The 60,948-nt window shown below is 52.9% G+C and overlaps 1 protein-coding gene across 1 annotated transcript; it reads left to right on the top strand.

Annotated features, from left to right (window-relative positions):
- Nucleotides 1-908: 908 nt before the first annotated feature.
- OLFML2A (olfactomedin like 2A) lies at nucleotides 909-32,039 on the top strand (the record flags this gene model as incomplete). The annotated part of the gene is made up of 8 exons (XM_080709064.1): nucleotides 909-992; nucleotides 10,931-11,194; nucleotides 18,411-18,518; nucleotides 21,753-21,962; nucleotides 24,130-24,361; nucleotides 26,806-27,045; nucleotides 30,076-30,261; nucleotides 31,435-32,039. 8 exons carry the CDS (start codon nucleotides 909-911, stop codon nucleotides 32,037-32,039), a joined length of 1,929 nt encoding a protein of 642 aa, XP_080565190.1.
- Nucleotides 32,040-60,948: the final 28,909 nt, after the last annotated feature.

Raw genomic sequence — 60,948 nt, 5'->3', positions numbered from 1 at the left:
TCCCCAATGCTGGGATTACAAGCGTGCGCCACCACACCCAGCTCTGGACCCTTTTTTTTTTGGTTAGTTCTATTTTTTTGTTGTTATTGTTTTGTGTGTGTATGGTTACTGGGGATTGAACCCAGGGGTATTCTACCTCTGAGTATACCCCCAGCCCTGTTTTACTTTTTTTATTTTGAAACAGGGTGTCACTAAGTTGCTGAAGGTCTCCCTGGGTTGCTGAGCCTGACTTTGAACCTGTGATCCTTCTGCCTCAGCCTCCTAAGTACTGGGATTACAGGTGTGTGCCACCACACCACACCTGCTACCTAACTGTCCTTTCTAAATCAGGCTGCTCTGAGGCCTAGGAAGAGGGGAGATGTTCAAAAGAGAGTTGCTACTGAACTTTGGTTGGGATCCCACGGCAGAGGTCAGGGAGGGAGGGAGGGAGGGAGAGAAGGCTGAGCCGGGACGGAGAGCCTGCCGGGTCCCTGGCGAGGAGGAGAGGGCTTGAGATGGCTTGGGAAGGTCCCAGGGCGCACCTGCTGGAAACGTCACGTATCGAAACTTTACAACCACTCGAAAATATCTATTAAACTGAGGCTCAAAGAGGCGAAGGACAAACCAACGGCCCCTCATCTCACAGAACACGGACGTGTCTGGGGAGCTGCTGCTGCTGCTGACCCTGCTGGGATGCCCTTTGCACAGCGTGGGACCGCGGGAAGGCCGGAGCCGGCGGGCGGGGCGAGGCGAGGCGGGACCCCCTCCGCCCTAGCTCCGCCCCAGCGGCGCTGCAGGGGGCGCGGGGCGGGGATCCGGGGGTGGGGGCGCGCGGGGCTGCCCAGCCAGCTGCGGCGCAGATCTGGCCGTGCAAACGCGCTGCCCAGAGTCTGCGCCCGGCCGCCCGTGGCCGCGGTGCCCGTTGCGCCATGGCCCCCGCCGCCCTGCGCCTGCTGCCGCTGCTGCTGCTGCTGCTGCTGCTGCGGGCGGGTCTCCTGCGCGGCGACAGTAAGGTACGCGCATCCTTCCCACCTGGCGCAGCTGGACAGCGGAGGGCCGCAGCTAGGGGTGTGGGTCTAGGAGCGCAGCCAGCTGGGAGCTGAGGACCCAGGAGAGCGAGAGCAGATCTGGGACATAGCGCAGAAGCTGCGGGGCCAGGACCTTGGGAGAGGAGCGTGTGCCAGAAGGAGCTGGAGAGGTGATGGGGAGCTGGAGAGCCTGAGGAAGGGGCGCTGTCCAGTGCGCCGAGGAAGTCAGCACTGAGACCCTGGACCAAGGAGGCATTCCCAGGGACGCTGGGCAGGGACCACGGGGGAACTGGCTTTGCAAGGGAGGCTGACCAGTGCAGGCAGACCCCTGGGCAACTCTCAGGCCCGGCTAAGGACCCAGAGCCTCCCCGGTGGGCCCACCCGTGCTGGCCACTCACCTGGCGCTGCTAATGCCAAGGACCCGGTGCACCTCTGGAAGACCAAGTGTCTCCAGCGGTGACCTGAGCTCTGTTGTGCTCGGAGGGTCTGCTCTGGCTTCAAGCAGACCTGAGTTCCCATCCCACATCTACCTCTCAGCTGGTCCCCTTATCTCTGGAGCGCCCTTTTCTTCACCTGCAATCATGAGAAGAAAAATAACACCCAGTCCTTGCAGGGGATGATCTCTAGACTTAGCGAGATCATGCCTGGACAATGCTTAGCGCCACATCTGGTGCCTCGTAGGTACCCCATAAATGATAGTTATTATGGAATCTTATCACAAGGAGCCTAGGAGGGGGTATGGAACCCAGAATGTAGAAGGAGCAAGCACTTGGGGGGCCAGAGCAGGGACCCCTTCTGGGCACACTGGAAATGAACCGGCCTGGAGGAGAATGAGACACAGGGCAGGAAGGCGAGAGCCGCTTCTTGGGTGTTCCTCTAGCCTCTTGCCCAGAGGAAGGTGAGTCTGCGCTGCCTGCCCCTTGCCAGGTAAAAGGCAGAAGCTATTCTTTTGCTGTGTAACCTTGAACAATTCAAATTATTGTCTCGGGGCTTCGGTTATATTTGAAAAACAATATCCCATCCAACTTCCTTCAGGTAGGAAAACATATGAGCAGAGAATCCAGCTAATCTAACTGGCCCCTTCTCACCTCTCGCCTTTCCCGGCTCTGACTGGGAGGGATACTTGGTCTCTGGCGTCTCTGAGCTGCGCTGAGGGCTGTAGAGCTCCGTGGAGAGGGCTCACATCCAAAACAAAGCAAAGACAAAGAAAACCCAACACCCTGTTTATGTAGTGAGTCAGCCAAACACTTGCTAGGTTGGGGGGGTGTGTATTTAGTTGTCCCAGGGCAAGCTGGGGCTGGTGGGGTGGAGAGGGACATCCTAGAACTGGAAGGATGTGGCAGCTGGGGGCCGCAGCCCAACCCCCCCGCCATGCACTCCCACCCCTGCACCACTTCAGCCAGCTGGGAAAAATAAAAGTCAAGTGATGGGTGAATGTACTTTGCATTCCTTACCCCAGCCAGACTCCTGCAGGCTCGGGAGATGGCTGCTTCCATCATGGCCCGCCGCCTCCCAGGCCTGCCCCTCCTTTCTCTCAAGCCCACCCCCTTCTCCCAGGGGTGGAGGGGAGCCCTTGGAGGGCCAGCTTGCAGCCTGAAGTAGATTGGGGCCCTAAAGGGTTAAGGTGACCCCTCTTCAGGTCTCGAGCCCCTCCGGAGGTCCAGTCTCCCTCTCCTGCCCAATACATTCAGGGAGATAGGGGCAGTTCGCCCCCAGGACCCACCACCACACTCTGGTGGTCCCTCTACCAGCCCAGCCCCGTGTGCTTTAATTGCAAGTTTATGGGGCCATCTCTCCCAAACAGGATTTAGAGTTTCCATCTAAGGAAGCATTTTTGCCAGGCTTGGGTGTACGAGGGGCAGCTTATAGATTCCCTGGTGTTTCTGAAGGGCTGCCCAGCCTGGGGGTTGGGATGGACAGACAGGTAACCACGTGATACCCAGGCATGGCACGGAGACCACCCCTGGAACTTGCTTGGAATAAGGCTGAGAATTCCCTATCTCTACCTCAGTTTCCTCATTTAGGAAAAAGCTATTATCCCTCATTTCCTGCAAGCATTCCGAGGGTGAAAAGGGGGTCTTAAGCTGGGCTCTGTGGCACATGCCTGTAATTCCAGTTCTTGGGAATCTGAGACAGGAAGATTGCAGATTCGAGGCCAGCCTCAGCAATTTAGTGAGACGCTGTTTCAAAATAAAAATAAATAAAAATAAAATAGGGCTGGGGTGTGGCTCAGAGGTAGAATGCCCCTGGGTTCAACCCCCAGTACCTCCCTTCAAAAGGAAAGGGGTATTTGGTCAGCCCTCCCATTTGGGGGACCTGAGGACAGCGAGAAGGCCCAGGCCATTAGGAGGCAGACCAGGGAGCAGAAGGGGCTGGAGCAGCGGGCGGGGTGCCCCAGGCTGGTCAGATGTCGCAGGCAGGCCAGTCCCAGGGGCTTAGGTGTAGCTCCTCTGCCGCGGAGTTTCCGCTCGTGGGTGTAATTGGATGCAGGCTCCTGAGCGTGAGTGGCGATGGAGGATGGAGTCCTCTTGCCCTCACAGCGTGTGAGGCCAGGCCCCACCAGCTCTTGCAGGGAAAGTCTCACCCCAGCACTTACACTCAGAATCTTGCAAAAGACTCTTGCCAACACTGGAGGCTTCAGTAGCCCCCTTCCCCTTCTAAAGCAGGCTTGAACGCTCCAAAGAATGGGACTGAGGCCGCGCAGCTATCTCAGAGAGAACTTGACAGTCCGGAGGCTTCTGGAACTTGGAGCTTGTGAGCATTTAGCGTGGCCTGGGGGGCCTGAGAGAATCTGAACCGGGTGGGGAGTAGGACCTAGGTGCACGCACTTTTCAAGTGTACCCCAAGTAATTCCAAAGCATGTCCCGCAGTCCAGAACTCATGGAGGTGAGAGGGAGTTACAGAGGTTTGTGGAGCAAAGAAATACCACAGATCGTCAAAGAGTTTTTGGAAGAGCGGTCCAGCAGAGAGGAAGCTACTGTATTGGCTGTCCAGGCAGCAGCGGATGCAGTCTGACCCAGGCCTGTGGCCACGGAGTGGAAAGCAGGGGACAGCAGGATATATTTTAGGGTGACGACTCAGAAGAACATGCTGACGAGGCACAGAGGAGATTCAGAGATCCGGGGTGGGCAGGAGGGTGGTGGGCAGAGGTTTGGGAGAAGACTGTTGGGCGTATCTCAGGCTTGGTGCCGATGGGCAGCCAAGAGGAGGCGGCCTGTGAGTGCGGGTCCAGGGCAGGGCTTTGTGTACGGGCTGCGTGGAGGTGAGACGGGTGGCCCGTGAGAGAAGAGGGCAGGAGCCTGGACTTGGGCCTGTCCCACCACCGCTAGAGCATTTCACAGCTCGAGCCCTCCCCCTCCCCGGCCGCATTTATCCATCAAGTACACCCTCTTAGCATCTCCTTGTGAAATTTCTTTGCAAATACCTAGGGACATTTTTTTTTTTTTTGGTACTGAAGATTGAATCCATAAGCATTCCACCTCCAAGCAACACGCCCAGCCCGATTATTTGGAAACAAGGTCTCACTAAGTTGCTGAGAGACCTGCTAAATTGCCAAGTCTGGCTTTGAACAGGAGATCCTCCTGTCTCAGCCTCCCGAGTACTGGGATTACAAGCAGGTGCCACCATGCCCAGCTCAATGGTTTCTTTTCTTTTTTTTTTCTCCTCCTCCTCCTCCTCCTCCTCCTCCTCCTCCTTCTTCTTCTTCTTTTTTTTTTTTTTTTTTTTTTTTTTTGGTGGTACTGGGGTTCCTGTAAACCCTTCTACCACCGGGCTACACTCCCAGACCTATTTTATACTTTTTTAAAATTTGGAAACAGGGTCTCTTAAGCCAACGCAGCTGGCTTCAAACCTGCACAATCCTCCTGTCTCTGCCTCCCAAGCACGGGGATTACAAGCGTGCGCCACCACGCCCAATTTTTTCTTTTCTAAGATGAGATTGGGAGCTGGTTACAGTGGTATGTGGATGTAATCCTATTACTTGGGAGGCTGAGACAGGAGGATCGTGGTTCAAGGACAGCCTCAGCTACTACTTAGTGAGGCCCTTTGCAACTCAGTGAGAACCTGTTTTAAAATAAAGAATAAAATAAGTAAAATAAAATAAAGAATAAAATGAAATAAAATAAATAAAAATAGGGCTGGTGATGTAGCTCGGAGGTAGAATGCCCCTGGGTTCAACCTCCAGTACCACCACCACCACATACACACACACAAAGGAAGAAAGAGAACAACTGATCGATGAGGGAGGTTTGCAGGAGCTCTTAGCCACCATTCCCTGCAGATCCCACCCAATACTCGATTTTCACACTCCAAGCTTATGAAGAGACTGTTATTCTACCCATTTTACAGAGGAGGAAGCGGAGGCCCAGCAGGCCAAGGCAGGCAGGGAGGAGGTGCGGGCCCGGCTCTCCGCTGTGCTGCCTCCACTCCAGTCCAGCCCACAGGATGTGGCAGTCACAGGATGTGGGCCCTGCCTGGACTCCTGGCAGCCCGGGCTGGGAGCAGAGGCCTTCTTCCAGCTCCAGGCGCATGTCAGAGCCCGGCCCGCCCCCGTCAGGACGTAGCACCTCATCTGAGGAGAGAAGGAATGTAGCGGTCTAGTGTGGACGCTGCTGCTGGCCCGAGTGGGTGTGGGTGTGTGGGTGAGCCCCTAGGGGAGCCCCTGGACTTGGCCACTCAGAACACACCCACATCTACCTGCTAGGCTCTTGCCTGCACCTGGGGGAGTGGGCACGGGTGACAAGGGGTCCTGGCAGAGCTGAGAAGGAAGCCCAAGGGTCCCCCCAGGAGGGCAGGGTTAGGGGCCAGGAGAAATCTGACTGTCAGTGTTCAAATTTGGGGAGAAGCTGCCACAGCGCCCAGAGTGCACCCCGAGAGAGCCCTGGATGGAGCTTCCGCCCTTGGCCACCCCTCCCCACCCTCCTCGACTGTCACAGCTGCAGAAAATGCAGGGAAGTCCACGGGGCCTGGGCTCACCCCCTCAAACCAGGCATCTGATGGCTCCAGGGCTGTTTCCTCGCCTGAAGGATGCTGCTAAAAATAGAAGGGGGAAAAATGAGTATCTATCAGAGCGCCCACATGGAGAAACAGCTAGCCCGCTTTGGAGGACCAGTGAGGGTAGCAAGGATAGCAGCTGCAATATACATAATCTCTGTGCTCCTGGCACCCGCTGGTGCTCCATCTCTCGGTCCTCCCACAGGCCCTGCTGGGGTAGACATTAGCAACACCCTCATTTTACAGTTGAGGAAACCGGGGCCGGGTGAGTTAAGTACACCATCCAAGAACACGCGGCTGCAGGCAGCTCATCGATGTATTCCAAACAGGCTGCAGTGCTCGGGCCATGTCTCCCAGGGTTGCACGCCCTGGCCTTGCTACGCACTTCTGCTACCTGTCCCCGTAGCTCCAAGTAAGCTTCCTAGTGTACGAATCTGGCCGTGGTTCTCCACTGCTTCAAACCTTTGCACGGCTCCCCAGTGTTCTCAGGAAAATGCTTTAAGATCTTCCAAGAGCTGGACTCCACCACACCCCAGCCTTACCTCCTGCCACCCTGGGCTCAGCAAGCACCAGCCACAGGGAGCCACCTCTAGGCGCCCAGGAGAGCCAGGCCCCTGCTCGGTCTCCCATGTCCGATTTGCTTTTCCCAGAATCCCCTTGGCCTCCTTAGAGATGTTCTCGAATTGGGTGATGTGATACATGCCTATAATCCTCGTACTTGGGAGACTGATACAGGAGGATCTGCAGGTCTGAGACCAACCTTAGCAACTTAGACCCTCAGTGACCCAGTGAGACCTTGTTTCAAAATAAAAAAATAAAATAGGGCTAGGGGTGTAGCTCAGAGGTAGAATGCCCCTGGGTTCCATCCCCAGTACCAAAAAAGCCCTAGAAGGTCGCCCTCTGTGAGTGGCTTTTGTGGGTGTCTCTACCCACAGAACACTTCTCCACAGCCAAGAAGGTCAAGGATATGCCACGATGTACTTCTTCTGCGCCCCCCTAGCTGTCACCTAGAGCCTGGCAGAGTCCAGGGGCTCTCACAGGTGTCTGGGGGCTTAAAGCAGAAATGGAGAGCCTGTGTCTTGTTGCAGATGGCCACAGGGCTCTCACAGGCCCTGGGCTCTGCAGGAAGCCTGAGGGAGCCATGAGCACGCCTGAGTGCTAGTGGCCTCCGTGAGAGCTGAGTAGCCCAAAGGCCTGAGATGTGTGTTTGTTGAGTGAGCCAGGACTTACTGTGTGCCAAGGGCCAGAGCCCAGGGCGGGCAGGCTGAGCCAGACGGGCATTAGGGCAAGGCAGGCTGCAGGCCATGCAGGTACCAGCCACTGGCCTCGCTGGGCTGACTCCTACAGGCGGCCGTGACCAACCTGGGCATCCCAGGATGGGGCTGAAAGAGAAGGGGCAGGGAAGGGAAACCACTAACCTGGGGTCATGTTGTCTCACCTGGTCCTCACAACCAGGAGGCTGAAGACGGAGACTGCATCCATCTTACCAGCAGAGGCTCAGAGAGGTTATAGAACCTGGTTACGGTCACCCAGGACGTGGGATCAGGTAGGTTAGAGAAGTAGCACAGAGCAGTAATTACATTCTGGAGGCAGATCTTCACTGAAGCCTTGTGACCTTAGACATGTGACTTCACCCCTCTGAGCCTCTGATTCTTTATTGGCATTAATAACAGTACACGTAGCCAGATGGAGGGGCCTGTAATCCCAGGACTTGGGAGGCAGAGACAGGAGGATTGTAGGTTTGAGGCCAGTCTCAGTAACTTAGCGAGACTCTTAGCAACCTAGTAAACCTCATTTCAAAACAAAAAAAGAAATTGTAGCCAGGCGTGGTGGCGCACACTTGTAATCCCCGCACTTGGGAGGTGGAGACAGGAGGGTCGCGCAGGTTCGAAGCCAGCCGCACTGGCTTAAAAGACCCTGTTTCCAAATAAAGAAAGTATAAAAATAGGTCTGGGAGTGTAACCCAGAGGTAGAAGGGTTTCCAGGAACCCCAGTACCACAAAAAAAATTGTAAAGGGCTGGAAATGTAGCTTGGAGGTAGAATGCCCCTAGATTCAACCCCTAACCCCACACACATGCAAAATAATATTAATAGTAATGTGTAAGGCCCCCTCAGTATATCTGAGGTCCTATTCTATATCTGTTATTAGCTTCTTTTTTTCGGCGGGGGGGGGCAGGTCTGGGGATGGAACCCAGGGGCATTCTACCTCCAAGCTACACTCCCAGCCCTATATTTTATTCTTTATTTTGAAGTAGGGTCTCACTAGGTTGCAGAGGGCCTCACTAGGTAGCTGAGGCTGGCTTCAAACCTGTCTAATCCTCCTGTCTCAGCCTCCCAAGTGCTGGGATTACAAGCCTGCACCACCATGCCCAGCTTTTATTCCTTACTTTGAAACAGGGTTTCACTGACCACAAACCACAATCCTCCTGTATCAGCCTCCCAAATGCTGGAATTATAAGTGTGCACCACCACACCCAGTTTATTGTTTGTTTGTTTGTTTGTTTGTTTGTTTGTTTTGCAGGTCTGGGGGTGGAACCCAGGGGCATTCAACCTCTGAGCTACAGCCCCTGCCCTATTTTTTATTCTTTATTTTGAAACCAGGTCTCACTTAGCTACAGAGAGCCTCACTAAGTAGCTGAAGTTGTCCATAAACTGCAATCCTCCAGTCTCAGCCTCCCAAATGCTGGGATTACAAGCAAGAGCCACCACGCCTGGCTCTTATTGTTTATCTTTGAAACAAGGTCTCACTAAGCTGCAGAGAGTCTCACTAAGTAGCTGAGCCTGGCAGCAAACCCGGATACCCTGTCTCAGCCTCCCAAGTACTGGGATTACGGCGTGCCACCATGCCAGGCTGGAACCCCATTTATGGCTAAAGGAAACCGAGGCACAGAAATGTTGGGTAGCCCACCGGGTTCCAGGCAGCACCTGGGAACCCTGCGCTCTGGCACGTCTACTCAGTGCCTGCCCACTTACCCAGCAGGTATTATGGAGCTCCTACTGCAGGCCACTTAGGCATGTTCTGGGGATACAGGAGAGAACAAGACAAAGTCCCTGCCTCTAAACACCTTCCCCCGTGGTGCTAGGGATGGAACCCAGGGCCTTGTGCATGCTAAGCAAGCCCTCTACCACTGAGCTAAGCCCCAGCACCCTCCTCTAACAAGGTCTAGAATGGAGTAAGGAAGGGAAAAATAAGCAAATACAGATAATATACTTCAGATGGCAACTGCAATGGGAAAGCGAAGGCCTGAATAAGGGGTTGGAGAGTATCACGAGGTTAGTGGTCAGGGAAGGCATCTCAGAGTCGGTGACATGAACAGAGAACTAAAAGGTAGGCCAGGATGATCCAAGGAACAGAAGGGGATGGAGGGCGAGACCATTACACATGCAAAGGCTGGGTGGGGCGCACCTCCAGGGGGCAAGTGCATCAGGAAGAGGGGAGAGCGGCGGGGCGGCGCACGCTGGGAATCCCAGCATTCGGGAGGCTGAGCCAGAGGGTCGCAGTTCATGGACAGCCTCAGCTACTTAGTGAGGCCCTTCGCACCTCAGTGAGACCCAGTTTCAGAATAAAAAATAGGGCAGGGGGTGTAGCTCAGAGATTGAATGCCCCTGGGTTCCATCCCTAGACCCCCCAAAAAAGAAGAGGGGCAGAGGGGGAATCTCAGCTCACCTGTGCTTGAAGGCCGCAGTAAGGACTTTGGCAGGAACAGCATCCTTCACATGTGCACATGTATTAAACAGTGTGAAGCCTGTGAAACCTAGGATATGATGAGGAACCGACTGAAAGCTCCTTTTGTGTGTGTGGGGTACTAGGGGTAGAACCTGGGGCTTTTCTACCTCCGGACTATAATCCCAGACCTAGTTTATACTTTATTTGGAAACAGGGTCTCGATAAGTTGCTGAGAGCCTCACTAAGTAGCTGAGGCTGGCTTCGAACCTGTGCGATCCTCCTGTCTCAGCCTTTTAAGCGCTGGGATTACAAGCATTTGCCACTATGCACAGTTTAAAGGTTCCTTTTTTTGTTTGGTACTGGTGTTGGAACCCAGGGGCATTCTACCTCCGAGCTACACCCCAGCCCTATTTTTTATTCTTTATTTTGAAACAAGGTCTCACTAAATTGTGGAAGGCCTCACTAAATAGCTGAGGCTGGCTGCAAACCATAATCCTCCTGTCTCAGCCTCCCAAATGCTGGGATTCCAAGCATGTGCCACCACACTAGGCTTTTTTATTTTGAGACAGAGCCTCGCTAAATTGCCTAGGCTGTCTTTTTTTTTTTTTTTTTTTTTTTTTTTGGTGGTACTGGGGTTCCTGGAAGCCCTTCTACTTCCGGGCTACACTCCCAGACCTATTTTTACATTTTTATTTGGAAACAGGGTCTCCTAAGCCAGCACGCGCGGCTGGCTTCGAACCTGCGCGATCCTCCTATCTCTGCCTCCCAAGCGCGGGGATTACAAGCGTGCGCCACCACGCCCGGCCAACCTAGGCTGTCTTTGAACTTGTAATCCTCCTGCCTCAGTCTCCTAAAAGGCTGGGATTCCAGGCTGTGATTATTATTATATGGTTCCTATTTTTTCTTTTTTTTTTTTTTTTCTTTTTTTGCGGGTCTGGGGATGGAACCCAGGGGCATTCGACCTCCCAGCTACAGCCCCTGCCCTATTTTTTATTCTTTATTTTGAAACCGGGTCTCACTGAGTTGCAGAGGGCCTCACTAAGTAGCTGAGGCTGTCCGCGAACCGTGATCCTTTGGTCTCAGCCTCCCGAATGCTGGGATTACAAGCGTGCGCCACCACGCCTGGCTCAAAGTCCTTATTTTCTTGGGAGGACAGCTGCCTTCTCCATGGCGTTCCAAGTACCGCTGGATTCCCCGCCGCCCCTCGTCTCGCAGCACAGGCTGACACCTCACCCGAGCTCCCTTGCTCCCCCTCGCCCGCAGGTGTTCAGCGACACAGACCAGGTGCGGATGACCTCGGAGGGCTCAGATTGCCGGTGCAAGTGCGTCCTGAGGCCCCTGAGCAAGGACGCGTGCAGCCGGGTGCGCAGCGGGCGGGCGCGGGTGGAGGACTTCTACACGGTGGAGACGCTGAGCTCCGGCTCAGACTGCCGCTGCTCCTGCACCGCGCCGCCCTCCTCGCTCAACCCCTGCGAGAACGAGTGGAAGATGGAGAAGCTCAAGAGGCAGGCCCCCGAGCTCCTCAAGGTGGGCTGGCGGACGGGCGGCCCGCTGTCCTCGGTGACACGCCCGGTGGCGATGCGGGAGGCTGGGGTTCTTGTCATCCCGCTTCGCAGGGGGAATCTGAGGTCCGCAAGGGGCAGCCACTGCTTCCCCGAGATCCAGCAGCCAGTGGGCACCGGAGGCAGGATGTCTGGCTAGTTTGCATCAGCGTGGCCCTTGGCATCGCTCCCAGGTCCCATATTTTACCCAACCCCACTCATCTGCCAGCACCTATCTGTATTTTAAATTTTGTTGACATTGAGCCAGGCATGGTGGCGCACGCTCGTAATCCCAGCATTTGGGAGGCTGAGACAGGAGGATCTGGGTTCGTAGACAGCCTCAGCTACTTAGGTCCTTTGCAACTCAGTGAGACCCTGTTTCAAAATAAAGAATAGAGCCGGGCGTGGTGGCGCACGCTTGTCATCCCCGCGCTTGGGAGGCAGAGACAGGAGGATCGCGCAGGTTCGAAGCCAGCCGCGCGCGCTGGCTTAGGAGACCCTGTTTCCAAATAAAAATATAAAAATAGGTCTGGGAGTGTAGCCCGGAAGTAGAAGGGCTTCCAGGAACCCCAGTACCACCAAAAAAAAAAAAAAATAATAATAATAATAATAATAATAATAAATAAAGAATAGAAAATAGGGCTGGGGGTGTAACTTGGAGGTAGAATGCCCCTGGGTTCCATCTTGTGACATTGTTTTTGTTTATTTGTACTAGGGATCTAACCCAGGGCATTCTACTTCTGAGCTACCGCCAGTCCTTTAATTTTTTTTTTTTTTTTGAAACAGGGTCTGAGTTGATGAGGCTAGCCTCCTGAGATCCTCCTGTCTCAGTCTCCCAAGTACTGGGTTCACAGGCTTGCGCCGCCAGACCCAGCCCAAATCTCCAATTTCCAAACTTAAGTTCCCATGGAGAGATGGATGAGGGCCAGATAACACCGGCCACACAGCGGGGCATGGTACAAAGGAGCCCTGAGCTCAGGGAATCTGAATCTTCTATAATTCTCCTGAGGGAGGGAAATGTTCTCTCCCTGTTCCAAGGCTGTTCCATATACAACCAGACAGTTCAGTCGATTCTGCTGCCTGCAAGACACACAGAAACACAGTGATCATGAAGAATCATCTCCCAGCATTTGGCTAAAAATACTGTCTTTAAATTTAACTTTAGTTTTATTTTTGTATCACCTGAACGAATGCCAAAATTATCAAAGTCAGAGTATGTGAATTTGAGGCCGTGGCCTGACGGCTTGGCAGGTCCCTGGATCACGACTCTCTGAGGTCTCCCTGGGGCCCTGCAGACTCCAGCACCCAGTTACAGGACAAACCCAATTTCTCTTCAAGTCGACGTCTCAGTAATTGAATAGAAGCGTGCTTGGCATAAAGATGCACAAAGCCCTTTTCATAAACGCTGGCTAATCCTTACTACAACGCATCGATGAGGAAACTTATGGTATCAGCATTATTTGTAAAGGAATCTGAGGCCCAAAGAGGGGCTGTGACTTGCCAAAAATCACACAGCAAGAAAATGACTACGAAGTTATTGTTTTTTTTTGTTTTTTTTTTGTTTTTTGTTGTTGTTTTTTGCCGTGCTGGGGATGGAATTCAGGGGCATCCTACTTCCGAGCTACACCCCCAGCCCCATTTTTTATTCTTTATTTTGAAACAGGGTCTCACTGAGTTGCAAAGGGCATTACTAAGTAGCTGAGGCTGTCTGCAAACCACAATCCTCCTGTCTCAGCCTCCCAAATGCTGGGATGACAAGCGTGCGCCATCACTCCTGAGCCACAATATGAAGATTTGTGTGTGTGTATGTGGCACTGTGGGTGGAACCCAGGGACCCTCCGGGCTATATCCCAGACCTATTTCTACCTCCAGGCTATACTCCCAGACCTATTTTATATTTTACTTGGAAACAGGGTCTCACTAAGTTGCCGAGAGCCTCACTGAGTACCTGAGGCTGGCTTTGAACCTGTGTGATCCTCCTGTCTCAGCCTCCCAAGCGCGGGGATTACAAGCGTGCGCCACCACGCCCGGCTACAATAGGAAGATTTGAACCCGGGAATTCTCTGCTTCATCCCTTTGCCCCCCAGAAGGTCACTACCTCCGAGCTACACCCCTAACCCTATTTTTTTATTCTTTATTTTGAAACAGGGTTTCACTGAGTTGCAAAGGGCCTCAATAAGGAGTGGCTGAGGCTGTCCATGAACCACGATCCTCTTGTCTCAGCCTCCCCAATGCTGGGATTACAAGCATGTGCCACCACACCTGGCTCCAAGCCCTTTTAATTCATTAACTTATTATTATTATTATTATTATTATTATTATTATTATTATTATTATTACATGTGGCACTAGGGACTGAACCCAGGGGCATTCTACCTCCAAGCTACACCCATAGCCCTATTTTATTTTTTATTTTAAAACAAGGTCTTGCTAGGCTACTGAGAGTCTCACTACTTGCTGAGGCTGTCCTTGAACTTGTGATCCTCTTGCTCAGCCTCCTAAGTACTGGGGTTACAAGTGTGCACCACCACACCCAGTACCCTTTTTATTTCTTATTGTGGAACAGTCTCCCTAGGTTGCTGGAGATCTCACTAAATTGCTGGGGCTGGCCTTGAACCTGAGATCCTCCTGTTTCCCAAGTACTGGAATTACAGACTTGCATCTGGCTCCGCCTCTTTCTTGAATGGGCTAGAGCAGGTTGTGCCTCTGACCTCGCCACTCCCGCTCCTAGAGGTGGGCCAGACCTGCTTGAGAAGTCCCCATGCTTGTGAGGACTCAGCAACTGTCCCCACCACTGGCAGAGCGATGTCCCAGGGACTGGGGAGCCCAGGGGGAAGATGGCAGCAGAGCAGGCCTTTGAGGGTCGTGTAGGAGTCTCTAGAAAAGAGAAGTAAGGGCATTCTGGACAAGGGCTGGTGGAGCAGATGTGGCCGATGACGTCCCACTTCCCTTCTTCTGCCCCAGCCCTCCTGGACTATCTTTTCCCCTTATACAAAGCTTCTCACACTGTGAAGGACCAATGTTTTAAAACGTTTTAAAAAGCCGGGCGTGATGGCGCACACTTGTAATCCCAGCATTCGGGAGACTGAGACCGGAGGATCATGGTTCGTGGACAGCCTCAGCTACTTAGTGAGGCCCTCTGCAACTCAATGAGACCCGGTTTCAAAATAAAGAATAAAAAATAGGGCAGGGGGTATAGCTCGGAGGTCGAATGCCTCTGGGTTCCATCCCCAGATCCACACACACAAAAACGAGAATAAAAAATTGAGCAGGGGGTGTAGCTTGGAGGTCAAATACCTCTGGGTTCCATCCCCAGACCCACAAAAAACAAACAACAACAACAACAAATGTTTAAAAAGCTGACAGAGACCAATACTTGTGTGTGTGTGTGTGTGTTTGCGTGTTACTGGGGATGGAACCCAGGGGCTTTTCTACTACGGTATATACTCCCAGACCTATTTTTTTGTATTTTATTTGGAAACAGGGTCTCACTAAGTTACTGAGAGCCTTACTAAGTAGCTGAGGCTGGCCTCAAACCTGCGATCCTCCTGTCTCAGCCTCCCAAGCGCTGGGATTACAAGTGTGTACCACCATGCCCAGCTTCCCAACATTTTTTGCCTGATCTGTGCTCCCCCTTTAGAGCTTGGCTCCAGCAGAACTTCCCCTGGCAGCCTTTCCTAGTCCACACCTGGTCCAGGTGAACTCAGCAGCCCATCATTAACTTTGGTGCCTGAGTGTCACAGCCAAGTGTCCCCTGATCTGGGCACAAGCATGTCACTGAACGTGCCCTTGGCAGGCCGTGGAGGAGCCGGCGGGCCCAGGCTCACCTGTTGGTTGCCATCCCCAGAGCCTGACCAGGAGTAAACATCTGTGGAGCCCGAGGAGCGAGGCAGGGCTTGGGAGAAGGAAGCCACGTGTAGGCAGCGGGAGCAAAGAACGAGAGAGCCTTGTCTAAGCTAGTTTCGGTGGCCACCGAGGCAGCAGAGTGGGGCTGGGAACTTCCGGTCAAGCCAACCAACCAAAGCAGTAGCCATTCTTGCTGGCCTTCAGCAGCCAGTGATGTGTTCAGATCCATCCAGACGGTACCAGTCCTTACCGGAGCCCTGTTGTCCCACAGCAGCAAAGGAAACTGAGGCGTGGCCCTCAAAGGGAGCTCCACAGCTCCCCGAGAGTGCTCTGGAGCCCCAGGGGGAGCCAAAAGACTCTGGCCTAGCCGTAGCTTCCAGGGAGCCCCCACCCCTTTTTCTGTTTAGATATCAGGTTCCACTCTGAGAAAAGTTCCCTGGCTTAAGACACTTTGACCGCCCCTGGGAAATGGAGTAAAACTTCTGGAAAAAGCAGGCCGCCGCCAGACAGAAGCACTGCCCACGCAGACCCTGAGGAGGGTTGCGGGCCTGGAGGGTGGGCCAGAAAAGCTGCCCGTCTGAGAAGCCAGGGAAAGCCAGCTCCCCAGCCAGCCCTGGGGCCAAGGTTTTCCCAACACACTCGCTGGCTTGTTCACCATCTGGAGCGAGTGTCATATCCTAAAGAGGTGTGGACACAAGGGGAAAGGAGGGGCAGCTGCGGGGGAGAGCGGGGCTGGGCGAGGAGGCCCTGCCCCTGACCTGGCCTGCAAGCCTCCCTTGCTGCTCAATCCTCCCTTGGCTGCTCTTTCCCCATCTGAAGGAAGGAAAAGCCAAGCTAGGGAAAGGTCTAGGCGCACACTCATCTGGACTCTGCGCCTGGCTCTGCTCTTCAACAGCTGGGAGGCCTCAGGCAAATGGCCTCACCTGCCAGAGCCGCAGCTTCCACATCTATAAGCTGGTGGTGCACACCTGTAATCCCAGGAACTGGAAAGCTGAGAAAGGAGGATCGCAGCTTCACCGCCAGCCTCAGCAACATAGTGGGACTCTCAGCAACCTAGCGAGACCCTGTTTTGTATTTTGTTTTGTTTTGGGTTTTTTTTTTTTTTTTTTTGGTAGTACTGGGGTTCCTGGAAACCTTTCTACCTCTGGGTTATACTCCCAGACCTATTTTATACTTTTTTAAAAAATTATTTGGAAACAGGGTCTCTTAAGTCAGCGCGGCTAGCTTCGAACCTGCACCATCCTCCTGTCTCCACTTCCCAAGCACGGGGATTACAAGCGTGGGTCACCACGCCTGGTGTGAGACCCTGTTTAAAAAAAAAAAAATCCAGGCGTGGTGGCAACCCCAGCACTTGGGAGGCTGAGACAGGAGGATCACACAGGTTCAAAGCCAGCCCCAGCTACTTAGTGAGGTTCTCAGCAACTCAGTGAGACCCTGTTTCCAAATAAAGTATAAAATAGGTCTGAGAGTATAGCCCGGAGGTAGAAAAGCCCCTGAGTTCCACTCCCAGGACCACCAAAAAAAAAAAAAAAAAAAAGAAGGGCTGGAGCTGGCGTGGTGGCGCGCTTGTAATCCCAGTGGGAGGCAGGGACAAGAGGATCCCGGTTTGTGGACAGCCTCAGCTACTTAGTGAGGCCCTCCACAACTCAGTGAGACCCAGTTTCAAAATAAAGAATAAAAAATTGGGCAGGGGGGTTAGCTCAGCTCAGAGGTCAAATGCCTTTGGGTTCCATCCCCAGACCCTCCCCCCCAAAAAAAAAATAGGTCCGGGGTGTAGCTTGGAGGTAGAATGCCCCTGGGTTCCATCCCCAATACTGGGAAAAAAAAAAAAAAAAAAAAGAGCTGGGAATGTAGCTCAGAGGCAGAATGTCCTAGGTTCAATCCATAGCACCACAAAGAAAAACAGAGAGAGAGAGAGAGAGAGAGAGAGAGGAATAAAAGCTGTCCATAATTATAAAGCACTGCCCCACCCACCTACCCCAAGAGGAAACAACCAAGCAGGGCTGGGGAACGTGGCCCAGGGCCCAGGGCCGCCTCAGCCGGGTCCCCACGGGCGCCTCAGAGCGCGATGGCAGCTCAGGACCCTCCACGGGGCCACGGAGCTCGGCTTTCAATGCCCCCACCACCGAGAGCCACCCGAGGGGACATACACGCCCTGGCACTTGGGAGCCAGTGGTTCTTTGAAGAGTGTCACAGGTGCAAGGTCCATGAAAGGGAGGCATGTGCTGGTTGCAGCCGCACACGCCCATAATCCCAGTACTCAGGAGGCTGAGACAGGAGGATCGCAGGCTCAAAGCCAGCCTCAGTAACTTAGCAAGGCCCTGTTTCTTTTTGGTACTCAGGATTGAACCCAGGGGCCTACTACCTCCGAGCTGCATGCCCAGTGCCTTTTATTTTTATATTTATTTTTGTAGTAGTGGGGATTGAACTCAGAGGCATTCTACCTCTGAGCTACATCCCCAGCCCTATTTTATTTATCTTTTGTGGTATTGGGGACTGAACCCAGGGGCTTTCTACCTCTGAGCTACATCCCCAGCCCTATTTTTTTTATTTTTATTTTTGAAATAAGGTTTTGCTGGGTCAATGAGTGTCCCTACTTGCTGAGGCTGTCCTCAGACTTGCAATCCTATCTCAGCCTTCCAAGTACTGGAATAGTAAGCATATGCCACCACGCCTAGCTTATTTATTTATTTATTTTTGAAACAGAGTCTCACTAAATTGCTGAGGGCCTCCATAAGTTGCTGAAGCTGGCAACAAACCTGTGATCCTCCTGTCTTAAAGGCCTTCCAAATTATAGGTATATGCCTATAATTTTTAATTTGTGTGTGGGGGGTATGGAACCCAGGAGCATTCTACCTTTGAGCTACACTTCTAGCCCTATTTTTCTTTGTTTGTTTTATTGAAACCAGGTTTCACTAAATTGCAAGGGCCTTGATAAATTGCCGAAGCTGGCTGCAAACCTGTGATCCTCCTGTCTCAGCTTCACAAGTACTGGAATTACAGGCATGTGCCATCATACTTGGGTGCAAGACCCTGATTTAAAATAAAAGGAAGCCGGGCGTGGTGGCGCATGCTTGTAATCCCTGTGTTTGGGAGGCTGAGACAGGAGGATCGCGCCCCTTACCAACTTAGCAAGTCTTTGTTTCAGAGGTAGAACACCCCTGGGTTCCATTCACAGTACTTAAAAAAAAAAAAAAAATAGAATCTGCTGTTGTTTCTGTGATTATGAGCAACTGGAGCTGGTTGGGGCCAGCGTCCAGCAGGCCTCTCTGAGGCCCTGGGGCTCTGGAAGCCCACTGCAGTGGGGCCTTGTACACCCTCTGGGCCTTAGCCAGCCCCTCCCGCTCCCCATGCAGCTGCAGTCCATGGTGGACCTCCTGGAGGGCGCTCTGTACAGCATGGACCTGATGAAAGTGCACGCCTACGTCCGCAAGGTGGCCTCCCAGATGAACTCGCTGGAAGAGGTAAGCCCCTCCGCCCCCGGGCACCAGGCAGCCGCGGCCAGGGCCTGGACAAGCCTGTCTTGACCCTGGTGGTCTGTGGAAGCTGGGCTCCAGCAGGGAGTTGGGGAGGGAGGTGTAGGCCCCAAGGTCCAGCCTTTGAGGGAGAGGTCTGACTGGGGCTCTAGGGCCTTCAGTAAGCTGGAAGTCTGGGAGAAACTGAGGCACCTGCTAGTTGTATGAAAGAGGTGCAGAAGAAGCCAGATTTTTTTTTTTTTGGTAGTAGGTGTTGAACTGAGGGATATTCTACTTCTGAGTACAACACCAGCCCTATTTTATTTATTTATCATTTATTTGTGGTACTGGGGATGACCCAGGGGCATTCTACCTCCAAGCTACACCTCCAGCCCTTTTTTTTTTTTTTTTTTTTTTTGCGGGTCTGGGGATAGAAACCAGGGGCATTTGACCTCCGAGTTACACCCCCTGCCCTATTTTTTATTCTTTATTTTGAAACATGATCTTGCTAAGTTGCCTAGGGCCTCACTAAGTAGCTGAGGCTGGCCGCAAATCGCGATCCTCTGGTTTCAGCCTACAGAATGCTGGGATTACAAGCGTGTGTTACCACGCTCGGATCATCAGCTCTGTTTTATATTTTGTTTTGAGTCAGAGTCTCACAAAATAAGCACACACTGATGTTGAACCTGCGATCCTCCTGTCTCCGACTCCCAAACACTGAGATTTCAGGCATGTGCCACCATGCCTGGAATTTGCAGTTTCCCTCAGTGTGCCAAGGTCAGGGCCCATAGTGCGCATCTCTGGGGGCACCACTCTCAGAAGATGTCATGTCAGTGGTGCCCCCTGGGTTGGTACGACATGGCAGGACAGGCCCTGGCTCAGGGCAGCATGCCTGTCACTGTACCAGCTGTGGGGAGCCAGTCTGTGTCTCCTGTCCTGGTTGGGTAAGTGTGCTGTAGGGCTGGGCAGACACTGTAGGGCTGGCTGACTGTGTCACCCTCAGCCAGGACTGCTCCCTGGGGACAGGGAGAGAGCTGGACGAGCATGGGGACCCAGGCTGCAGGTTCAAGGCTCGCTGGCCTCTCTGCTGGCACCGCCTGGCCTCCGCCCATTTCCTGCATCCGGCCTCTGCTAAGCCTCTGAGGGTCTGGGGACCTGCCGCTGCCAGGAGCGGGCGTAGGGGTTTCCTTTTCCAGCTTCCTTTACAGAGAGATGAGGCACCAGGGCATCCTGTGCCCCAGGGTAGGAGATTAACCCCTTAATAATCCCAGAGCTGGGATCCAGTGGATTTACTTAATCAAAAATGTTTGGTAAAGCTTGGCATGGTGGCATATGCTTGAAATCCCAGTACTTGGGAGGCTGAGACAGGAGGATCACAGGTTCAAAGACAACCTCAGCAAACAGTAAGACTCATCAACCCAGGAAGACTCTGCTTCAAAATAAAATCGGGCTGGGGCTGTAGCCCGGAGGTAGAATGCCCCTAGGTTCAATCCTCAGCATGCACACACACAGAGTGTTTGGTGAACCTCGGCACGGTGGTACTCACCTATAATCCCAGTATTTGGGAAGCTAAAACTAGAAGATCACAGATTTGAGGGCAGCCTCAGCCACTTCCTGAGACTGCTCCAGGGGTGTATGTAGCTCAGAGGTAGAATACCCCTGCATCCAATCTCCACTACCAAATAAAAAAGTGTTTGGCAGCCAGGCATGGTGGCTAACGCTTGCAATCCCAGCATTCAGAGGCTGAGAGAGAAGGATGACAGGTTTGTGGACAGCCTCAGTTACTTAGTGAGGCCCTTTGCACTCAGTGAGACTCTGTTTCAAAATAAAGAATAAGCCGGGCTTGGTGGTGCAAGCTGGTAATCCCAGCATTCGGGAGGCTGAGACCAGAGGATCTCGGTTCGCAGACAGCCTCAGCTACCTAGTGAGGCCCTCTGCAACTCAGTGAGACCTGGTTTTAAAATAAAGAATAAAAAATAGGGAAGGGGGTGTAGCTCGGAGGTCAAATGCCCCTGGGTTCCATCTACACACACACACACACACACACACACACACACACACACACACACAAAAGAATAAAAAAAAAATAGGGCTGGGGATGTAGCTTGGAGGTTGAATACCCCTGGGTTCCATCCCCAGCATGCAAAACATAAATAAATAGAATAAGTGTTTGGTGAGTGTGTGCTAAGGGCTGAGCCCATGCCAGGGGTTGGGGGAAGCCGACAGGTGGTGAATTCCTTCTGTGCACCACTACTTCCTGGGCATCTAGCTCGTGCCAGGCTCTCCTGCTGCCAACTCTGAGGCTCTCCTCCTTTGACCTTTTCTCTTGTTAATCTCAGGAAATGCTAACTTGCTTCATGTGTCTCTGAGCCTGTCAGCCCAGAGGGTGCATCTGCTGGGCCTGGAGCACATCAGAGATGATTCCCACAGCCACAGAGAAAGGATTGTTTAATTATCTTGTGTTTTGCATTATCTGTGCTTTGTTTTTGCTAACTGTGGTTTATCAAGTGATGAACCCACGGTGGGAGCTCGGGAAGAGAACACCCTCCCTCAGGAGGGGCTATCTCCCTCTGCCAAAGGGAGGACCCTCCCAGGGGGCCAAGCAGCAGTTTGGAATCCAGCTTCTCCCCACTCTCTTCTGCCAGTGGTTCTCAATTGGGCATAACCTTGCCCCCCCAGCCTCAATATCTGCAAACATCTTGGGCTGTCAACACTCGGGCGGGAGCCAGAGTGGCGCTTATTTGTAATCTCAGTACTTGGGAGGCTGAGACTTGAGGATTGCAGTTCTCAGCCGGCCTCAACTACTTAGTGAGGCCCTTTGCAACTCGGTGAGACCCTGTTTCAAAATAAAATAGAGCTGGGGTTAAAGCTTGGAGGTAAGAATGCCCCTGGCTTCAATCCCCAGTACTAAAAATAAATAATAAATAAATCAGTACCCAGCAATGCACAAAGCTATCCCCAACAACAGATGGCCACCTGGCAAATGTCAGTAGTGCTAAGGTGGAGAAAGTCCGCCTTGCACACTTTGACTTCCGTCCTTACTGGATCTAATTTAAAGTGCACTTTCATAGCTGGGCGTGGCTGTGCACTCCTGTAATCCCGATACTTGGGGGGCTGAGACAGGAGGATGGCCGGTTTGAGGCCAGTCTCAGCAACTTAGCAAGTCCCTCAGGAGACTGGGCAGCAAGGCCAGAGGGTTCTGAGGAAGCAGGGCAAGGAATGAGCTGGACTTTGGCCCTGCAGAGCATCAAGGCCAACCTGAGCCGGGAGAACGAGGTGGTGGAGGAGACCGTGCGCCACCTGAGGGAGCAGCTGAGAGGCTATGAGAACCAGTCGGCCATCATGCTCAGCATCCAGAAGGAGCTGTCTAGCCTCGGCCTCCAGCTGCTGCAGAGGGATGCGGCTGCCGTCCCTGCTGCCGCCCCAGCCGTGGGCCCCGGCAGCAAGGCTCAGGTGAGGCCCCGGCCCTGATCGTGGGGCCAGAAGGTGGCGGGCTGGGTGGCGGGCATAGGGTGCCAGGACTCGGCCTTCAGGGCCAGTGAGGTGTGGGTTTTGCGACAGCGCTGTGTCCTGGCACAGCTGGAGATGCCACAGCAGGCAGGGCGGGTGCCTGTGTGCAGCTAGTCTGGCCAAGCTGGGCACACATGCAGACCAGGGCTGGTCCCCAGGCTGGGGACTGAGTAAGATTTGTGTGTGTGTGGTACTGGGGATGGAACCCAGGGGCATTCTACCTCTGCGCTACACCCCCAGCCCTATTTCTTATTCTTTATTTTGAAACAAGGTCTCACTAAGTCACAGAGGGTCTCACTAAGTAGCTGAGGCTGGCTGCGAACCTGGGACCCTCCTGTCTCAGCCTCCCAAGTGCTGGGATTACGAGTGTGCACCACCAGCCCAGCTGGGAGTTATGAGATGGCCCTCCCTGCCTGGGCCTGGAAGTCCAGGTCAGTTCTACAAAAGTACATCAGAAAGCCAGGCGTTAGCTGCTCGTGGTGGTGTAGGCTTGTAATCCCAGCATTTGGGAGGCTGAGACAGGAGGACTGTGGGTTCAAGGCCAGCCTCAGCAACTTAGCAAGGCCCTCAGCAACTCAGTAAAACTGTTTCAAAATAAAAAATAAAACAGGGCTAGGGGTGTGGCTCAGAGGCAGAATGCCCTTGGGTTCAATCCCCAGTACAAAACAAGCCCATGGGACCTTCGGGCTGTGGCTGGGCCCCTGGTGGGCCTCTCCATGGGAGGTGGGCGATGCTTCAGGGAACCCTGCAGTCGAAAACCAGTTCCTTCATCCCCACCTGGGGTGAGGAGCTCCTGCAGCTAATGCCCAGACATTCCATCTCCAATGCTCAGAGCACAAAGAGAGCAGACAGATAACACCATTGTGTCCTTCCTGGAGGCCAACCCGGGCCTCCCACGGGGCAGATAAAGCAGAAAGTGGAGCCACCTTGGGGTGGGAGAATTGTGCAAGGGCGCCTTCCTGTGATGGACAGCGCCAGGGTGTGTGACTTGCAAAGGGAGTGCAGACAGACGCCCGCAGGCAGGACTCGGCCCAGTGGCTGTGCGCGAGTGCGCATGCGTGTGTGTGTGTGTGTGTGTGTGTGTGTGTGTGTGTGTGTGTGTATAAGGAGCTGACATTTGTGGGATTCTAAACCTGACTTTCTCATGGCAGTTATCAGTTAATTCCATCACCACCTGCGAGGAGGGTGGACCTGGCCACTTGGCAGATGAGGAAGCGCGGAGAGCGGTCACTAGGGGAGAGGGTGTCTGAGCGGCCTACATGCCTGCCAGGCCCCAGCCCTTCCTCCCCGCTTCTCCAGAGCTGACGTGGTGATAGTGGGGGCCTTCGTGACTGCAGAGGGACCACTGAGCGCTGATAAAGCAGGGAGGAAGCCTGCGCCTCGGCCCAGAGCTGGCTTCCTGCTCCTGGTGCCGGTTCTGCGGCCGTGAATGAGTCCTGTTTTGGCAGAAGGCGTCTGGACACTGTACTTGCCTATCTGCCTGGGCTTCGGCCTAACAATGGGTGATGTCATGGCCCCTCTGTTCTTCTGCCAAGCCAGCGTCGGAGGCCTCTGAAGAGGAAGTGAGAACAAAATTCTCAAGCCTTAGAAACAGTCGCGTCCCAGGGGCAGGGCCACCAGCCGTCCCAGTTTGCCTGGGACTTCAGGACTTTCAGGGCCCAAACTGGGAGAGTTCTGGGCACCCTGGGACGTGTTGGTCTCACTGCAGGGGGACCGGAGAACCTCTCTGCTGCCCATATTCTAAGACCAGTGAGTGAGAGCAGCCAGGCTGTCCCGCCAAGCAGGCAGGTGAGGCTAGCCTACGGGGGAGCTGATCTGGCTTATCTCCCCTGAGGGGAGGAGTGGATGGGTGTTGGGAAAGGAGACAGGAATCTAACCTATCAACTTGGATCTCAAGCCCGCAAGGAAGGTAAAGAGTTGACTGGGGAAACTGAGGCAGACCAGTTCTGGGTGTAGCGGCTGTAGGAGGTAAGGAAAGGTGACTTTATGAGCACCTCCATGCAATGCTTGGAGCAACATGACACCCCGGCCCTCACACGCTGAGCTTCCATGACCCCCACAGCGTCCCCTCTACTGTCCCCCAAGTCTGACACGTCCCTTCTCTCCCCAGGATACAGCTGGAGGGAAAGGCAGGGATACCACCAAATATGCTGGCATGCAGAAGAGCTTTGCAGACAAGGCCCCCCCAAGACCCCCGAAGGAGAAGCTGAGGAAGGACAGCGGCAAGGGCAGGCTCCCCCCACCCACCGCCAGGCCCCGGGCCCTGGCCCAGCAGCAGGCCGTCATCCGGGGCTTCACCTACTACAAGGCGGGCAGGCAGGAGGCGGCCGAGGCCGTGGCTGGTGAGTTGGGGACAGGGCACCTGGGCAGTGGGGCTGGCTGAGGGCTGGCTGGCTGCCTCTCTGCAGTCAGATGGCCCCAGGTATCAGCCCCATCTCTTGCTTACCTGTTGTTCAGTGAAGCACTCTGTGGGGCCCGTGTGCCAGGGGGCAGGGAGATGGAGCAGCCAGGGCCCGGTGTCCTACCAGAGACCCCCTCATAAAATGGGCATGGTGGCTGCAGGTTTGTAATGTCAGGGCTTGGTAGACTGAGACAGGAGGATCACAGGTTCAAGACCAGCCTCAGCAACTCAGTGAGACTCAGCAACCTAGTGAGATTGTTTCAAAACAAAAAATAATCTGGGTGTGGTGGCGCACACTTGTAATCCCCGTGCTTGGGAGGCTGAGACAGGTTCAAAGCCAGCCTCAGCTACATAGTGAGGCTCTCAGCAACTTAGCAAGACCTGTTTCCAAAATAAAATATAAAATAGGTCTGGGGGTGTAGCCCGGAGGTAGAAGGCCTCTGGGTTCCATCCCCAGTACCACCAAAAAATTAATTAATTAATTAATTTTAAAAAAAGCTGGTTCAATTCCCAGTACAAAAAAAAAAAAAAAGCCTCCTAATAGTTACACTTGATGACACACTTGTCATCCCAGTACTTGGGAGGGCGAAACAGGAGGATAACAGGTTCAAGGCCAGTCTCAGTAACTTAGCAAGACTCTGTTTCAAAAAAGAAAAGAAAAAAAGCTGGGCGTGGTAAACGCTTGTAATCCCAGCATTCAGGAGGCTGAGACTGGAGGATTGTGTGGTTCAGGAACAGCCTTAACTACTTAGTGAGGCCCTCTGCAACTCAGTGAGACCCGTTTCAAAATAAAGAATAAAAAATTGGGCAGGGGGTGTAGTTCAGAGGTCAAATGCCTCTAGGTTCCATCCCCAGACCCGCAAAAAAAAGAAGAAAAGAAAGAAAGAACAAATGAAAGAAAGAAAGAAAAGAAAAGGAAAGAAAAGGAAAAAAAAGCCCAGTATAGTGGCACATGGTTGTAATTCCAGTACTTGGGGAGGCTGAGGCAGGAGGACCGCAGGATCACGGCCAGCCTCAGCTACTTAATGAGGCCCTGTGCAACTTAATGAGACCGTGTTTCAAAATAAAGAATAAAAGCTGGGCACGGTGGCGCACGTTTGTAATCCCAGCATTTGAGAGGCTGAAACAGGAGAATCACAGGTTTGCTGCCAGCCTCAGCTACTTAGTGAGGCCCTGTTTCAAAATAAAAGAACAACAACAAAAAAAGGGTCTGGAGGTGTAGCTTGGAGGTAGAATGTCCCTGGGTTCAACCCCCAGTACCACAAAAAATAAATTAAATTAAAAATAAATAATAAAACAGGGCTGGGGTGTAGCTTTGAGGTATAATGCTTCTGGGTTCCATCCCTAGCAACACACACACACACACACACACACACACACACACACACACACACACTAGTTTGCTGGCCTCTCAAAGCACCTCTTCCTCCAGCCCCTGGTACCCGCAGCTGTCCCTGAGCCCTGCCAGCTCAGCTTGGCCACAGCTCAGGGCCCCTGACCCTGGCTGGGCCACTATCCAGGAACAGCTGTGGGCATCTGACTCTGCCAGCAAGGCCCGTGGGAACAAGCCCCCTGCCCTGGGCACTGCCGAGGGTGAGGACGGGCCCCTGTGGCTGCCTCTGACCACAGGGAGATTACTTGGAGCTGCCTTGCAGGAGGACCAAGGAGAGAACAGGAAGAAGCTGGATCACAGGTTCGGGGGCAGCCTCAGTAACTCAGCAACCTAATGAGACCTTATTAATTAATTAATTTATTTTGCAGTACTGGGATGGAACCCAGGGGCATTCCACCTCTGAGATAAACTCCCAGTCCTATTTTTTAGTATTTTTATTTTTTGAAACAGGGTCTCACTGAGACACAAAGGGTCTCGCTAAAGAGCTGAGGCTATCCACGAACCGAACCACAATCCTCTGGTCTCCGCCTCCCGAATGCTGGGATTACTTCCACCGTGAACCACCACACCCGGCTCAAGACCCTGTTTTAAAAACAAAAAATAAAAAGGGCTGGGGGTGCAGCTCAGAGGTAGAATGCCCCTGAGTTGAATCCCTAATACTACCCAAAAATAAATAATAAATAAATACATAAATACATAAATGCAGGGACTGGAGATGTAGCTCAGTGGCAGAGCAGTTGCCTAGCATGCAGGAGGCCTTGTGTCCCATCCCTGACACCACACACAAAAGAAGACAGAGACAGGAGAGAGGGGGGAGAGGGGGGGGAATCCACCCCGAGGAAATGGTAGACCTGGGCCTACAACCCAGCTCTGATCAGAAAGCCTTCCCCACCTCCCACTTGGAAGCCTCTCACTCTGTCTCCACTGCTGCTGGGAGCCCAGTGGGCCTGCGCAGCACTGCGGGGACAAGAACACGGGTCTTCTCTCCACAGACAATGTCCTGAGGGGCACTTCCTGGCTGGAGCAGCTGCCGCCCAAGGTGGACGGCAGGCTCCCCGAGCCCAATTCAGCGGAGCAGGATGCGGCTGGGCCCAAAGCTTCAGAGGGAACCGCCTTGGCTTCTGATACCCCCACCTCAGGCCCGGCCACCACCATCCTCACCACCACCCCGACTCCCACGACCAGTCCTCTGCCCACCCAGCCACCTTCACGCCCAGAAGTGCCAGGCCAAGGTAAGTAAATATCACTGAGGTCAGCTGACTACAGCCTGTCACCAAACCCAGCTCCTGTTCTGTTTATTTGGCTGTGAAGCTAAGAATGGTTTTATATTTTAAAAGTTGTTAGAGTTGGGCGTGGTGACACAGGCCTATAATCTCTGTACTTGGGAGGCTGAGACAGGAGGATAGTGGGTTTGAGGCCAGCCTCAGGAACTGAGTGATATCCTGTTTCAAAATAAAAAAAATAAAAAGGCCTGGTGGTGTAGCTCAGTGGTAGAACACTGCTGGGTTCCATCTCCAATACCAAAAAATAAAAAAGGGTTAGGCTTGTAGCTCAGTAATAGAACATTTGCTTAACATGTGGGAGGCCTTGGATTCAATCCCCATCACCACAAAGAAAGGGGGAAAAGAAAGAAAGAAAGAGAAGAGACAGACAGAGAGAAGCAGAGATAGTAGAAAACACTAAAGGAGAGACTGGGATAGAAGTCTGTGGCCTACAAACTACAAAGCCTAAAATGTTGATCTTTACAGAAGAAGTTCACCAACATTTAAAGTGGTGGTAAAACAAGTATATTTTAATGTTTTTTCTTATTTTTGCGGGTCTGGGGATGGAACCCAGGGGCCTTCGACCTCCGAACTATACCCTCTGCCCTATATTTTATTCTTTAATTTGAAACAGGGTCTCACTGAGTTGCAGAGGGCCTCACTAAATATCTGAGGCTGTCTGCCAACCGCGATCCTCCGGTCTCACCCTCCAGAATGCTGGGATTATAAGCGTGCGTCACCACGCCCGGCTAAAACAAGTATATTTTAAGCAAAAACTTCTTCAGATGTGACCTAGAATCCTATCATCAAATGCAGCAACTGATTTCATTCCTTCATTTTCTCTGTCCAATTTTTGGCTACTTTGTTTCTTTGTTCTACATGGCTGAGGATGGAACCCATTACCTCAAGCATGCCCGGGGAGGCCCTAAGCTGAGCCACATCCCTGGCCTCCTGGGCTGTAAACGTCCACATTTATGGTAGAAATCTTCCTGGCACGTCATCGGCCCCAATCTTCTGGAGGTGATTCTTGGCTGCTGCAGTCACACCCCTCCCTGCACACTGTTCCCTGCTCTGGGCTGAGCCTAGCCCACTGCTTCCTCACAATGCGATCTCTCTCTCTCTCTCTCTCTCTCTCTCTCTCTCTCTCTCTGTGGTACTGGGGCATGCTACCTCTGAGCTATACCTCCCCCCCCCAGCCTGATTTTTCATTCTTTATTATAAAACAAGGTCTCACTGAGTTGCAGAGGGCCTCACTAAATTGCTGAGGCTGTCCGCGAACCTGCGATCCTCCTGTCTCAGCCTCCCGAATACTGGGATTACAAGTGTGCGCCACCACGCCTGGCTTCACAGTGCTATTTCTGTTATTTTTTGTTTTGTTTTGATTTTGCAATACTGGGGATGGAACCCAGAGGCATTGTACCTCTGAGTCCTAATTTTTATTCTTTTTTTTTAAAACAAGGTCTCACTGAGTTGCAAAGAGCCTCACTAAGTAGCTGAGGTTGTCCGCGAACCTGTGATCCTCCTGTCTCGGCCTCCCAAATACTGGGATTACAAGTGTGCGCCACTCTACGCCTGGCTTCACAGCGCTATTTCTAATGTCAGAAAACTGGAAATACCTAAAGAGCTGACATTGGGGGATGTTAAATAAATTCAAGGGCACAGCTGTCTAGTGGCCTGGCAAGCCCCAGAAATCACATCATTAAAAGGCTGTTTAATGATGTGAGAAATTGCTCAGTGGAAGGAAAAAACAGGATGCATAAAATTGTTCAGAAGAACCACAATTTTTTTGTGTGTGGTACCAGGGGAATTTTATCGCTGAGCTTTACTCCTCAGCCCTATTTTATTATCTTTTTAAATTTTGAAACAGGGTCTCACTAAGTTGCAAAGGGCCTCACTAAGTTGCCAAGGTAGGCAGAGAACTTGTGATCCTCCTGTCTCAGCCTTTCAAGTATTGGGATTACAAGTGAATGCCAACCGTGCCCGGCTTCATTTTATTATTATTTTTAGGATGTATATATGCATGATAGGTACTAGGGATTGAACCAGAGGCATCCTACCTCTATACCATCAGCCTTTTTATTATTTTTTTGTTTTGTTTTGTTGGTGGTACTGGGGTTTCTGGAAGCCCTTCTACCTCCGGGCTACACTCCCAGACCTATTTTTTATATTTTTATTTTGAAACAGGGTCTCCTAAGCCAGTGTGGCTGGCTTCGAACCTGCGCGATCCTCCTGTCTCCGCCTCCCAAGCGCGGGGATTACAAGCGTGCGCCACCACGCCCGGCTATTTTTTATTTTGAAACAGGGTTTCGCTATGTTGCTGAGGTTGGGCTCAAACTTATAACCCTCCTGTCTCAGCCTCCCAAGCACTGGGATTACAGGCATGAGCTGCCACACCAGCCGCTCTGAGCAAATTTTTCAGTACTGGGGATGGGACCTTGGGGCATTCTGCCTCCGAGCTACGTCCCCAGCCTGACTTTTTATTTCTTATTTGGAAACGGGCTCTCACTAAGTTGATGAGCCTCACTACATGCTGAGGCTGTCCTTAAACCTGCGATCCGCCTGTCTTAGCCTCCCAGGTACTGAGATTATAAGCATGTACCATGTGGCTTAGCTCTGAGCAATTTTCAAATATAAATATACTGAACGTACTCCTCTTGTCTAACTAAAAGCTCAAATCCTTTGAGCACCTTCGCCCTGCCCTTTGACCCTCTGGACGCCTCCATTCTACTCCCTGCTTCTGTGAGTTCCACTTTTTTAGGTTCTACATGTAATGGATAAGGGAATTTGGAATGATATTTATTTTCTCCATTTTCCTTTTCTGAATGTTCCATGTTTTCTACAATAATCAGGCATTGTTTGATCATGAGGAAAGGAGAAAAAGAGCCGCAAACAGCAGGAGAGACTTAAGTTAGACCCAGGTCTTATTCCCAGGACCTCTGCTCGGCGGGGGGGGGGGGGGGCGGGGGTCTGTGTACAAGCGCTGCACCCGGCTCCCCACAGGCCAGGAGCCCAGCTGCGAGGGCACCCTCCGCGCGGTGGACCCGCCTGTGAGGCACCACAGCTACGGGCGCCACGAGGGGGCCTGGATGAAAGACCCTGCAGCTCGGGATGACAGGATCTACGTCACCAACTACTACTATGGAAACACCCTGGTGGAGTTCCGCAACCTGGAAAACTTCAAGCAAGGTCAGGGTCCCGGATGTTGGAGGGCCCCAGATGTGGGTGGCCTAGGGAGGCCCGTGAGGCTTGGCCCTCCTTTGCCTTGTGTTTTCCAGTGGTCTAGCCTGGCCTGGCTCCTGATTTTCAGTTACCTCAAAGAGAGGAGCCTGGGGGCACTGGGCTGGGCCCCTCAGGGCACCCTGAGTGCCAGCAGCTAGGGTGCAGGGGCGACAGGGCCTGCCCCATGGGCTTCCACCTGCCGAATGCGGGCCTTGTGCTGATCAGCTCAGGGCATCTTTGCAAGTCCAGGAAGTGGGAGCTGCATGTCTGGGCAGGGACCACGGGGGACTGTTAGCACAGGGAAGGGCAGGATTTGAGAGATCAGATCTGGGCAGAAGGGGGAAGGGGTCATTTAGACTGGCCTGCCCTGTGGAAATCCACAGCCTCCAGGAGCGGGGGCAGAAGGTTAAAGAGACAATACGGGGCACTAGGGGCGCCATGGGAAGCAGCCTGGAACTCAGGGGAGACTCCCACAGGGCTTGATGGGGCGGAGAGGAAGGGCCAGGCTGAAGGCCCCTCCAAAGGCCTGGTAACGACAGGAAACATGGCGGCACAGGGACTGGGGTGCTGAGACAGCAGCTGGGGAGGCCTCCTGGGCCTCTTGAAGCAGTCTGGATGGACCCAAGGGCCACGAAGCCCCAGAGAACGGCCTGGAACAGGTACCATCCTTCCTCTGCCAGTCAAAATTGGCCTGGTCTCTGCCTCGGACAGCTCACAGGCTGGTTGAGGAAGCCCATGAAAAGTCAAAGGCGTAGAGGAGGCTGGAGGATAGGGTCCTATGCTCAGCCCAGGGGCCAGGGAAGGCTGCCCCAGGAGGCCACAATGGCTGAGTGCTCTCCCAGGCAGGCAGGCATTCTCCACACAGACTGGACCAGAATGGCAACCCAGACAGAAGGAAGGGCATGTGCAAAGGTCCTTAGACAAAGCGCGGGCTGGCGTCACCCTGCGCCCCCCTTAGCCGGGCCACTCCATGGCCGGGGACCCTGAGCCCCGTGAACCTGTTCCTTCGCACCTCTTTCCTAGCACTTAAGGTGGCAGGTACGGGGCCAGGCGCTTGATGGGCTCTGGGGAGAGCCAGCCAGCCGGCGGCCAGGGTGTGGGCCTGGCGGGGCTGCTCAGGTATGTCCCCCGTCTCTGCAGGCCGCTGGAGCAACATGTACAAGCTGCCGTACAGCTGGATCGGCACGGGCCACGTGGTGTACCAGGGCGCCTTCTACTACAACCGCGCCTTCACCAAGAACATCATCAAGTATGACCTGCGCCAGCGCTTCGTGGCCTCCTGGGCACTGCTGCCCGACGTGGTGTACGAGGACACCACGCCCTGGAAGTGGCGCGGCCACTCGGACATCGACTTCGCCGTGGACGAGAGCGGCCTGTGGGTCATCTACCCCGCCGTGGACGACCACGACGAGGCCCAGGCCGAGGTGATCGTGCTGAGCCGCCTGGACCCCAGCGACCTCTCCGTGCACCGCGAGACCACCTGGAAGACGCGGCTGCGGCGCGGCTCCTACGGGAACTGCTTCCTGGTGTGCGGCGTGCTGTACGCGGTGGACACCTGCAGCCAGCGCGAGGGCCAGGTGGCCTACGCCTTCGACACGCACACCGGCGCCGACGCGCGGCCGCAGCTGCCCTTCCTCAACGAGCATGCCTACACCACCCAGATCGACTACAACCCCAAGGAGCAGCTGCTGTACGCCTGGGACAATGGCCACCAGCTCACCTACGCCCTCCACTTTGTGGTCTGAGCCGGACGCCGCCGGCTGCGGCCAGCAGATATTCACTGGGGCGTCCCAGGTGATGGGCCTGCGCTTTGGATTCACATGCCCTTTCAACCCGCCCAGTGGCTTCCTTCAGAGATAGATGCCGTTAAGCCCATTTAACACGTGGGGAAACTGAGACCCAGGGAGGCCGCGGCTCTGTGGGGACCAGGCAAGCTGGGTTCTCAACAGCCCCGTTTTCCAGAGGAGGAGCTGCAGGAGCTGGTCCCCACGCCCAGGCCTCTCTGGTCCTCCCTCCCCGCGCCGCACAAAGCCTTTGGGGCCAACACGCTGGTGAGTGCCCGCCCAGGCCTCTTCTGGCCCAGCCTTTGGTGGCCCTGGGCTTCAGGCCCCTTGGCAGTGTCCCTGCTTCTTGCCCTTGGTCAACCCCCTACCCCACCCCACCCGCAGTTCAGCCACATTCCGAACCTCCACGTCACCTAGCCACTGAGCAGAAACCACACCCAAGAGAAAACACTGGCCCCAGCCCGGCCCTCCCTCTGTCCCCATCTGTATTTTCTCCTGTGCTTTATCAATGTAGTCATTTGTTTCCGCAGCCGCTGAGAAGGCCTAGGGCAGGGAGCTGGGCTGCTCCGCTCCCCCCAGAGCCAGTGGCTTTGGCTACTCGCCAGGCCTGGGGTCCCCTCCCCGGCCCCTCCCGGAGCATTTGGGCTCCGGCCTCTACAGTCACACCTATGCACTCAGGGATACCCCCAGATCTGCCGTGAGCAGGGCCTGAGGTGGGGTGGTACCAGAATGAAGCAGGTCCCGCTTCCTGTCAGTCCTGACCTGGTCCTTCCTTAGTGGGCCAACCCAGCAGTCTGGGGCTGGGAAGACAGGTCAGGGCAGCTGGTCCAGAGGAGGCTGTGGGTCTTCTGGCTGCAGGAAGAGCCAGCAGGCAGAAGCCAGGAGGGACGGGTTGGGGTCTGAGCACGGGGCTTTTCCTGGCTTCGAGGTGGTGGTAGCCACGCTGCCCCAAGCCCAGGACTCGGGGGGTGAGGATTCACAGGTGGGCCATCTGGCCTGGTGCTGTGGGTGGCTCTCCAGACCTTAGCCCCAGGCAGCCCAGACGGGACCGTTGAGCCTGACACGTGTCTGCTTTGGACAGCACTGTTGGAGCTGGAAAAAGTTCAATTACCAACTTCATGTTTCACTTGAAAGAAAGCAAGCCCAGAAAGGTTTAGAGGGTGTCTTGGAGGCACACGCAGCCAGTGTCCTGGAAGGGCTGTCTATACCCGTTATCCTCCCAGCGCGGAGGCAGCTCTGTCTGGAAAAGCAGGACCCCCTCGCACCCAAGCCACCCAGCACCTTGGAAGGCTACCTACTGCCTGTCCCCACAGCCCCTGGACCCTGCTGCTTCCCCCGTGCCCACATGCGCCTGGGAGATCTATATGTGTGAACAGCCATGTGCCCTCTTAGGAAATTCAGCTGCCTTTCCGAGAGGGCTGGGATAAACATCACATGCAGAATTCACTTCTCTCTGCAAGAAGCAGACACTGCCAGGGGCCCAAAGCCCAGGGCTGCAAATATCCAGGTGATAGCCGCTTAAGCTGCAGCTCTCGCCTGAAAGAAAAGGGCCTTGACACCCTGGCAGGCCAGCCTGACTCATAGTGGCCGTCACATCCAGCCTCCCCCACCAGATGCGTGGCCTCTCCAGGGGGCTGCCGGCCCAGCCTCTCCCTCGGCCCTGGGTGTGGGTTTTACGAGGCTGGGTTTTGTGATATCATAGCCCAACCATGTGAGAAACGCTCAAGGCCCCCTTTCTTCATTAGCCTGGGACAAGGGAGAGTTCAGATGGGCTGGGTTTGAAAAATTAAAGGTCAAGCAGCGTTGCTTTCTTGGGGAGGGGGGATGACGCCGGTCCCAGCCCAGATGCCTGTCAGGCGCCGTCTGTGTTGTGTACATTACGTGGTGTGCACAATTGTTCTCCTCATTTGCAGATGGTCCTATTGGAGTCCCGAGAAGTTAAGTCACTTGTCACATAAGTGGTTAAGAGGAGAGCCAGGTTTCAAAGCCAGGTGATGAGAGCATCATCAGTAGCCACGAGCCAGCCCTGCGCAGAGCACGCACGTGCTCCTGCGTCTCCATGACACACAAGGCGAATACTCCGAAAGCGCCCATTTTACAGAGGAGAACACTGAGGTGAGGGGACTTAGCCGGTCACACAGCGGCTTGGTCTGTGGTGGGCAGAGCTTCAGCGCTGGTCAGGGCCTGCATCGGCATGCCCCTCGCGCGGCGGCTAGAGGCCAGCTCTTACGGAGCCTCGCATGCCACGCCAGGGGTGGCCGCCTCCCGTCACGCCCAGAACAAAGCTACCAGAGGAAAGGAAATCCTAGACGGGTTATGATGGGTTTTTTTCCTGTTGGGGATGGGAGGCAGGGAAGGGATTTTGTGGGGAAAGGGAGCCTGCTCTTATCTGCAAGTTTGTAAGCGCTAAAGGAAACCTGTCCACCACCAGACTTTTTTTTTTTTTTTTTAATCACCTTGGGCGTTATTACACTTGGCAACAGGCACTTCACACAAGGAAGGGTCCAGCAGACTGGGAGGGCCAACATGTCTTACTGACCTTGGCTGGGAAACCAGAGGAAGCTGTCTTGTGCTTCTGAACCACATGATACATAAAGTACAAGAAGGGGCTTTGGCTGTCGCCGTGGATTCCTCCCTAGAGATTTCCTGGCCTCCCCTCGTCCTCCCGCCCCGTGCCCCAGTGCTGGGGCTGGAAGCCAGGGCTTTGCACACGCTGGGCAAGCACTCTGCCACTGGGCTATACGCCCAGGCCCCACACCTTAAATTTAACGTGCTCCATCTGGGGAAGAAGGAAGGAAGACAGAGCCCTGGGGGGGGGGGCAGGGAACATTCAAGAGCCCCTGAAAGCCCACATGTTCCAGGGCATCTTTTGCGGGCACATTCTCATTCTCTCTCTCTCTCTCTCTCTCTCTCTCTCTCTCTCTCCCTCTCTCTCTCTCGGTGGTACTGGGGTTCCTGGAAGCCCTTCTCCCTCCGGGCTACACTCCCAGACCTATTTTATACCTTTTTATTTTTGGAAATGGGGTCTGTTAAGCCAGCGCGGCTGGCTTCCAACCTGCGCGATCCTCCTGTCTCTGCCTCCCAAGTGCGGGGATTACAAGCGTGCGCCACCACGCCTATCTTTTGCTCTCTTGACCACGTTGGAAACCCCGTGGATTTAGAAAGACACACACTGGCTGGCTGGCAGAGATGGAAGTTAGGGGCCCGCGGGGTTGGAACCCAGCCCCACCTCTACCATGCCACAGCATGGTAGAAATGAATTCTTCCCCTGGGTAGGGCTGTTAATTCCCCATAAGGCTGAGGACATGCAGCTCAGTGAGGACGAACGGCTGAGAGAACGACGCAGCAGCCCTGGACCTGCCTGATCACCCACCCACCCAGGACCTCCCGAGGCCAACACTGTCTCTCCCCGCTGTGACTGTGATCCTCGGGACCAGAGAGGCTAACACCACTCAGGGCCAGGCAGCTAACGAGTAGAGTCAGGATCTGAACCAGGCTGGGCACGGTGGTACACACTCCTGCCACTCAGCTAATCCCAGCTACTCAGGAGGCTGAGGTAGGAGGATCACACGTTTGAGGTCAGCTGGGCAACTTAGCAAGACCCTGTCTCAAAATTTAAAAATAAAATTAAAAGGACTGGGATGCAGCGTATGGGTAGAGTGTCCCGGTTCGATCCCTAGAAACTAAAAAAAAAATTTTTTTAATTATTTTTTGAACCAGGTTTAAGTCAAGACCTGAAACTACCTTGTTAGGAATCTTATAACTTATAGTGGGTTTTTATTTGTTTGTTTGTTTTTGTTTTTTGTTTTTTGTTTTTTTGGTTTGTCTGCTGGGAAGTTCAAAGTCCATATTGAGAACCTTTTTAACATTTATATGAAGTCTCCTACTGGACTCCCTTCTAGGTTTCTGCTTGTATCTTTTACCTTGGTCTTTATATTTTTATTCTATTGTACTTTATCTATTTTTGTAAGTTGCCACCAGACCTTTTTTTTTTGCAACAAAGTAGCATCTATAGAAATAAAATCCATGATCGAGAGTTTGACTTAAAGTCTTAACTACAAGCTGTAGTCAAAGGTTGGGGTACAGCTCAGTGGCACAGGATTGCTTAGCATGTCCAAGGCCCTGGGTTCAAATCCCCAGGCCCAAATAAAAGATAAAAAATAAATTCTGTGGTCTCTAGTCTTCACATAACATATATACATGATATTTTTTTAATTATTTTGAAGCTGGAATAGTGTACACGCTTATAGTCCCAGTACTTGGGAGGCTGAGACAGGAGGATCATGGTTCGCGGAGGACAGCCTCAACTACTTAGTGAGGCCCTTCACAACTCAGTGAGACCCTGTTTCAAAAAAAAAAAAAAAAAAGAAAGAAAGAAAAGGAAGCTGGGCATGGTGGTGCACACTTATAATCCCCACACTTTGGAGGCTGAGACAGGAGGATCATACATGTTCGAAGCCAGCCTCAGCTACTTAGTGAGGCTCTCAGCAACTTAGTGAGACCCTGTTTCCAAATAAAATATAAAATAGGTCTGAGAGTATAACCCAGAGGTAGAAAATCTCCTGGGTTCCACCACAAAAAATAAAATAAAAAAGACTAAAAAATAGGGCTGGGAGTGTAACTTGAAGGTAGAGTGCCCCTGGGTTTAATTCCCTGTGCTGCAAAAGAAAGAGAAAGAATAAAGAAAAAGAAAGAAAGAAAGACAGATATGCCAGGCATGGTGGTGCGCGCTTTTAATCCCCGCGCTTGGGAGCCTGAGACAGGAGGATCACACGGGTTCGAAGCCAGCCTCAGCTACTTAGTGAGGCTCTCAGCAACTTAGTGAGACCCTTTTCCAAATAAAATATAAAAAAGGTCTGGGAGTATAGCCCGGAGGTAGAAAGCCTCTGGGTTCCACCCCCAGTACCACCAAAAAATAAAAAAAAGAAAGGAAGGAAGGAAGGAAGGAAGGAAGAGAAATAGGGCTGGGGTGTTACTTGGAGGTAGAACCACCCTGGGTTTCACCCCCAGTACTACAAAAAATAATAATAATAAATTAATTAGTTTGCTATGAAAATTGAATCGCTGCTCACTGTCCCTGGAAACTAACCTGGATGAAGAACTGTGCACAATTCAACTCTGCTAAAAACCGGCCCCTCTGCGGGGAGGAGAAAGGCAGCCCCTCCCTGTATGCCGCGCCCTGGGTTCCTCTCCACCTGCTCGCTGTAGCTGTAGGTGGAGAAATGCTGTTGTCTACTCGCTTTGGGGTCAGAGAAGAAGGGCTAACAAAGAGATAAGAACAAAAGGAAATGTTTTCCTGTAAAAAAGGAGTATAATACCTTAAGCCGCATGTATTGGGAGTGGTGCACACCTGTAATCCTAGGACTTGGTAGACGAAACAGGAGCATTACAGGTTCAAGACCAGCCTCAGCAACCTTGTGAGGTCTTCCACAACTTTGTGAGACTCTATTTCCAAATAAAAAATGAAACAGAGCCGGGCATGGTGTGCACACTTATAATCCCAGTACTTGGGAAGCTGAGACAGGAGAATCACAGGTTTGAAGCCAGCCTCAGCTACTTCATGAGATCCTGGTTTTTATTATTATTATTTTGCAGTACTGGGGATTGAATCCAGAGGCATTTTACCTCCAAGCGACACCCCCAGTCCTATTTTTTATTCTTTATTTTGCAACAGGGCCTCATTGAGTTGCAAAGGGCCTCACTAAGAATCTGAGGCTGGCCGTGAACCTGGATCCTCCTGTCTCAGCCTCCCAAATGCTGAGATTACGAGCATGCACCACCATGCCCGGATCATGAGATCTTGTTTTGACAATAAAATAAAATAGGTCTTAGGATATAGTTCAGAGGTAGAATGCCCCTGTGTTCAAGCCCCAGTACCACAAGATAGCTAACTAAATAAATGAATAAATAAATAAACAAGTAAAATAGGGCTGGTGGTGTAGCTTGGAATAAAAAAGCCAATGGGTTCAATCCTCAGCAACATACAAAATAGTAATAATAAATAAAAAGGGCTGAGAGCGTATTTTTGGGTTCAATCCCCATCACAGGAAGGAAGGAAGGAAAGAAAGAAAGAAAGAAAGAAAGAAGAAAAAGAAAAGGGTAAGAAAACTGCATGAGGAAGGGTTTTGGCTATCACTTTTGTGGCACTCCATGGTGCCACAACCGAGCTGTCTCCAACCACTGAGAAATGACAGACCAACCCCATAGACACACTCCGCCAGGGCTTCTCTGTCCAGCCTTCTCCATTACAAAGCCCTCACCTGGCCTGGAAGCTGGACCCTGTCCTTGTAGCCCTTGGCAACGATGGGGGTCATGCTCTCCAAGGAAGAGACCAACAGCCTCCCTCCCCTCACAGCTGGGCTTCTGGGGCCACGCCCACCCCGCAGGTCCCATGCAGGCCACGCGTGGCGGGCTTGGGGTAACTGGACCCTGGCCTTTCCCTCGGGCCTATCACTAGCCTCGTGTCACCTGCTCGCCACTGCCCATCTTCCCAGCCCAAGACCTGCCAGCAAGGCCTCTCCATCAGCACCTCTGCACTGATACATGGCTGCCTCCCCCTTGACATTTAGGTCCCCGCTGAAACGTCACCGCCCTGGGGAGGCTGTCCCTCAAGGCGAGGTCTGTTGTTGCCCTGTCCCGTGTCCCCCTGGTCAGTTCATACACGCACACTTTTGGTTTTCTTGCTTGATGTCCAAGCACCCCCAGAAACCCTCAGCAAATGTCTGTGGACACAGTGATGTTAGACCCTCCTGCCAGCTTCCTGAGCAAGCCCTCAGCTCAAGGTCATGGCCCCTGGGTAAGCCACTCCTCATGCAGGATACTGCTTGAGTACATCCAGAAATCAGGTTCCACACAGAAATCTCTAAAATGCGGTGTCAGACCTCTACAGCTGGGGGCAAAAAGAAATTGCAAAAAACCCACCTTCAGAGGAAACAGCTGCCTAAAATCCCACCCTGCCCGGTCTGCAGCCGTGACTTGCCCAGTAAAGAAAGCTGCTGCTTTTCTGCCGCCAGATGTGGCAGGCACGCGGCTCTGTGTTCGAGGCAACTCTGGCCAGCAGAGCCAGAGGTCGGAGAGATCGGGGGCTCCGGGATGGACCAGCCTGTCTCTGACCCTTCACAGCTTGAACGATGGCATCATCTGCCAGAAAGAGCAGTCACAAGACGCAGGCGATTTCACAAGGCCCGGTGCGCTCTGGAAGCACTGCCTTTCCTGCATGGAGGACCTGCCCCCTCTCCTGTGGGTCTTCATGTCCTGCACTGTGGACCGCCCACCATTATTGCTCCCTTTCGTGCCAGGCCAGGGGTGCCAGGCTGAGCGTTTCCTCCTGTCCTAGTCTCCCAAATACTGAAATTACAGGCATATGCCACTGTCTGGCTTCTAACCTGCTTTCATAAAAAAACTAAAAAATAGGGCTGGGGGTGTCTCTCGGAAGTAGAAGGGCCCTGGGTTCCATCCCAAGTAACACACACACACTCACGATTTGGACTGGTGGCATAGCTTGGAGATAGAACGCTCCCGAGTTCAATCTCCCATCCAAAAAAACAAAACAAAACAAAAAACCTTCCAGCCGGGCGTGGTGGCGCACGCTTGTAATCCCAGTACTTGGGAGGCTGAGACAGGAGGATTGCACAGGTTCGAAGCCAGCCTCAGCTACTTAGTGAGGCTCTCAGCAACTTATTGAGACCTTGTTTCCAAATAAAATATAAAATAGGTCTGGGAGTGTAGCTCAGAGGTAGAAAGCCCCTGGGTTCCATCCCTAGCACCAAAACAAAAACAAAAACAAAAACAAACTTCCCAGGAGAAGCTGAACATGGTGGCTCACGTGTAATCCCAGTATTTGAGAGGCTGAGAAGAGGATCACAAGTTCGAGGTCAGCCTCAGCAATTTAGCGAGGCCCTATTCTAAAAAAAAATAATAAATAAGCCGGGCGTGGTGGCGCACGCTTGTAATCCCTGCGCTTGGGAGGCGGAGACAAGAGGATCACACTGGTTTGGAGCCAGCCTCACTGACTTAAGAGACCCTGTTTCCAAATAAAAATATATAAAATAGGTCTGGGAGTGTAGCCCGGAGGTAGAAGGGCTTCCAGGAACCCCAGTACCACACACACACAAAAAAATCTAGCTTGAAAATAAAAACCTGTAGATCTTTTAAAAATAATAATAATAATAAATAAAAGGACTGTGGGTACAAGTCAGAGGTAGAATGCCCTAGGTTCAATCCCCACCAACACACACACACACACACACACACACACACACCCCTAGGAGAGTATGCTGGGCATCGGTGGGTACCCGGGCCCCATCCTCCTGCTCTCTGAAGCGAGTCCTGCAGCGGGTGTGGACAGGGCCTGCAGGGTGAATAGGGCTGCGGGAGGACCACGGAAAGTCTGAGAAAGAGGAAGCCAGCAGCCGGCTGCACCGGGAGGAGCAGGGAGCAGGCCCGGCTGGTGTGCCAGCACCGCTCCCTGTGGGGTATCTGCAGGCTGGTGTTTCTGGGCACAGACCGCAAAGGTCCTCCTGGCCCCAGCAGCGCCCAGATGCTGCCCCGCCCCCCACCAGCCTGCACCCTGCCCACGTCCAGGGCCCCGCCGACCCCGGACATTCCTGCGGGGACCCTGCTAGGCAGGAACAGACGGGGCTTTCACAGCGTGTGCCCTTGCAGGGTGAATTATCACCCAGAATTATCTGCCAAAACACAGGGTGGCATCTCACGTGCCAAAGGTTGCCGCCCCGCCCTTGGCTCCAGGGCCCTCATTCCAATGGTCCAAGGACAGAAACTTTATTCTCTTCCACAGCCAGAGGCCTCCAGCACCCCCACCCCAAGTCTGCGCAGCCCCAGTGGACCCCTGCCCCTCCATGAAGCCAGAGCCTGCCTGCATTAAGGCTCAGCAGGAGAACGGATTAGACAAGGGTGTTTCAAAGCCCAGTTCCCCAGGTCTTTGTGAGTCAAAGATTTTATTGACAGAGAAAGTTATTATGATCAAGATGTTCAGCCCAACCTGCATGAGCCCTTGACAGGTGCAAACAGCAGCTGCCACCGGGGACCCACCTGGGGCTTCCAGGCCCTTCCTCCTGCAGATGTAGGCTCAGCGCTGCCACCCAACACCCGTAGAATTGGGGCTCAAAAGCCGGGCGTGGTGGTGCACGCTTGTAATCCCAGCACTTGGGAGGTTGAGACAGGAGGGTCACACATGTTCGAAGCCAGCCTCAGCTACTTAGTGAGGCTCTCAGCAACCTGGTGAGACCCTGTTTCCAAATAAAATATAAAATAGGTCTGGGAGTATAGACTGGAGGTAGAAAGCCTCTGGGTTCTATCCCAGTACCACCAAAAAAAAAAAAAAGTTGGGGCTCAAAGCCGCGGTGCCACTTCCCCCGGCCGTAAAATAGAGATGACAACCTTGATCCTCCAGGAATGTTGTGGGTGGAACGAGATCACGGATGTGAGAAGGCTTTGCAAAGGGGAACGAGGACACTCGGGAGGCAGGTCAGTGCCATCGAGCTGCCCACCCAGGCCCAGGGAAAGGAGACTCGTGATTCCCACTGTCCTCTGTGAGGAGTTTGGCGGTGGAGACGGGTGTGGTGGTGCACACCCGCAATCCCCGTGCTTGGAAGGCTGAGGCAGGAGGGTCTACAGGTTCAGGGCTAGCCTGAGACCCTCAGCAAGCTAGTGAGAATGTTTTAAAATAGAAAATAAGAGCCGAGTGTGGTGGCGCACGCTTGTAACCCCAATTCGGCTGAGACCTGGATGATCGCGGTTCGCGGACAGCCCCAGCTACTTAGTGAGGCCCTCTGCAACTCAGTGAGACCCGGTTTCAAAATAAAGAATAAAAAATAGGGCAGGGGGTGTAGCTCGGAGGTCAAATGCCCCGGGGTTCCATCCCAAGACCCACAAAAAAAAAAAAAGAAAAAGAAAAAGAAAATAAGGCTAGGAGCCAGGTGTGATGGCGCATGCTGGTAATCCCAGTACTTGCGAGGCTGAGATAGAAGGATCGTAGGTTTGTGGCCAGCCTCAGCTATTTAGTAAAGTCCTCTTCAACATAGACCCTATTTCAAAATAAAGAAAAAAAAAATAAGGCTGGGATGTAGCTCGGAAGTGGAATATTCCTGGGTTTGCTCCCAGTACCGCAAAAACAAACAAAGTCAGACTAAAAACTCCATGCTCAGACTCCCAAAGGCAGAGAGCCCATCTGGAGCCCACAGTCCATCTGCCCCCAGCAACTGAAACCAAAGAGGACCCCTCCAAGGAGCCCTGGAGCGCAGCGTAGAGCTGCCATCCTGTGCGTCCAACTGCGCTGGTGGGATTCCTCCAGGGCCAGCTTTCAGAGGGGAACCCACCCACCCTCTCCTGACGACTCAGTCCAGATAAATCATCTGGCTGCCAAGACCCAGGGCAGAAGCTTGTGGTGCTGCTGTGCCTGGGAGTGACCTTGTCCAGGGCCCCAGCAAGGCGGGTCCCTGTCCCGCGGGAGGCCAGGGGTCCCCCAGGCCCTGTAGCCCCAAGTCTTGTCAATCCCCTAAAGATGGTCAGACCCGGTCATCTGTGGGGGGGCTGAATACTTGGGATTGAACCCAGGGGTGTTCTACCTCTGCGCTATACCCCAGCTACATTTTATTCTGAAAAAGGGTCTCTTTAAGTTGCAGAACCTGCAATCCTCCCGTCTCATTCTCCCAAGTACTAAAATACTAAACAACCTGCTCTCTCCAGCGGGAGCTAGTGGAGCCGAAGGTTGGTTTGGTTTGAGGGATGAAGCTCCCCCGACTCACATCTCTACCAGCTGGGCGTGGTGGCCCGTGTACTTAATCCCAGTACTTGGGAGGCTGAGACAGGAGGATCGCAGGTTTGAAGACAGCCTCAGCAACTTACTGAGGCTCTCAGCCACTCAGGCAGAACTTGCTTCCAAATAAAAAAAATAAAATAGGGCTGGAGGTGTAGCCTGGAGGTGGAATGCCCCTGAGGGCCATCCCCAGTTATCATACAAAACAACAATAAAAATCTCCACCGGCCCCCACTTCCTGACTAAGCCACGTCCAAGTGAAGTGAAATAGGGTGCACACCTTGTCTGTGCAATCCCTTCAGCCCCACTTCTAACTAGACTGACAACCCAAAACATCAATCCATAATCACCTAGCAACGCACACGCATTCCCTCGCACAGCGAGGCCTGGGGAAGGGCTGTCGGTGGCGTCTATGCAGAGGCTCGGCCACATCATAAGGACCCAGATGTTTGCTCTTTTTATGTTCAGCCTCCCTCCCCTGGGCCTCATCCTCATAGGTTCTAGATGGCTGCAGCCATCCAGATATCCCATCTTTGTCATTGGGGTCCAGAGGCAGAAAAGGGATTGGCTGGTGCTTCCCAGAAGTCTCCCCACAGACTGTCCCTTTTCTCATAACCCAACTGCCTCAAATCCCTCCCTATCCCTCCACCAAACCCGCCAAGGAGAGGAGGCCACCGTGATTAGCTCAGACACGTCAGGGGTTGCATGAGCCAATTAGCAAGTTGGCAAATGGGGTGTAGATGCTGGAGCATCTGGTCTCCATGGTGATGGAGGCAGGAGACCTGGCAGGTCAGAATCCCTCCTCTCCAGCCTAGTCCTCTGCAGGACAAACTCTTCGTCAATCCCTCCATGACAAGGCCTCCTCTTTCTCTAGTTCAACTGTTACCTCCTCCAGAAAGCCCTCCTTTTCCCCTTGACTTCCTTGGAGAACCGGCATGAACCCTATAGCTCCTGCCACAGTCGCAACAAGAGTTACATATAGCCGGGCGTGGCGGCGCACGCTTGTAATCCCTGAGATTGGGAGGCAGAGACAGGAGGATCGCGCAGGTTCGAAGCCAGCCTCACTGGTTTAAGAGACCCTGTTTCCAAATAAGAATATAAAATAGGTCTGGAAGTGTAGCCTGGTGGTAGAAGGGTTCCATCCCCAGTACCACCAAAAAAAAAAAAAAAAAAAAAAAAAGTTACACATAGCGTGGCATGTAGTCCCAGTCCTTGGGAGTCTGGAACAGGAGGATCAGGTTGGAGGCCAGCCTTAGCAACGTAGCGAGACTCTGTTTCCAAATAAAAAATAAAAAGGAGCCAGGTATGGTGGTAGACGCTTGTAATCCCAGCATTCGGGAGGCTGAGACCAGAGGATCATGGTTCACAGACAGCCTCAGTTACTTAGTGAGGCCCTCCACAACTTAGTGAGACCCTGTTTCAAAAAATAAAGAATAAAAATAGGGCAGGGGCTGTAGCTCGGAGGTCAAATGCCCCTGGGTTCCATCCCCAGACCCGCAAAAAACAACAACAAAAAATAATAATAAATAAAAAGGACTGGGGGCATAGCTCAGTGGTAGAATGCCCCCTGGGTTCAATCTCCGGTTGAAATGAAATGCAAACGTGTGTCAGTATTTGATTTCAGAGGCGTTCCGCCCCTTGTCCCCGGCCTCAGGACGCCTGGCACCGCAGCCTGCGCCCCATGAGGCTTCCTAGGCGTAGCTCAGCGTCTACACGAGCACGCTTGCGCAAGCGGCGTGGGGAGGGATTTTATTTCCCTCTCTTGTCTTCCTGGCTGGTGTAAATTCTTTTCAATGATGTGATAAACATCATTTATAAGAGGTTATGACATTTTTACAAAAGCAAAGCCTTTATTTTTTTGTTCTACTTGGGATGGAAGCCAGGGGCATTCGACCTCTGGGCACTCTACGTAGCTAAGGCTGTCTGTGAACAGGAATCTACTTTCAGCCTCCCAGATGCTGGGATTACAAGCGTGTGCCACCACACCTGGCAACAAATACTTTTTTTTTAAATGAAGAAAACATTAATTTTTGGCAACTTGGGAGCACATGGGTGCTAGGGCTTTCTTCCTCCCTCTCATTCCCTGAGCTCCAGCTGAAGCAGGAAACTTCTAGAGTTTGGTCCCTCCTCCTCTTCCTCCTTCTCCCCCCCCTCCTCCTCCCAGGGTAATTTCAAGTTTGTTATAAAACCAAAAGGCTACACTGGGCTCAGGATTAAAAGCAAGGTCAAAATATGTATTTCCATGAAAAAGTAATACTGGTATTTGGGCTTTATTTTTCTCCCAAAGCAGAAATTTGGAGGATTGGAAACATCTGGCTTTGTGTGTGTGCGTGTGTGTGCGTGTGTGTGCGCGTGTGTGCGTGTGTGTTACCTGAAATAAAACCCAGGAACATTCTACCTCCAAAATATACCCCCCGCCCCCGCCCTTTTTTCTGTTTTTGAGTCAGGGTCTCACTAAGTTGCTGAGAGCCTTGGTACATCTTTGCATGCTGGCCTCGAAACTACGATCCTCCTGTCTCAGCCTCCCAAGTGCTGGGACTCCACGTGCGACTCCCTGCACAAGCTCAGCACAGGCGCATCTCTCCTTTATTAAAGTCTTGGAATCTGCTCTCGGCCATGTGGCAGGTTAGCAACTTGCACGCGTGCGGCGCTGACCCGTCCGCTCACCAGCTGCTCGTTGGTGGCTCTCGTGCCAGGCGCGAGTGGACCATGGAGCAGGGGATACCGATGGGGGCTAAGGTGAGTTTTCAACAAGACATGATCAGAACAGGCGGCCTGCAGCGGGGCCCAGAGAGCGCCAGGGTGGGCCTGGAGGGGCTGTGAGGGCGGAGGGAGGACTCCCGACCTCAGTGGTGGGTCAGAGGACCTGGGCGTCCCTGGGAGAGGAGGTGCACGCCTGAGGTCCCCGGGGCCACAGGAAGCCAGGGCGGGGGATGGGTGGCGGGGTAGAGGCCAGCCTCAGCAATTTAGCAAGACCCTGTTTCAAAATTTAAAAAAAAGCCGAGCGTGGTGGCGCACGCTTGTAATCCCCGCGCTTGGGAGGCAGAGACAGGAGGATCGCACGGGTTCAAAGTCAGTCGTGCTGGCTTATGAGACCCTGTTTCCAAAAATAAAATAGGTCTGGGAGTGTAGCCCGGAGGTAGAAGGGCTTCCAGGAACCCCAGTACCACCAAAAACAAAAACAAAAAAACAAAAAACAAAATGAAAAGAAAATAAATAAAATGGGCTGGAAGCGTAGCTCAGAGGTAGAATTCCCCCTGAGTTTGAACCCCAGTACCATAATAAACAAATGGGGCTGGGGAGTTGGGGGTGATGGCACATGCTTGTAACCCCAGTACTTGGGAGGCTGACATAGGAGGATTACAGGTTCACACCCAGCCTCAGCAATTCAGTGAGACTGTTTCAAAAAAATAAATAAAATTAGACTGGGTTCAATCCCCAGCACAACATAAAAAAGGCAGGGGGTTGAGGTGAAGCTCAGAGGTAGAATGACCCTGGGTTCCATCCCTAGTACCACTAATAAGGATAACGGCAACAACAAAAACTTAACCCTGTTTCACAGTTTAAAGAATACCAACTGAGGGTGTAACGCAGGTAGAGCGCCCTTGGTTCTATCCCTAGTACAGCAAACAAACTAAACACAACCAAGAGAGAAGGAGGGCGAGAGGGCAGACCTGGGAATGTGGTCACAGCGGGCAAGCCTCGATTCTGGCCAACGCGAGGGGCGGAAGCCGGCGGCGGCGCCATCGCAGCCCTGGGTGCCAGGGCAGAATTCGGTGCACCCTGCCCCTGGCTGGAGGCCGGCCGAGGCGCCCCAGGTCTGGGGTGTGCAGGGGAGGCGCCAGCCAGGTTCCATCTGCGCCTGGAGGTGGAGGCCCAGCCTGCTCCAGCCTCCATCCTCTTCCCCCTCCTGCCTCCGGGCTCCGCGGCCCAGCCACACCTGCCAATGCAGGGCTAGTGAGGACGCCCACACTGACCCGCAGAGCCTGGGTGGGTGCGGCCAGCTGGTATGGCCTCAGCATTAGTACTTGGAAGGAAGGATCCAGAGAACGGCCAAGGGCGCCGACCTCCAGAGGTACACCGGGTGCGGCTCAGCACCCCGCAGCTTTCCTCACCCAGCGCCTCTTTTTACTGGGTACACTAGGACACTGGGCTTCCTCTCACTCCTGACAGTCCCTGCCTGACAGGCCCCCTCGCCCCCAGCAATGAGCTTACGGCTTCACATTTGGGTCCATGCAGGAGAAGTTTAAGTTACCTGCACTTTGTGTATGAGCACACTGAGGCTCAGAGAGGTCAAGTAACTTACCTGGAGACACACAGCTGGTCAGATAGGTCTGTCCAACACGGGGTCCCAGGCTTTTCACCACTCTGATGGAAGGCTTCACTCCAGGTTTCCTTCCAAAATGGACTTGGATAGGCCGGGCGTGGTGGCGCACTCCTGGGAGGCTGAGATGGGGGGGGGGTCACAGGTTCAAGATCAGCTTCAGCAACCTAGCAAGTCTCGGTTTCAAATAACAAAAAGGGTTGGGGGTAGCTCAGAGGTAGAAAACCTCTGGGTTCAAACCCCAGTACCACACACACACACACACACACACACACACACACACACACCCCTACACAGAAAAATAAAAACTGACTTGGATAAGGAACATTAATTATTTTTTTTCTGGTACCAAGGATGGAACCCAGGGGCATTCTACCTTCAACCTATATCCCCAGCCCTATTTTTTTTATTCTTTATTTTGAAACAAGGTCTCACTAAGTTGCGGAAGGACTCATTAAGTAGTTGAGGCTGGCCCCAAACCTGTGATTCTCCTGTCTCAGCCTCCCAAGCGCGGGGATTACAAGTGTGCGCCACCACGCCCGGCTAGCCACATTGAACTTTAACATCGGCTTCCAGAAAAGCATGAAGATTACATTAAAAAGAGGTGATTTATTTTTCTTTTTTTGCCATAACGGGGATGGAACCTAGGAGCATCCTACCTCCAACCGACACCCCAGCCCTATTTTATTTAATCCTTCTAATTTCCTTCTTTCTTTCTCTTTTTCTTTTTCTGGGGATGGAATCCAAGGGCATTCTACCTCCAAGCTACACCTCCAGCCCTATTTTTTATTCTTTTTTTTTTTTTTTTCTGGGTCTGGGGATGGAACCAGAGGCATTTGACCTCCGAGCTACACACCCCGCCTTATTTTTTATTTTCTTTCTTTATTTTTTTATTTTTTATTTTTTTGTGGTACTGGGAGTGGAATAGAACCCAGGGGCTTTCTACCTCTGGGCTATACTCCCAGACCTGTTTTATATTATATTTAGAAACAGGGTCTCACTAAGTTGCTGAGAGCCTCACTCAGTAGCTGAGGCTGGCTTCGAACCTGTGCGATCCTCCTGTCTCAGCCTCCCAAGCGCAGGGATTACAAGCGTGCACCACCACGCCCGACCTTTATTCTTTATTTTGACATAGGATCTCACTAAATTGCAAAGGGCCTAAGTAGCTGAGGCTGTCCGCGAACCGCAATCCTCCAGTCTCAGCCTCCTGAATGCTGGGATTACAAGCATGTGCCACCACACCCGGCTTTTATTCTTTCTAATTTCAAAACAGGGTCTCACTGAGTTGCGAAGGGCCTCGCTTAGTAGCTGAGGCTGTCCACGAACCATGATCCTCCAGTTTCAGCCTCCTGAATGCTGGGATTACAAGTGTGCGCCACCATACCTGGCTAAAACAAGGTAATTTCTTTTTTTTCAGGTCTGGGGATGGAACCCAGGGGCATTTGACCTCCGAGCTACACCCCCTGCCCTATTTTTTTTTATTCTTTATTTTGAAACCGGGTCTCACTGAGTTGCGGAGGGCCTCACTAAGTAGCTGAGGCTGTCCGCGAACCACGATCCTCCAGTCTCAGCCTCCCAAATGCTGGGATTACAAGCATGCGCCACCATGCCCAGCTCAAAAGGTAATTTCTGAACATGTGCTTTTATGTTTAAGATATTTATATTGCCAGGCATGGTAGGCGTGTAGCCTGTAATCCCAGTACTTGGGAGGCTGAGACAGGAGGATCATAGGTTCGAAGCCAGCCTCAGCAGTTTAGCAAGACTTTACTTCAAATTTTAAAAATAAAAAGGGTAGTAGCTCGGAATGTCCCTGGGTTCAATTCCCTAGCACCACACACAGAGAAGGAGGAAGAGGAGGAGGAAGAGAAGAGGAGGAGGAGAGGGGGAGAAGGAGGAGGAGGAGGAAGAAAAATTTTTGTTGGAGGACATTGCAAGGCTCATCTGCAAAGTACATCAAAGTGTGAGGCTTGGATGCTGGTGGGGCAGGAAGCCATCTCTGCACAGCCCTGGGAGCAAGTGCCTGCCAATTCCCGGACCTTCTGGGGAGCCCAGGCCTTGCCCAGCGTGGCCGCTGGGAGCCCTCCGCCCCTTCAGGGGTCCCGGCCAAAGCCACTTCCTCAGCTCTGTGGCTCTGCGGAGCTCCGGCCTGCCTGTGAGCTGGCCAGCTTCCCGCCTGCGGCTTTTGCTCTAAAGTGCTGGAGCATCCCACAGTCTGAGGCCTGGGCTGCTTCCAAGCCTCCCGGGGGAGGAGGGAAGCGAACTGGGCCTGAATACAGTGGGTTCTGGGTTCAAATCCCACCTCCACCTTCTAGAGGCCACAAGACCTGAGTAGGAGCTGCAGAGTCAGACCCCCAGCTCTGTCGCCTCAGGACCTCGCTGCCCTGAGCCTTAGGGTCCTCCCCTCTGCATGGGGAGCCAGGAGTACTGGCGCACGCTTGCAATCCCAGCGCTTGGGAGGCTGCGACAGGAGGATCACGCAGGTTGGAAGCCAGCCTCAGCTACCTAGTGAGGCTCTCAGCAACTTAGTGAGACCCTGTTTCCAAATAAAATATAAAATAAGGCCGGGCGTGGTGGCGCACACTTGTAATCCCCGCGCTTGGGAGGCGGAGACAGGAGGATCGTGCAGGTTTGAAACCAGTTGCGCTGGCCTAAGAGACCCTGTTTCCAAAGAAAAAGTATAAAATAGGTCTGGGAGTGTAGCCTGGAGGGAGAAAAGCCCCAGGGTTCCACTCCCAGTACCACAAAAAAAAAAAAAAAAAAAAAAAGGAAAAGAAAAAGAAAAAGAAAAGGAAGGTCATAGAGAGTGTTAGATGGCCTGGTGTGCATTAAGGGCTTGGACAAAGGCTGACAAGGCCCTGGTGCCCACTGAGCATGGGTTGTATGTATGTATGTATGTATTTTTGTGGTTCTGAGTTGAACCTAGAGGCATTCTATCTCCCAGATACACCCAGGCCTTTTTATTTTATTATTTTAAAACAGAGACTCTCTAGTTTGCTAAGAGTCTTGCTAAGTTGCTACAGTGAACCTGTGACCCTCCTGTCTCAGCCTCCCAAGAACTGGGATTACAGGCCTGTGCACCACGCCTGGCAAGTATGGGCTACTGATCTGCGTGCTGCCTCTTCTCCCCCGAGCCTGTTTCTCCTTCTACAGACCAGGGATGGTAGCAGGCCCAGCACCTGGAGATCAAGGCGCAGTTAGTAAGTCATGAACGACAAGGATTGTCCCAAAGCCCTCTGGGAAAACTGCCAGAGAAGGTTACAGGATTGTGTTCAGGAGGAGGAGCAGGGCCGTTTGGAGAGGAGGGTGACCAGTGGCCCGAAGCCGGGGCAGTGGGTGAGGCTGGAGGGGTCCTGGGCCAGGGGCTGGCCGAGGAAGGGCAGACTGCCCAGGCCAAGGGTGGGGGCGGGTGTGGCAGCTGGAATTGGAGCCAGCAGCGGGCGGGACTGCGGGTCCCATCTGGCCATGAGCTCAGGCGGGGCCCTCCCCTCCGAGCCATGCTTTTTCTTCATCTTCAAGCGGGGCGGGCGCGGCCGATGACTCGGAGGGTAGGGACTCTCTGGGAGCCTGGCCAGGTGTGGGGGGAGGAGGGCTGCTCAGCCCAGATGCACCTGCTACCAATGGGGATGCCCAGGGGTGCCAGAGGGCAGTGACTGGTCACGTCAGCGCCCTTGCCCAGCTCAGCGCCCTAAGTGGGGAAGCAGGTGTCTAGCTGAGGGATGGGCTGGTGTCCTAGCCCACCGCCCTGCAGAGGCCCCTGTGCACAAAGCTGCCCCGGACTCTGTGTGTGTGTGTGTGTGTGTGTGTGTGTGTGTGTGTGTGTGTGTTGGAGATTGAACCCAGGGACATTTTACCTTCAATCTACACTCCCAACCCTATTTATTTATTTTATTTTATCTTTTTGTGGTACTGGGGATGGAACCCAGAGGCATTCTACCTCCGAGCTATACCCCCAGTCCTATTTTTTAGTCTTTATTTGGAAATAGGGTCTCACTGAGTTGCAGAGGGCCTCACTAAGTAGTAGCTGAGGCTGTCCCCAAACTGCCATCCTCCTATCTCGGACTCCCAAATGCTGGGATTACAAGCCTGCGCCACCGTGCCCGGCTGTGTTCATTCTTTTGAAACAGGCTCTCACTAAGTTGCTAAGGGTCTCTTTAGGTTGCTGAGGCTGTCTTTGAACCTATAATCCTCATGTTTCAGCCTCCCAATCACTGGAATTATAGGCGTGAGCCTCCGTGCGAGCCCCCTCGGGCCTTCAGTGTGCCCCGTGCACCCTGCCCACTTTTGCTGCGGCTCCCCGGACCCTGCCTCTGCCCAGCTAGGTGTGGGCATCATCAGGCCTCCCTCATTAGGCCACAGGTTGGGGTCTGGCCTGTAGGAGTTCTCCCCGGAGCCTGGGGCCTGGCCCACCCCCGACTTTGTCCTTGGGTAAATTCAGTACGCAGCCTTTTACGAATGGCCCCAAGAGTGTTGCGCTCACTGTGTGTGCCAGACTGGCCCAAGCTCTACTTGCACAAGGAATGCACAGATGACCTGTGAGGTGGCTTCATGACTCCAGCCTGACATGGAGAGGTGGACAGTTCCCCGGTCAGATCGCACAGTGAGGGCCGACGCAGCCGGCAGCCCTGCGCAGTGTCAGAGTCTGGAAGAGGCACTGTCTGGGGAGTCTGTAAACCAAGTCCTACCTCCCTGGGTGACCTTGGGTCACCTTCCAACAGTAGCGATGAGGCCTGCCCCACCACTCCTGGGTCCTGGTAGGGAATGTCTTATCTATGACATATGCCCTATTTTTGTTTTATTTTGAAACAGGTTCTAAGTTGCTAAGGGGCTCACTAAATTGCTGAGGTTGGGGTTACAGGCGTCAGCCATTGCATCTGGCTGGAGATAAAACATTAATAATAAAAAATAGCCAGGCGTGGTGGCTCACGTTTGTAACCCCAGCATTTGGGAGGCTGAGACAGGAGGATCGCGGTTCACGACAGCCTCAGCTACTCAGTGAGGTCCTCTGCAACTCAGTGAGACCCTGTTTCAAAATAAAGAATAAAAAATAGAGCTGGGGGTGTAGCTTGGAGGTAGAATGCCCCTGGGTTCCATCCCCAGTACCACAAATAATAATTAATAATAATAATAATAATAATTTTTATATTTTAAAGTGATTAAAACTGGGCGTGGTGGCGCAGACTTGTAACCCCAGCATTTGGGAGACTGAGACGAGAGGATCGTGGTTCGCGGACAGCCTCAGCTAATTAATAAGGCCCTCTGAAACTCAGTGAGACCCAGTTTCAAATAAAGAATAAAAAATAGGGCAGAGAATGTAGCTCGGAGGTTGAACGCCCCTGGGTTCCATCCTCAGACCCGCAAAAAATTAATAAATAAATAATAATAATAAAAAAACTAGCTGTAGCTCAGTGGCAGAGAACTTGCCTAGTATGCTTGAATGGGGTCCTGGATTCAATCCTTAGCACTAGAAAAACAAACAAAAAAATAAGAGTCTAGAACTAACCACCAAGAAGTTTAGCATAAATTGAGCTGGGCATGGTGGTACACACCTGTAATCTTACCTATTCAGGAGACTGAGGCAGAAGGATAACAGGTTTGAGGCCAGCCAGACCCACAAAATAAATAAATAAATAATTAAAATTAAAATTAAAATAAATAAAAAGGACTGCGGTGCCGGTCAACAGTAGAATGCTTGCCTGGCAAGCGTGAGGCCCTGGATTCTATCCCAAGCACCGCTCACCCCCAAACCATAACCCAGTGATAGCACACAGATTGGTAAACAGGTAAAAGACACTTAGCTGCCGAACAACTGAGTGCAGGAGAAATGTACGCTCATTGTGCGGTAGCTGAACATTTCCAAGCTGGGCGTGGAGGCTGAGACAGGAGGAGCGCAGGTTCAGGGCCAGCCTCAGCTAGTGAGGCCCTGTTTCAAAATAAAGAATAAAAAATAGGGCTGGAGGTATAGCTAGAAGCAGGTAGAATGCCCCTGCATACACAAACAAATAAGTAGATAAATAAATGTGTGGGTCTTTATGGGACACATGCTGATCATTACTTCCCTTGGTGATAACACTGAGGAAAGATTTGGGATTTTATTTTTTCAGTACTGAGGATCTACCTCTGAGCTACACCCCCAGCCATATATATATATCCATATATATATATATATGAAATTTTTTTTTTTTGGTGGTACTGGGGTTCCTGGAAGCCCTTCTACCTCTGGGATACTCTCCCAGACCTATTTTTAAAAATTTTTTGGAAACAGGGTCTCTTAAGCCAGCATGGCTGGCTTCGAACCTGCGCGATCCTCCTGTCTCAGCCTCCCAAGCGCGAGGATTACAAGCGTGCGCCACCACGCCCAGCTACTATTCTTTAATTTGAAACAGGGCCTCACTAAGTAGCTGAGGCTGGCCGGAACCAAGATCCTCCTGTCTCAGCATCCCAAATGCTGGGATTACAAGCGTGTGCCACCATTCCCAGCAAGATTTGGGATTTTAAAAGATTTAAGAAGCCGGGCGTGGTGGCGCACGCTTGTAATCCCCGCGCTTGGGAGGCAGAGGCAGGAGGATCGCGCAGGTTCGAAGCCAGCCGCGCTGGTTCAAGAGACCCTGTTTCCAAATAAAAAAAATATAAAATAGGTCTGGGAGTGTAGCCCAGAGGTAGAATGGTTTCCAGGAAGCCCAGTACCACCAAAAAAAAAAAAAAAAAAAAAAAAAAAAATTTAAGAGTACAGGCTAGCCGGGCATGGTGGTACACGCTTATAATCCCAACATTCGGGAGCCTGAGACCAGAGGATGGTGGTTCGCAGACAGCCTTGGGTACTTAGTGAGGCCCTTCGCAACTCAGTGAGACCCTGTTTCAAAAATTTAAAAAAAGACTAAAAAATAGAGCTAGGAGTGTAGCTCAGTGGTAGTATGCCCCTGGGTTCCATTCCCAGTACTGAAAAAAAAAAAAAAAAAAGAGTACAGGCTTCAAGCCAGGGCCCTGTGGCACACATCTGTAATCCCAGTACTAGGAGGCAAAGACAGGAGGCTCACAGATCTGAGGCCAGCCTCAGCAGTTTAGTGAGTCTCTGCTTCAAAATAAAATTTTATTTATATTTATTTTTATTTTTGTGGTACTGGGGAAGGAATGTAAGGGCAGTCTACCTCTGAATTACACTCAGCCTTGTGTGTGTGTGGCATCAGGGATGGAACCTAGGGGCATTCTACCTCTAGGCTACATCCCCAGGCCTATTTTATTTTTTATTAAAATATTAGTGAGACTTAGGTCTCACTAAGTATCTGAGGGTCTCCTTAAACTGCTGAGGCTGGCCTCGAACCTGCAATCCTCCTATCTCAGTCTCCTAAGTACTGGGATTACAGGTGTGCTATATTTTATTTTAAGACAGGATCTCCCCAGGTTGCTGAGAGCCTCACTAACTTGCTGAGGCTGGTTTCCAACCTGTGATCCTCCCGTCTCAGCCTCCCCATTTTTTCTAGAGAAGAAACCTGAGGTTCTGGCACAAGGCCACTACACTACATGATGGGCTTGAGCTGGGGATTTGAACCCAGGTCTGCAGGGGCTACGCTTTCAGAGTGGGGAGCTGCGGCTGGGCCTCCAGGGCTCCTGCAGGGAGGCACAGCCGGTGATGGGAACTGAGACTCCAGCCTGAGCTTCTGGAAAGGGAAGGAAGTCAGACAGGAAATGACCACACAGGCTCCCGCCCCACCCCCACCCTGCTGGACAGGAAGGAAGGACAATGCCCCTGACAGGCCTACACAGCGCTCCCCACCGCAGCCCTGGCCAGAGCCCATTATGTGCGGTCCCAGGGGAGGGGGCAGCTGAGCAAACACTGACAAAATGGCCATCAGAACAGGCCTGGGGGGAGGGCGTGGCTCTGCGACTGCCCTGGACAGCGGGACCCAGGCCCAGACAAGCTCAGACACCAGCCCGAGGTCACACAGCCAGCCAGGGCCGTCGCTCCTGGGCCGGGTAGTGCCCAGCAGGCCCGGGGCCAAGATCCGGGCAGGCGCCGATGAGCCCCAAAGACCCACACGTTGCCAATACTGTTCCCTGAGCCCCAGCAGCTGGCACCACGGAACCACCCTGGCCCTGAGACGCCCAGCAAGGGGCTCGAGGCCACACAGCAAGTGCAGGCCGCTGGTCTGTCTGTGCCCCCCAAAGGCTTCCCACACTCTGGCCCCAGCTGCTTCCCACCCAGCCCCCATCCGCCAGCTGTCTCCCTGGGGGGCTGCGCCCGCGGCTCTGGTTTCCAGCCGGCAGGTGGGTGCCAGGTGTGGCCACCCACTTGGACAGGCCGGTGGGCGGAGGGGACGGGGCCTTGGAGGCGCCAGCCAGGGAGGGATGGGACTTGCCTGCAGCTGCCGCACCTGCCCTTCAAGGGGAGGGGCCTGGGGCCAAAACGCAGCACTGGGTCACCCACAAGGAACAGGGATAAAGGAGGCCCAGAGGGACCACGGGGCCCACACGGACACTGCCCCTGCCCTCCCTGCCCGGAAATGGACGCCAGACCCCAGCCTGGAGCTAACGCCCTGCCCCGTTTCCACAGGCTTTCCCCTGGCGGGCCCTTCCCCTCTCCTCACCGCTCTAAATAAAGTAAACCTCCCGCGCACTCCTTTTGGCCTTCTGTTTGAATGATTCCCAAGCAGAGGACTGAGGTTGTGCCGGATAACTTTAAGATCAGTCACCCGGAACTGGCGGCTGACCCAGGCTCTGAGCCGTCCTCTCCTGGCCTGATGATTCCTGTCCGCACACCTGCCACCTGGCGGTGACTGACCTTGGCGCGCACAGCGACCCGGCTCCGGCGCCGCTGTCATCCTCCTGCTGCTGCTGTTGATTTGGTACTGAGGCTTGAACCCAGGGGCCAGTTATCACCCAGCCCTTTTTATTTATCTTTCTGTGTGTGTGGTACTGAGGATTGAACCCAGGGGCATTCTACCTCGAGTTACACCCCCAGCCCTCGCTTTTATTTATTTTGAAACAGGATCTCACTACATTGCGGAGGGCCTCACTAGTAGCTGAGGCTGGCCAAAGGAGTGACCCTCCTGTCTCAGCTCTGCCTCCCGGGTGCTGGGATTACAAGCATGCGCCACCATGCCCGGCTATTTACCTTTTATTTGGAAACAGGGTCTCACTGAGTTGCTGAGAGCCTCACTAAGTAGCTGGGGTTGGCCTCCAACCTGAGATCGTTCTATCTCAGCCTCCCAAATTCTGGGATTACAGGCCCGCGCCAAACCACAACTGCTGGTATTATTTTTACTGTTCTCACCTGGTGGCTCAGCAGAGGGCCTGGCTGCACCTGGGCCCTGCCCCAGGGCTCCTCTTTGCCAGCCACACTGGCCCCTCCTCCGCTGCCCCTGCCCAGCACCCCACGGAGCTCCCCAGAGGGCTCCCCACCTCTCACTGACTTGTGCCCACCAATCTTGTGAAACTGCAGTCATCCTGGCTGGAGCAGAGCCGGGGGCACAGCATTCCATTCCTAGGCCTCCCCCTCCCCGGGGAGCTCCAGAGGCGCCTTCTTGAACCCTGGGGGTGCCGTGGCACCTACTTTGATAACCACTGTCTAGCAAATCCATCTAAGCCCCGAGGCCAGGCATTCCAGGCCTGGACTTCCCTCCCTAATTCTTGCTTTCCACAGGTGTCCCCTGGGGGTGGCTCAGCCCCCACCACACCCCATTCCTGGCTGCTCCAGAAACGGGCTCTAGACCTCACACCCTCAGCCCAGGCCGCAGCCTTCCCTGCCTCCCACCTTCCCAGCCTCTCCAGAAGCCGGCCTCCTCCACGGCCTCTCCGGCCTCCCCGACTGCCCAGGGTCTGTCTCTGTTGAGTTTCTCAGGCACTCACCTGCGGAACTCAGGGGACAGGAGAGGGTCAGCAGGGACAGGGGCAAGATTCAAAAGTATGAGAGGAGCTGGGCACGGTGGAGGCTGAGACAGGAGGATCACAGGTTCAAGACCAGCCATAGCAATTTAGTGACACTCTCAGCAACTCAGCAAGACCCTGTTTCAAAATAATAAAAATAAAATAAAGTTGGGGGTGTAGCTCAGAGGCAGAATGCCCCCCTGGGTTCAATCCTCAGGCACACACACGCGCGCACACACACACACACACACACACACACACACACACACACACACACACAGAGTGAGAAGCCTGTGAGTCCAGTACCTGGGAGGCTGAGACGGGAAGATCACAGGATTGATGCCATCCTCAGCAATTTAGTGAGACCCTGTTTTAAAATGAACAATAAAGTCAGGCGTGGTGGTGCACACCTGTAATCAATCCCAGTACTCAGGAGACTGAAATAGGATCGCAGCTTTGCAGCCAGCCTCAGCAACTTAGCAAGGCCCTCTGCAACCGAGTGAAACCCTGTTTCAACATTTAAAATTAAGCCGGGCGTGGTGGCGCACACTTGTCATCCCAGCATTCGGGAGGCTGAGACCGGAGGATCACGGTTCGCAGGCAGCCTCAGCTACTTAGTGAGGCCCTCTGCAACTCAGTGAGACCCTGTTTCAAAAGAATAAAAAATCAGACTGGGGGTGTAGCTCATAGGTAGAATGCCCCTGGGTTCCATCCCCAGTATCACAAAAAAAAAAAAAAAATTTTTAATAAAATAGGGGTGGCAGGGCGTGGTGGCACACGTTTGTAATCCCAGTACTTGAGGAGGCTGAAACAGGAGGCTCGCAGGTTCAAAGCCAGCCTTGGCAACTTAGTGAGGCTCTCAGCAACCTAGTGAGGCCCTGTTTCCAAGTAAGAAATAAAATCAGGTTAGGGGTGTGTCTTGGAGGTAGAATGTGTTTGAGTTCAATCCCCAAAACAAAAAATAAACAAGCCGGGTGTGGTGGGCACGCTTGTAATCCCAGCATTCAGGAGGCTGAGACAGGAGGATCTCAGTTATAAGACAGCCTCAGTTACTTAGTGAGGCCCTTTGCAACTCAGTGAGATCCTGGTTCAAAATAAAAATTAAAAATAGGGCTGGGGGTGTGTGGCTTGGAGGTAGAATGCCCCTGGGTTCAATCCTCAGCACTACACACACAAAAAAAGGAAATTGGTTCCTCCGAAACTGATTCTGGTTAATCATAACAGCAGATGAGGAACCTTAGTAAAATTTAAAAGCCCACTTCCCAAGTCCCCTCACCGTGTGTGTGTGTGTGTGTGTGTGTGTGTGTGTGTGTGTGTGTGTGTGTGTGTGGCTATTTTGTCTTCTATCTTTTCTTGATTTATATTTTCATATTTCATACCCATCATTAGCCCTTGGACTCCACTCTCTGGAATGCCCTGGACTAGCACTCTGCAAGAAGAGACACCTCCGTTTCCTGGGTGCCCCAAGTCCCAGGAGGTAGGGTGAGGCTGCCAGGGTCAGTCCCGCCTGCTGCCTTCATGGCGGCCCAGCCCTGCCCCGTCCTCGGGCCATGGTGCTTGGGCAGAGCAGGGTGGATGGAGGGAAATGGTGTCCAGCCTGTTGGGAGCCAGGCTCAGGGGAGCCTGGGCGCCCCTAGAACTTTATCTGAATTCAAGACATTGGCTTGTGTGCTAGGATACATCTGTGTAGAAGTGTGACGAGGACCAGGAGAGAGACGGAGAGGTCAGACACACTGGGTGCCATGAGACCGGGCTGCTCCTCCTGACTGGAGAGACCCGGATGTGGTGGAGCTCAGCCCTGAGAAGGGAGCCGAGTGGGCCAGGAGAAAATGCCCAAACACCTTATTTTTTTCGTACTGGGGATTGAAACCAGGGGCATTCTACCTTTGACCTACGCCCCCAAGCCCTTTTTATTTTTATTTATTTTTTTGGTACTAGGGATTGAACCCAAGAGCATTCTACCTCTGAACTATACTCCTAGCCCAATATTATTTGTATTATTGTGTTTTACCTCCGGGCTATACTCCCAGACCTTTTTTTATATTTTATTTGGAAACAGGGTCTCACTAAGTTGCTGAGAGCCTCACTAAGTAGCTGAGGCTGGCTTTGAACCCGTGCGATCCTCCTGTCTCAGCCTCCCAAGCGCGGGGATTACAAGCGTGCGCCACCATGCCCGGCTTATTATTTGTATTTTGAAACAGATCTCTCCAGGTTAATGAGAGTCTCACTACTTGCTGAGGCTGCCCTTGAACCTGTGATCCTCCTGTCTCAGACTCCCAAATACTGGGATTACAAGTATGTGCCACCTTGCCTGGCTGCTGCTGCTTCTTCTTCTTCTTCTTCTTCTTATTATTATTATTATTATTATTATTATTATTATTATTGTTAATTTTGTGTGTGGTCCTGGGGATTGAACTTGAGAGCAGTCTATCTCTGAGCTACATCCCCAGTCTGGTTTTATTTCTTATTTGGAAACAGGATCTCACTAAGACGCAAAGGGCCTCACTAAGTAGCCGAGGCTGGCTTTGAACATGTGATCCTTCTGTCTCAGCCTCCCAGGTACTGGGATTACAAGCGTGCACCACCATGCCCAGCTAATTCACTTTTTATTTTGAGACAGCATCTTGCTAAGCCACCCGGGCTGGCTTCGAACTTGCAGTCCTCCTACATCAGACAGGTGTGCAGAGCGCCCAGCTAGCACTAAGATCCCTGTAAGTGTGGGCGCGGGCCTGGCCCTGGGAGGGTGGGAAATGTGTCACTGTCCTTGTGACCTTAGGTCGCTATTTACCACTGTTGTGATCAGAACCTTTTAAGAATTAAAAACAGCCCGGGTGTGGTGGCGTGGTGGCGCATGCTTGTGACCCCAGAGGATCGTGGTTTGCAGACAGCCTCAGCTACTTAGCGAGGCCCTTTGTAACTCAGTGAGACCCCAAAAATAAAAATGCTAAAAACTAGGACTGGGGGTATAGCTCAGAGGTATAATGCCCCTGGTTTCCATCCCCAGTACCGCAAAAAAAAAAAAAAAAAAGAAAAGAATTAAAAACAAAGAATTAAATGAGATGCCACAGGAGCCCTCTGTCTGGATGCGTGGGGACTGCCCTGCCCTGCGCCTCCTCCATCCCAAATCTGGGCCAGCCACAGGAGGGTGGTGCTCCGCCCAGGCCCTCAGAGCATTCCCCTGTCACTGGAACGCAGGCGAGGCTGGAGGGGGCCCCTGGGGCCTGAAACCGCAGAACCCACAGGGGTGAGTGGGTGGTGGGTGGGGCTGAGCCCCCTGAGCTTCTCAGATTCCTTCTGGCATCCGGGTCACGTTGCCACCCAAACAGAGTAACTGCCTTAGAAAAACACATAGAAGGCCTGGTGTGGTGGCAGAAGCCTGTAGTTCTGTTACTTAGGAGGCTGCACCAGGAGGACCGCAGGTTTGAGGACAGCCTCAGCAAGTAGTGAGACTCTCACCAACCTGGTGAGAGTCTGCTTCAAAACAAAAATAAAATAGGACTGGAGGTAAGCCGGGCGTGGTGGCGCACGCTTGTAATCCCCGCGCTTGGGAGGCAGAGACAGGAGGATCGCACAGGTTCGAAGCCAGCTGAGCGCACTGGCTTAGGAGACCCTGTTTCCAAATAAAAATGTAAAAATAGGTCTGGGAGTGTAGCCCGGAGGTAGAAGGGCTTCCAGGAACCCCAGTACCACCAAAAAAAAAAAAAAAAATAGGACTGGAGGTATAGTTCAAAGATAGAAGACGCTGAGTTCAATCCTCAGTACCACCACCGCGACAACAAAGAAAAAAGAAAAAAGAGAAAGCACGTAACAACAAAACATGTTTAGTAAATCAGACTGTTTCTAGGCCAAATTGTATTTCAAGTGAGCCCGAGTGAAAAGATATGTCAATGTCTGCCAGCTGGCGTGGC

The sequence above is a fragment of the Muscardinus avellanarius genome, assembly GCF_963383645.1.
Source record: "Muscardinus avellanarius genome assembly, chromosome: 13".
NCBI lineage: Eukaryota > Metazoa > Chordata > Mammalia > Rodentia > Gliridae > Muscardinus > Muscardinus avellanarius.
Note: the sequence above shows the minus strand (reverse complement) of the source record. Positions and strands in the feature narration are given on the sequence as shown.